The 72,089-nt window shown below is 36.2% G+C and overlaps 7 protein-coding genes across 7 annotated transcripts in view; all 7 read left to right on the top strand.

Moving 5' to 3' along the window:
• The first annotated feature begins 1,394 nt into the window (after window positions 1–1,394).
• Window positions 1,395–2,652, top strand: LOC127215814 (olfactory receptor 6C74). Its single transcript, XM_051176308.1, has 2 exons — window positions 1,395–2,299; window positions 2,643–2,652. Exons 1-2 carry the CDS (start codon window positions 1,395–1,397, stop codon window positions 2,650–2,652), a joined length of 915 nt encoding a protein of 304 aa, XP_051032265.1.
• A 17,681-nt stretch (window positions 2,653–20,333) lies between these two features.
• LOC127215816 (olfactory receptor 6C6) lies at window positions 20,334–21,290 on the top strand. The gene has a single exon (XM_051176309.1). It carries the CDS (start codon window positions 20,334–20,336, stop codon window positions 21,288–21,290), a length of 957 nt encoding a protein of 318 aa, XP_051032266.1.
• Window positions 21,291–33,200: 11,910 nt separating this feature from the next.
• On the top strand, window positions 33,201–34,139 carry LOC127215817 (olfactory receptor 6C6). The gene has a single exon (XM_051176310.1). It carries the CDS (start codon window positions 33,207–33,209, stop codon window positions 34,137–34,139), a length of 933 nt encoding a protein of 310 aa, XP_051032267.1. The 5' UTR covers window positions 33,201–33,206.
• Window positions 34,140–39,047: 4,908 nt separating this feature from the next.
• Window positions 39,048–39,986, top strand: LOC127215818 (olfactory receptor 6C74). The gene has a single exon (XM_051176311.1). It carries the CDS (start codon window positions 39,048–39,050, stop codon window positions 39,984–39,986), a length of 939 nt encoding a protein of 312 aa, XP_051032268.1.
• A 6,180-nt stretch (window positions 39,987–46,166) lies between these two features.
• LOC127215820 (olfactory receptor 6C70) lies at window positions 46,167–47,117 on the top strand. The gene has a single exon (XM_051176313.1). The coding sequence runs from the start codon at window positions 46,179–46,181 to the stop codon at window positions 47,115–47,117; it is 939 nt and encodes a 312-aa protein (XP_051032270.1). The 5' UTR covers window positions 46,167–46,178.
• A 7,442-nt stretch (window positions 47,118–54,559) lies between these two features.
• Window positions 54,560–55,507, top strand: LOC127215764 (olfactory receptor 6C75). The gene has a single exon (XM_051176267.1). The coding sequence runs from the start codon at window positions 54,560–54,562 to the stop codon at window positions 55,505–55,507; it is 948 nt and encodes a 315-aa protein (XP_051032224.1).
• A 13,618-nt stretch (window positions 55,508–69,125) lies between these two features.
• LOC127215821 (olfactory receptor 6C6) overlaps window positions 69,126–72,089 on the top strand; it is a 3,323-nt gene continuing 359 nt past the window's right edge. Inside the window, exons 1-2 of the mRNA XM_051176314.1 lie at window positions 69,126–69,137; window positions 71,483–72,089. The exon at window positions 71,483–72,089 is cut by the window's right edge and continues 359 nt beyond it. Coding sequence (XP_051032271.1) covers window positions 69,126–69,137; window positions 71,483–72,089 — 619 coding nt within the window. The remainder of the gene's footprint in view (window positions 69,138–71,482) is intronic.

Consider the following 72,089-nt stretch of genomic DNA (forward strand, 5'->3'; position numbering starts at 1 on the left):
TCTTTGGCCTTTAAGATAGATTGTGACTTTGAAGTTCAGAATGTCTCACTTGTGCACAAATATAATAATCATTGTATTTATATGTTTAGGATATAGCTATTCATATACTTTTAAAAAAAATGACCAAATGATGAAACAAAAGAATATAAAGTTAAAGAGCAATAAAGTGAGATTCCTGGAGCTATAATTTTTCACACTAGAACTGGTATTTTCAAAAACATAAAATATTATAATTCAATTTATTATATTATCTAAAAATTTTAGAAGCATTTAGTGTAGGTTTTTTTTTTCATGCGATAAACATGAATAACCAAGCATTTCTGGAAAAAAAGAAGTAAAAGAAAACAACTCAGGAAGTTACCATAATTTTTAATTTTTGTACTGTAAGTGAAAAAGAAAATTGAGGAGGATTGTGACTAACACAGAGAAGGGAAGAAGCTTACTATAAGTGGGGAGCAGCAGGCAAAACAATGAATGACACTAACAAAACTACTGGAGATATCCAACATTTTATCTTGTATTGTGCAGCCTCTCTCTGTGTCACTGCGAATAAATCAGAGAAACATGCTATGTAATGAATACAAACATTGAAAATGAAAATATGCTGTCTACGTACCAGGATATATATCAGAAAAAAGAGAACAATCAAGGTAAGTGAACTACTTACAATTTTGGCTTCTCATCAAAATCAATACCAATAGGAAATTTGTGAAACACAGCATCCATATTACAAAAATACGAGGATGTCACAAAAAATATTAAGTGAGCTCAAGTTCAGGACAAGCCAGAAGGCAGAAGTAAAAAAGATGCAAAGCATAGGGCTTTTAGAAGCTTCATGAGGTTATTAAAATTCTATCCCATCTCAGCTAAAAACGTGAAGTTCACCATGTGTTTCATTTAAGAGTTCGCTGATTAAATCTTACATAAAATTTAGCAAAGTTTATAGAAAGAATGTAATTAATGCAGCCTTTTTTGTTGAACAATGAGGAATGGGTTGCCATATTATCACCAATAATATAAAATAAGATAACTATGTTGAGAAGGATCCAAGTATAATACAGAAATGCAAGTTTAAATATTATGATAATTTTGTGTATATTTGATTTTTACACTTAAATGTCTTTGTATATTGAACAAATTATTCATCTGTAATAATTAAGCTTATGGACTTTTAGTAAACTGAATAACAACAATAACAACAAAGTTGTACTTATTTAGTGAGATATCAGAAAAAATACATGAGAAAAATTATATAGGCTACTACTGAAGAATAGCGCTTGTTGAGGGTTAAGTGTGAATACTAGTATACTTTAAACTTTTTCACTTTTCTTGTTCAGATTTTTTTCCCTTCATTTCTAATTTTCTTTCCCTTTTTGGGCAACCAGAACTTATCTATGAAGAACCACACCACGGTGACAGTATTCATCCTTCTTGGATTAACTGATGATCTGCAACTTCAAGTGGTCATTTTTGTGCTTCTTTTTCTCACATACATGCTGAGTGTTACTGGGAACCTAACCATCATCACACTCACACTACTGGATTCTCATCTCAAGACACCCATGTATTTCTTTTTACGGAATTTCTCATTCTTAGAAATTTCATTCACAACTGTCTGTATCCCCAAATTCCTTGTTAGTATGGCCACAGGGGATAAAACCATTTCATATAATGACTGTGCAGCTCAACTATTTTTCACTATTCTCCTGGGGGCAACGGAATTTTTTCTTCTGGCCGCCATGTCTTATGACCGCTATGTGGCCATCTGCAAACCCCTGCACTACACTACAATCATGAGCAGCAGAATTTGCAACTTGCTGGTCTTGGCTTCCTGGTTGTCTGGTTTCCTGATAATTTTTCCTCCTCTCATCATGGGGCTCCAACTTGATTTCTGTGCAACAAACACTGTAGACCATTTTTTCTGTGATGTTTTCCCTGTACTTCAGCTCTCCTGCACAGACACACATGTAATAGAATTAATGGCGCTTCTCTCTGCCATTTTGACACTCCTGGTCACATTGGTGTTAGTGAGCCTTTCCTATACACACATCATCAGGACTATTCTGAGAATCCCGTCTTCTCAACAGAGAAAGAAAGCCTTTTCTACATGTTCTTCGCACATGGTTGTGGTGTCCATTTCTTATGGCAGCTGTATCTTCATGTATGTGAAGCCGTCTGCAAAGGAAAGGGTTGCTTTAAATAAAGGGATAGCTCTGCTCAGCACTTCACTTGCACCCATGCTGAATCCCTTCATTTATACACTCAGAAACAAACAAGTAAAAGATGCTTTAAAGACTATGTTCCAAGTGGAGTGTATCACCAAGCTCTTCCATACTCATTTAAAATAATACAATGCTTTACTTAACTGAAGAGCTTCTGCATCCCCAGTTATGTTCAAATTCTAACTCTTACCATGTTTAGAATGAAGTATCCCAGTTTTCCATGTTGAGTTGGCATTGTACAGAAATTAATAGCCATTTTGCTCTCAAAATATTAAATTTATTTTTTAATTATACATGGGTGACACACTATGCTAAACATGAAAGATCCCTTTTTACTTTGTTCATTATAAAATATTTTTTCATACTGTAGATTATATTTATTTAATGGTTCACCATTTTTTTTCTTTTACAATTTCTAAGTTTATATTAAAAAGTCTTGTTTTACATGTCAACCCCGGTTTCCTCTCCCTCCCTTCCTCCCCTGTCTCCCACTAACCCCCTATCCCATCCCTTTTCTGCTCCCCAGGGAGGGTGAGGCCTTCCATGGGGGAACTTCAAAGTCTGTCATATCATTTGGAGCAGGGCCTAGGCCCTCCCACATGTGTCTAGGCCGAGTGTGTCCTTCTATGTGGTATGGGCTCCCAAAGTCCATTCATATACTATGGATAAATACTGTTCCACTACCAGAGGCCCCATAGACTGCCCAGTCCTTCTGACACCTACATTCAGGGGGTCTGGGTCGGTCCTAGCTAGTTTCCCAACTATCAGTCTGGTATCCAACATGTAAGATCTTATGTGGTTTTGATTACATAAAAAAAATAAAGTACTCTTTAAATTATAAAAAGAAAGACATTTATATGCCTTTTTATTTTCATGTCTTTCAGATTTCTCTTAGAAAAAAAAAAGTGATTTCAGAATTTCCATGGTCTTCTGCATTGTTCCAGGGGTGGGGGGCTCAGTTTCTTATATATTTTATACAGATGCTTATCTATTATATGAGCTTATGACATGTTAAAGAATATAAATTCCAATTTTCTTAAGCAGTGTTTGAATTTATCACAACACTCATGATTTGCTAGACTTCTTGAAATGTCTGAATTTTATCCTTACAGTTTTGTAAAATGGGTGTTATCATGTTCATTTCTGAAAGAAACCAGAAAGATTGTGGATAATCTGATCATGACAAAAATGGAAAATAAATGTGTACATAAAAGAACTAACTGAATAATTGTCTTTTTAATTTTTATGAACTTCTTATACACTTTTTAAAAAAATTTATGTAGCAGTTCCTCTCTGGACCTGGGACACTTAGTATATAAACAAATGTGCAATTCTTTTAGAACATTCCAAGGCATTTAAAGACTATCACAGATAATTTTTGAGCATTGTAGGGTCTACCAGAACCCATTTTTTTCAATTTAAATGTTCAAATACGTTTTTAAAATCATTCTAATAACTGATCTGAAAAACAGAATGTGTTGGCCTGCTTCTTTTCAAATGTTCCAGGTTTCAGTGTGACACAAAGGGAAAACAAAACTTTCCCTAAAAAGCTAATGCACTCATATTGATGAGACTTAGTGGGTATAACATCTGACATTATTAAGAGACAATCTCATAGTGATAGACATCCTAAAGTAGATGGAAGAAATCTCAGGAGGCCTAAACTCTACACATAGATCTACAGAAATACTGAGAGCAGAAGAAATGATCTTCCCCAGCAAGAGCACATACATTGGTTACCCAATGTCAAATAGTGAGTCATAAAAACATATATACAAATAACATGATACAGATTGAGTAGGTTGTTTTTAGGGATATATATGTATGTGCTTATACACATAGGCATTTAACAATAATTAATGAAAAAAGACACTCTGAGTTAGAAAGGGAATCCAGGGGGTGTATGGGAGGATTTGGAGGGAAGAAAAAAAAATGAGAAAATGATGTAATTACATTATAATCTCAAAAAATACAACAATAGATATTTGCTCTAATAAGTATTTGCTCCATAAATGTTTACCTGTGACTAAAATTAGGTTTACAGAAAGTTTAGCTGGGGACCTTATAGAAAAATTTGGACTAATAGAACTTTGATACAAAATTATTTCATTGAATTTTTTGTCCCAATATATCTCAAAGTATAATTTGCCATGTCCAAACAGATGGATATGAATTGTACAAACTCAAGTGATAAAGTTTAAATCTATGCATCTAAAGAAATATTCCTAGAGCATTAAGCATATTTAAATTAGCTTTAGTTCCATGTTTGTGCATGATGTTGCCATCAAACTGCAATATTTTATGAAGATTTTGTTTGGCCAGGCATAACAACTTGTCAAATAACTACTTCTAAATTTTTCTATTGAGCTTGCTTTGAATTATAACTGAACTTTTCATGCATGAAGACTTCTACTTAAAGGTTATAACTATCCTAAAAACATTCAAAACTCTTGGCATCAAGTGAAAATTATGCCAGAATAGCTCAGATTCTTCTGTGAACCTGTTTACTTTATATCATAAGTTGTCAACTTTAACTATGTAAAATTATCAATGTTTCTAAATATATAATTTATATATTAAACTTATTCTTTCTATTAACTTTCAGTCTCTTACAACAAAGAGTATATGATAACTTGTTTTCCCTTATATCAAAAGCAATTATGAATAACTTGGTGAAAGTCAGGGATAGTCACTTTGTTCAACTACTTATAATACATAACCAATATTTTCCCTTCAATTTCTAGGCTACTTGAGTTATTTAAGAGTAAATCAAATAAACACAAGGACTAAGCCATAATGGGAAATGATTTATTGAAGTAATTTTCCATTACTTGAAAAAATCATGAGTTTGTAAATAATTCACTTGTGTAAACGCTGAAGGTTGTTATAGTCATTAAACTTAATGTTCTCAAGTTGTGGGAGACTTTACAAAATATCAAACACTATAGCCATCAACATTTCCCATATGTGTTAGTCCTTCTTTTCTTGAATTCAAAGGGAAGAACATAACATCTGTTTCCTGGTAATTCATGCCAAATAAGTGTTGAGACAAGCAGTAGTCAAATTGATCTCAGTGCACACTTAAACGGTCTTTCTGCCTTTGATCTTCAACTTGTCCATTACATCGTGCTGGAAAACTTTCTAACATAAATCAACCAAGCTCCCCATGAATATAGAATATAGTTTCAATACCCAGATCTTCTTGTCTAGTTTTGAAAGTACCAATCATCAGTTTGCTCAGTACAGATCCTCTTAATAGAGTCTGGTCAAGTCTCTCTATACTCAACCTTTTGTAGTATTTATAATCAATAATGGGTTTTACTCTTATCAAGAATTAACTGAATTCTTACAGTTAATTTTAAACTTATAAATCTATAGTCTTATCTAACCTCTAAATAAATAAGAAAAAAAAAGAGTGCAGGCAGGACACCATCAAAGGGTTTGATGGGTTGATGTATATATTTCTCCCTTGGTAATGTGCAGAGTACCTTGCTGTACCAAAGATACAAGTACTTAGGGGTAAAAGCTCTATGTAGGCACCTCCTTCCCTCCCATGTCTTCCCAAGGCCACCCTCCCATCTCATTCCTCACCCTACACACACTCTCCAGGGACAGTGATGCAATTTCATTTATATCACTGTTATATATGTTGTATTTTATGAAACTACCCACCAAATAGCCTTTAATTTTAGCTGCCACTCTCCATATTCCTTCACTTATTCATCTCTTCCCACACAGATGATCCTCCCATTCTAGTCCTTCTACTCTGTCTGTCCATAACTACCTATTTAATATCCCTTTCCTAGTGATATCTATTGTGTCCTGCCCCCTTCCCCCCAATCCCTTACACTATAAGAAACTTCTGTGGTTCTTTGGTTTTTAGGTTGATTATCATTGACTTAACAGCTAATATCTACATATACCCAAATTCCATACCATATTTGTCTTTCTAGGTTAGTCTTTGGTATTTTAATCATTTATACTAACTTAAAAAATTTTTAAAAAGGGAAAAAAAAACCTAAAACAATCTGAGCTCTAAATATCAGAGGTAATATTGAATCTATCATAAAATATAAAATAAATATCCATGAATCTATGCCAGTGTAAACACATGATTGAATAAACAAGTAGTAGAGGAGATGATATGAATCTCCCATGCTGAAAAAAAAAAAACCCAAAAAACAAAACAAAACAAAACAAAAGATCCCACAAGAATCACTCATTAATTTCTGCTCATAGAATTTGAGGCTTTACTTTATATCTCATCTCCAAATTCTTCGAAATTCTACCTACAAACCAGAACTGTCAATAGTTTGGAGACAGGGATATAGTTCTGTTTTTAATTTTTTAAAATTCATTTTACAAACCAACCACAGGTTTCCCTCCTCTCTCCCCTCCTCCAGGATTCACACCCAACCTACACCCAACCAATCCCCCACCCACTCCTCAGAAAGGATAAGGCCTCCCCATGGTGAGTCAACAAAGCCTAGTGCTCCTAGTTGAGGCAAGATTAAGCCCCTCCCCCCCTTCATCAAGGTTTAGCAAGGCGCTAGGGACAGTGCTTTATATAGCCATCTTCTTTAGCTGGAACTTTTAGGACCAAGTCAGAGGCATGGCTTCTTCAAAGCTGAAAAAAATCTTTTAGAACTAGTATCATAAAGCAGAGGTGGAAATGTTATCACAGTTATTTAAGCTGTTATTAAGTTATTAAGAAGCTGCCAGAAGACAGTATAAAATTTGTGCTGGGAGATATACAGCTTCAAGGAAAATGTTGGGAAAAATAGAATATACTCAAAAGGAGATTAGACAGCAAGCTAATCTTCCACTAGCCACATACTTGATTGATGACACTCAAGTTCCATCTCAAAGGACTGCTAAGAATCATGTGTGCAGTAGCTCTGGAGATACATACTTTATAATATGATAAACTAAAACCAGAAGGCACTAGGGTTGCACATAGGATATATCGCATGTCATTTCCTTATAATTAGGTGAAATTCATAGCAAATTGCAGTCACATGGCTAAGAAGGGACAAAATCCTGAAGCATATGTTAATTGTGCTAGAATTCCAGGTCTCCTGCTCTCAAAAGCTTCAGTAAGTTCCCAGAGTAAGAGGTTTCTTTCTCCCTTCTCTTGTCCTCAAGATTTTTCCTACCTTTCTATCCCTGATTAATTCTAAGAATCAATCAGGGAGCTACACTTAACAGCAACAACCCCAAATCTCTGGTGCCAATCAACTCTGCTTTTTGTTGTTGTGAATAAACATCAAACAGAAATACTTAAAGTAATCAGCATTTATTTCAGTCCATGATCACCTGTTTCATGCACTTGGTCATAATGTCACAGTGCCAGGGTCATAAGGTAGAGGAATGTCATGATGGACAGGAAGTAGAGAAATACACACAGAATTACCAGACATAGATACCTTCAAGGGCCTGTCCTAACTGATAGGGGGTTCTTACCTACTTAGGTTTCTAGAACTGCCCCAAATAGAAGCACAAGCTGGGTACCAAAATTTGAATACATGGAAATATAAAAAACATTTTAAACCATAACTCCTTTGTAATGCTAAGTGGTATAGGTGACTCCTGATAACAACTTATTACTTTCTTATGATGCAAATGGAGCCTTTCTGTACAAAACAAAAACCATGTCCTTATTAGTTAACAATATTCTGAGAATTCATATCCCTAAAACCATCTATATTGTATTGACAAGAAGCTTTATTCATAATGGACACAATTAGTTAATACCATCTACTAGAGATATAGATGATATAATCATGTAGTGGAATCATTAGCAATTAAATAAATGTCAGGAATACAAGGTATAGATGAATTTAAATAATAATGTCTGAATAAAAAAAAGGAAGGATTAAGCAGAAGTATACTAAGATAAGTGGTTTCATTTAAATGAAATTTCAGAAGACATAATTTCATACAGAGGGAATTTACAAACCAATGTTTGTCAGGATTTTGGTAGAGGGTTTTAATAATTGTGACTCTTGCAATTACTCCGAGTTATTTATTCATTCTTTTGACTATCTTCAATTTGACAGGTTTTAACACACAACCTGTTCAGCAAGGAAGTAGTAAAATCCTTCTCACTCATTTCTTCCTGACTTACGTACCCAGGTTCTTGCCAATGGAAACAGTTGTCTGTAGAAAGGTATTTCTTAACTCATCTATAAACAACAAATCTCAAGATTTGGGTAAAGAAACAGAAAATAGACAAAGAAAGGGAGTTAAAAGAATCCAACTTCAATAAAAATTAAATAAATAAATAGGGAGAGAAGGAGGGAGCGAGAGAGAACTGGGATTGATATGTAAAATTAAAAAAAAAAAAACCCAACTTCAATTAAATGCTATAAAAATAAACTTGTTCTGCGTGAGAGGCCTGTGCAGTGAGAGTGTGATGGGGAAAGGGATGAAGCTGTAGCTTCACTGACTCTCTTGACTGGTAGGTAAAATTACAGGTGAAGAACATCTTTGCCTTAAAGGTATAGAAAGAAATTTATACATTTTTTGTCTTTAAGGACTCTCTGGAGACTTGGAGAAGTGTGCTGCCTAATATATGTCAACTTACCACAAGCTACATTCATTTTTACCACAAGCTACATTCATCTGAGAAAACAGACTCTCGATTGAGAAAATTTCTCCCTAAGAAAGAGCTGTAGAAAGCCTATTGAGCACTTCCTAAATTGGTGACTAATGTGAGAGGGCCCAGCCCATTGTGTGTGTGGTACCATAACTGGGCTGGTGGTCCTGGGTTCCGTAAGAAAGCAGACTGAGCAAGTCATGATGAGCAAGTCAGTAAACAGCACCCTCCATGACTTTCTCATCAACTATAGCCTGAATGAACATTCGGTCGATCATAACCATCTCCGCAGAAGGACTGACTGACTCTCTGTGGTGGGGTAATATAAAGGACACATGGGGGGAGCATGTTGGGGGAAGAGACGATATTGGCAGGATGGGATTGGTCAGGCTCAGACCATTTCCCTTCCTCCAGGCTAAGGGGAGAACCCCAACCCTGTCCAGAATGAGGCAAGTGCAGTTCACAGAAGGGGAGGGGGCAAGCAGCCTGAGAATCCTACCCGGGACTCTTCCAGAAGCAAAAGCCGGTATTTATTGAGCATGGCCTGGGTGCGTTTGAGCAGCTGCGTGGAGACAGTCTCAAATTCTTCATCCACTGGAGGAAGAAAAGCCACACAGGGTGGGAACGGGTTGGGGGATGAGTAAATGGCACGGGCGCCTATGGCCAAGAGCGCGATGCTCACCCTACTCTATGCCCCACGGCCTAAACACCGAGGGCTGGGCTCCAGGATACTTTCAGGTTTGAGTTCCTGCCTTGGTTTCTCTCAATGGAATGTAATTCAGGATATGAAAGCTAAATAAAATTTTTCATCCCCAAGACAATAAATATACTTCCTGTGCACGCCTAAAACACTTCCAGAGTTATCATTAGCTTACTGATGGATATGATACCCTTCATTTGAAGATTTTGTCAAGATAACAAGGAAAATATGGAGCACTCTAGTTTCTTCCCAGTTACACATTCCTTTGTGCATTTTTCAAGGAAAACACCTCCCTATATTTTCACCAGCATATTCTATTCACAGAACAAGACTATATGACACAAACTTATGGTCTAAATAAACTGATTAGATTAATTGTATTGTCAACCTTATTAAAGGCATATAACTGAATTAGGAGCCCTGAGATATACCAGTGAGCATAAGAGCTGTGAGAAACTACATAAGCCTAAAAGGACACATGTATAATTAGATTAATTTATAAGCCCCACTAATAACTGTTTTCTTAAATATAACAGACACTTCTTAGAACAATGTATTTTAAAATCTCTGGAGATGGTTAAGTTTCTTATAGTACATTTTGTTTTTTAAAAATACAAATTGCCTGGGGAGTACATTTGGATAACAGGAAAAGTATTATTTCCTTGGGACATGAGTTATGAATCCCAAAATTCTCAGGAGAGTTTTCATCATCTCTTTAGGTTTTGATTCAAGAAGTGAGTGCATGAAATTTTCCTAAGATTAGGGTTGATTCATTTTATTTGGCAGTGTGAGCAACATATAGGAAATGATTAAATGAATGGACCACATCACTACAGTAAAGAGAGGACTTGAATACAAATATATATCTGCAAAACATTTGCTTATGAAATCATCTACAAGATTGGCTTACTAGCATATCATGTATTGTGGTCTGAAGTGTGATACATTCATAGAGGAGTGCAGTGTCTGTGTTCATGTCAGAAAATTGGTCAATCTATTAAGTATGCAAAGTCTGGTCCAAGTACAACTGTGCCTATATCTTTGCCTTTTTATTGTATTTAAATATGTGTGTTTCAGATAAATGTTTATATTTTTGATGTTTTTGAACACTTAATTGGGATTCTATAAAACAAAAGCAACATTTGCAAAAGTTAAAAATTGTTTTCTGCTAGGTATGTTTAATGTATTTTTTATATTTTTCCATTAAAGCATTGATATATTTAATCATCTTTAAATTTTAGTTCAGAGATAATGGGATAATATTTTTTACTGTATTGAAAATTTAGAACTAAATTCTTTTTGTCATTTGAAACTAACCTGATACTCACGATGGGTGATACAACTCTTTGAAAATTTAATCATAGAATTCACTTGAATGTGAATTTTACATTTTCACAGTATTTTGTAGAATTATTAGTATGTGTGATTGAAGTAGAATAAATGATCTTAAGTAATAATACTGTGGTTTCTGTGGTTTAGATACATGAATTCCTACATTTTTTGTCATTAAGGGAATGTAGGGAATGTCCAACAATGATGGTCCCCTTTACCCATGTTTGTCAACTGTGTGGATAATTACAGTTCTGACAGCAGAGCTCTCTTCATTGCTTCCAAGTAGGTGATGGTTTTACCCTGCCCTTTGCCTCAGTTTCCTAAAACTCATCTTTTTCCCTCAGTGATAACTGAGAGATATTGGATCTATTTTTCCAATGTCTCTTTTGTCTTTTAGAAATTCAATATGACAGAGATTGGTCCAATAGTAGAGGGATTCTCAGCACAAAGGGGCCTAGTTCTGATCCTCAATTCCACAAGCTACAAAAAAACCAAAGTGACTTTTTAAATTCAAGTTAGTCAAGATTATGAAATATTATTTTATATTATGTGATATTCAATGCACAAGCTACAAAAAAACCAAAGTGACTTTTTAAATTCAAGTTAGTCAAGATTATGAAATATTATTTTATATTATGTGATATTCAATGCATTCATTATTTGATAGGAAGGTTATATGGGAAGGTTATAACACTACTTGTAACATTAAATATATAAAATTTTATTTATTTCCTTTCAATTTTATGCATATTTTACTTGAATAAACTTAAAACCAACAGGGTAACTTAGCAGAACAAAAGCCTTTGTAGCCAAGCCTGACTACATGGGTTTGGTGCCTGGACCCACAAAATAGAAGAACAAAACAACTCGCACAAGTTTTCCCTGGATCTCCATCAGAGATGTTGCTGTTATCTCCCATATATACATAGTCACATAGACATAATAAATTATTTAAAATATAGTATTTTTAATTAAAAGAAAATTATAGCTATAGCAGAGTCTATTGTGGTTTTCATCTATGAATGTATATATTTATCTTTAAATATTATACACACGTAATCATAGTTGTAAACATTTTATGGAAAGTATTTATTTTTAAGACTAAAGTCACAGTTATAATTTACAAATTGTTCTAGCCATATCTGAAAGGAAATGTGTTAGGCTAGCTGGTTAATCGTGAACTTTTCAGCTGACATGTAGAGATCTTGTCTATCTGACCTGGGATCTGAGGGTCTAAAAGAATGGGCAGACTACAGTCTAATGCTATAGACAACCTCACTTCAGTTTCAGTGTACTTTTACACACAAGTGAAACAAAGAATGCAATGATGCGGGAAAGCTGTTTTGAGTTCAGAAAAACATGGTAAAAAAAATTGATCAGAAACACATGTAAATAAATACCACTAAGCACTTACTAAATAGTAACAGCAACCACTTACCAGAATTTTCTCAGGACAAAGCAACTGAAACACACACCTGGGAAAGCATGAAAACAAGGCAGAAGCCCATATTCAGTCTCAGTGACCACATTGGATTCTATAGCTGTGATCTGACAACCGACAAGAAGAAACTTGTCTTACAAATTGAATGTAAATGTTTGTCACAGGAGGCATGAGGTCACATCCAAAAACAACCCAGGGAACAAAATGCATCTTGGGTAAAAGGCCCTCTGCCCTTTTTTCCTGGAGTCTCTCTGACAGTTCCCCAAGGCATTGCTCACCATGTGTCATTCCTTTGACAATGTTCCTACAGTTAATTTTGAAAATTAGCCCTCATCTAGTAGCTGATGGAAACAGAAGCAGATACCCACAGCTAAACACTGAGCTGACTCCTGGAATCCAATTGCAGAGAGGGAGGAGTGATAAGAAAAGGGGTCGAGACCAGGCTACAGAAACCCACAGAGACCTAAACAAGGGGGAGCTCATGGACTCCCAGACTGATAGCTGGGAAACCAGCATTGGACTGACTCAGACCCCCTGAACGTGGGTCTCAGTTAGGAGGACTGGGCAGTCTAAGGGACCTCTGACAGTGGAACCAGGATGTATCCCTGGTGCATGAAAGGACTTTGGGATCACATTCCTCATGAAGGGATACTCCCTTAGCCTAGAATCAGGAGGGAGGGCCTAATCCCTACTCTAAATGACTTGACAGATTTTGTTGATCCTTCTTGGAAGACATCACCCTCCCTGTGGAGTGGGGGGGATGGAATGGAAGGGTGGTCAGGGGGCATGGGAGGGAGGGAGGAAGTGAGAGGGAACTGGGACCGATATGTAAAATAAGAAAAAATAATAAAATAAAAAAGAAAATTAGTTAACATAATAGGTAATTGATACATTAAAAATCTTTGATTAGCTTGTAATGTTTGAGCTACTGAGAGATCATTTGTAGTTGATATTGTTTGAACTAATGAGAGATGGTGTGTGAATGTTACCTATGTATTTATTATTTTCAGATTTGTTTATATGTTCATTTCAGACATAATTGGGCAATTCAAAAAAACCAGGTAAGAGTGAAATAAAAATAGTTTAATAATCAAGTCTTTGTCTTAATGGGAATGTTTAGCTTTGAATCAAAATACACTGGGAACCCCAAAGTTATTTTTTGTTTTGCTACCAGAATTTCAAAAAGTAAGGATAATAGACACTAATATTTTTTCAGCTTATGTACCTTATTTCATAAAATGTTTCATAAGTCTATGTTAATTTTTCTATGTTGCTCTCTTTGAATTTCAGTGTTTGTTTTTGTCTCTATTTTTCTTTTACAGAAAATATTTCTGCCATGCAATATACTTGATTATAATTTTTCCTCCTTCAGCTGTTCTCAGATTCTCCCCACCTCCCCTCCTCCCTTATGAAGCCGCATGCTTTATTTTTCTTTAGAAAACAGGCATATAAAAATAATAAAATGAAACAAAATGAAGCAACAGCAAAGCAAACAAAGCCAGGACTGTGCAGAATACCTTCCAGTTCCATGAACACTGATCATTAGGGATAAAGAGTCTAGTGGGGCACCAGATCCACTCCATGTTCAGTGATTTGTGTAGATGTTTTCTTCAGCAATGGGACATTACCATCTGTTGTGGAGAACAATCAACAGCCTTTGTACTGGGTGTTAGTATTCAGGCATCTATACTGGCCTGTTCTTGGGGTTCTGACAGGGTATGGCCTCAGCAGCAGCTACTAAGAGCACCACCTGTGGGTATTCACTATTTTCCCTTTTAAAAGGGCTCTGCCTATCTTCCATCCTGCTCTCTCTCGCTCTCTCTCTTTCTCCCTCCCTTTCCCCTCTCTCCCCCCTTTCCTTTTTCCTCTCTCCTGCTGCTCCTGTCTCCAGAGTCCAGTCTCGTCCTGCCCCTTTCTCCTGTTTCTGATCCTTTTCCCTAATAAAACACCTCTCTGCTTGAACCCTTTCACACCGCATCTTTCTCTGGAGCACAGCTTTTCTTAAATTACAACACTGAGTGTTTTTGTGTGTCGACTTAACACAAGCTAGCATCATCAGAGGAAAAAGACGCAGCTGAGGAAATACCTCCTTGAGATCCAGCTGTAAGACATTTTCTCATTTAGTGATCAATGAGGGAGGGCCCATCCCATGGTGGTTCCATCCCTGGACTGCTGGTCCTGGGTTCCATAGAGAAATGTCCAGAGACCTACAAGGATGACCCCAGCTAACAACCTGTTTGTTTTCTAATGAGAGACAGAATGGAGGAAGGGTTGATGTGGATGGGAGGGGAGTTTGGGAAGAACTGGGAGGAATTGAGGGAGGGAAACCATAATCAATATTATGTCAGAAAAAAAACTGCTTTAAATAAAAGGAAAAAATGAAACATACACACACAAAATGAATAAATGAATACTTGTAAAAGAAGGACATGAAGTTGGTTGGGAGATATGATGGAGAATTTGGGGAAGCTGTGGAGGAATGAGGGATGTATATGATCAAGATACACACACACACACACACAAAGTTTATAAAGAATTTTATTAAATTAAAATAGAGTACTTATTCCCTCTTGGAAGCTGCTGTGTGTGTAAATATTTTTTCACTTCAAATATTAAGATGTTATATGATTTCTTTGTGAACCTTTGATTATATGGACTCTGAAATTAATTTTTAACTTTGACTTCTGATTTTTTAACTTTTGCTTTGAGATAAATCACATTTGATTTTGTTCATTATAATTTCTAGTCAAGCAGCTTTAAATGTTTGAATAAGTATTTTATACATACTAAATGATAAAGGGACAAATAACCATTTGCAATACAAAAAAGCAATGTTATTCTTTACAAGCTTTGTTGCAAGCATGCTTCTTTCCTGGAATAGACCTTTTTTGAGATTTCAGCACATTTGGAAAGACATTTTATAATCCTTGTAAAAAGGCTGAAAGGAAGACCTGTAATTGTCAAGGATCACATTGTGTACACAGGGATCACAGTAGGATGAAGGAGCAGTAATAGCTGAACCAATGGAACAAACAGAATTCTACATGCAGAACTTTTGGAAATTGTAGGAATGGAAGTGGATTTTAAACTAAAACTATTAGGAAAAACAGTAAGCAATTTTAAAAAAGATAAATTGTACTTGCTTTATAATTGAATATAGATCGAAAAACAAAGTGTGTGGGGGGACCTAAACAGTATTTAAAAATGTGGGTGTGAAGAGATGATGGCTCAGTAATTAAGGGCACTGGCTACTCTTCCAGAGGTCTTGAGTTCATTTCCCAGAACCCACATGGTGGCTCACAGGTATTTCTAACTATAATCCCATGGGATCCAATGCCCTTTTCTCTGGCATGCAGACATACATGCAGACAAAACAGTACATATACTTTTTAAAAGGAAGTAAATTTCTCCATTAGTTAAATATAAGGAAAATACTTCTAACTACTCACATTCCAAGCCGGAAGACAAAGACACATTTTCCTAAATAAAATGAATAAATTTTTTTATATCATACATGCAGGATAATTGTGATCAACATCATGAATCACTGTCAAAAGTGGGAAATATAGAATAAATTACAAATGGAAAGTTAACACTGCTGGCATATAAGAAAGTGTAAAATATGTGAGTGAAAGACTGATAAGAAATGTAGATGAGAAGTAATTATAAACATATAGACACAAGGTAAAGCTTTTTCTATCTAAATGTGTTCAACTCACACATAATTGTGGAAGTAAAATATAAAAAAAAATATTTAGAATGCAGTGGGGGTCATAGGTTCTCCTCTAAGATTCATTTGACTAGCCCTGAGAAGTTGGTCAGTTTTCCTGTACCAAACATGGCTTCTTTCCTGTTAAGTGTGTCTGAAGTCCAACTTGAGATTTTGTTATTACTGTCAAGGTTTGTATCACAATATTACATCCTTAGGGTCATTGTGCTGTGCTGCATACTACTCTGGTTCATAAACCTCATAGCTGGGTAGAACCATAGATCTCATCCTTCATTAAGGAAATTTCTATTTTCAACAAACTAAGAACCTTACACAAAACCACAACCAATGAAAATACAGAGTTGTAGAGCCCAGTCCCAGTGGATACATTTACAGAACTACTTCTTCAACCAAGGTTTAGGGGACATTGTTGGAGATAGGGGCAGACAGATTTTAAGAGACAGAGGATATGGGAGTTTCCTGTAAGACTCTCTCCTAGTATTGGCAAAAGCTACACCCATGTCTCACCGACATGAGTGCCTAAGCATGAGCTGAGCAAGGACATCACTAATAGACATACTATTGTGAACTGGGGAATGCCCAAAAGGTCTCAACCATAGTTAAAGAACTATGAACAACTAAAGAATGCTGAAAGTAGGAAGAATAGTTTTCCCTAGGGAAGAGCACAACAATTAATTATACACTCCCAAATTGTCAGCTTTGAAAACATACATTTAAGTAACTTTATATAGACTGAGAACGTTGTATTTAGAAACATATATGTATATGCCTATAATAACATGCTTATAACAACAATTAAAGAAAAAAAGAGACCATGAATTTGAAAAGATTAGGAACAGGTATATGGGAAGATTTACACAGAGGAAAGGGAAGCAGGAAATTATGTAATCATATTAATCTCAAAAATGAATGAAACTTTTAAAGCTAAAATTATTCTCAATTATACATTCTTAAATGATACAATAGATATATTTTAAATGATAAAAGCCCATTCAACTTATTGTGATGTTGAAAAATATGAATAGTGAATTGTTCTTGGAAATTGCCCAAATCCATGTAGAAAACAAATTTGTGATAATGAGCAAATAAATCTAGTGTTTATTTTGAATAGGCAATCTCAACTTAAGGAACTTATTTTAAAGGTGTAAAGTTGCAACACTCAACATTATGAAAATTACATTTATAAAAACAACTTTCCATAATTTTATTTATTGGCATAATTTCTAAATTAAAAAAATTTTAGTTGTGTTATAGAAATGGTTAAATGAAATACAATACATGTTTACAGAGAAGGACTACATGGTACACCTCTAACTAAATTTGAAATCTCTCCTTTATTGTGGTATGTTCGACAGGATATATTATTATACAAATGAACAAAGAGGACACCATATGTTTGTAGGTTACACATTTCTCTTAAGGTCAATGTGTCAAAAACAGGTTTATCTGGAAGGGGAAATGGGCAGGGAGGGTGGTCAAGGGGTATGGGAGGGTGGGAGAGAAGGGGCAGGAGGGAGGGAGGGAAAGGAACCTGGGATCAATATGGAAAATAAGAAAAATAAATAAAAATAATAAAGAGGACAATTTATAAAAAAAAAAACAGGTTTATCTTTTTCTGTCTTACATTTTCATCTTTCGTATCATATTGAAATAAACTCAGAATTGTGTAACAGTGATTTCAAAACATGGGTTCATGATAAATATTGTAGTAATCTATTAACAATACTCTGGAAGTAATAAAACAAGTGTGATGAGTGCATACACAAGCACACACATGAAAAGGTCTGTTTTTATAAAAAAGACTTCTGTGTCATACAGTTGGCAATCCCTCAGGAAATGATGCTCTTGGATCTCAGTTACCCTGAGGACTCTTCATTCTTGTGAGATTTTCCTGTAGGACACTAGGAAATAAATCCGCCTTGGTTTCATAAGACAGTAAATTTTTATATAGTACTGTATTGTATATCACATTCAGTAAGGTTTATAACATCTCACAGGTGAACTGCATTGAACTGCGGAACAGAGGGTGATGTGGTTTATTTTCATATCAAAATTGATTAAAAATAATAAATATAACTTGATTCAAGCATGTATTCTGAGATAGAATGAGGTGCTGGGGAGGAAAGAGATAATCAGTGCTCTCTGCACACATGGGGGATAGGCTGGATTATGTGCAAAAAGCTTGTTTGAATCTCCACATGCACCTTGCTGACAAAGCTGCAGAGCAATAAAAGGGTTAGTGTTTTTACCATTAATACTTACAGATAGTGGTGAAATATTAGTAATCAATACAATTGTTATATAAAACAAAAGTCTTTGATTTTTAAAAAGATTCTGTAATATTTCACCTAATGAACATAATGCATTTGTTAGCTTGTGTTATTTTATTCTGTACATTTTTCTTTCACCATAAGAATACATGGAAATGTGATTGTTGAGGGTAGGACAAATCAGTAGTTTGGTGGGATGGAATTCTATGACATGATTGTGCATTTGATTCAGTGTTGTCATTGAGATGACCTACGTAAGCTGAAACATTTTATTCTTCATCCAACAATTTTATGAATTAAAAGATATGACACATGTGGGGAAATGCATCTATTATTTTCAAAGGAAATGTGTTTGAACTATTACAGTTCTTTGATTTACTCAGATCTATCTGTCTAGAATATTGTCTAAAGACCCCTGCCACTATCAATGGGAAGTCATCTCATTTTACAATTTGATTTAGTTCTTTGTATTTTTATGAGATTGGCATTTAAAAATTAAATTATTAATTAAAGATTAAAAGATTGGAAATATTTTTGGTAATATCTTCAAAAGAAAAGATATGATCTTAGAGTGTCCGTTTTAAATTGATTTGACAATTTTATTGCAATAGCAAAAGCAATGAGGAAAGAGGTTTTCCTTGAATGTTTTACTAAATCTCTTTTCTTTGTACACATGTAATGAACATTTAACAGTTATGCTTGAGAGTAACTACACTGCAGTAAAGTTTTAGTATGGATAGAAAAGAGCACCTAAAGCAAGGGTCAGCCCTAGAGCTTACTAGAACTACATCATATTAGAAGAAACAGTTGTAACTTAGCTTTTAATAAGAAGACTTAAAAGTTCACTCAGAAACATTTACGTGACTGAATTTTCAAAGACGACTTCTGAAAATAGTCACTCTTACTTTGACCTTTTGGTACAAACACAAACTTAAATGCATTTTTATATTTAAGGTCACTTGCCCCATGTATGGAATATTTAAAAATTTATTTTACATACATAATTATTATTTTATTTATTTTTCAAGACACTGGATTCAGAACCAGATGTGTAGAAAGCAGTGAATTAGTATATTGAGCATTCTGATTATCTTAGGCTAGGTGTGTTATTAAATGCCAAATTGAGATTGTTCCTACTTGGCAATTAGGCTCTATTTCATATTATTTAAAATTCCAAGTCTTATGGGTTTTCTAAATAGTCAAATAAATTAAGTGGAACTATACTTATAGGATAAAAATCTTTTTAGAATGCTTAAAATAAAGCTTTATTTATCCAAAGATACAAATCAATTGTTGTTCAAACATATACAACTGGAAGACAAGAGGTAGTTGGAATACTTACCTGAAACATCACTTCTCTAATTGTAATACACACAGTTATTATCACCCTTGTTCTTCCTGGTAGACCTCTTTTTCCCATTCAGGCTTGGTTTATGACAGAACATTGTAATGAGAAACCATTCAGAAAGACAGAATAGTGCTTGAGACATGTGCTATTCACTATTTAAGCCTAATCACGGTCGCACAGCATAGAAGACAATTATTTTACATTAATATATGAAATGTCTGTTCTATATTAATGCACTCTTGGAAATTTCCTATCCTAGTACATGTATTTCTAAAATGGTAGTTTTAGGATGTGGCCAATGTGAATAAAACATTTTCCCTAGAATATTAAGTCAATTAGTATTGAATTGGCAATTAACTTGAGATGCTAACAAAAACTAAAATTTGAATGTCGATTTAGAATGCATATTTGAACAGAGGGCCACAGATGAATACAAATGTAGCATACAAGCATTCGAGATGACCTATAAAAGGGCACGTAGGCTATACACAGCTCTGCACAAAAATCTCAGAGCTCAGATTATCATGGTAATGTGGTAGAGGACATGTCCAAATAGTGACTTGAATACCAATTTCTGAAAATAATTGTGGATTTGTGAAACAAAACTTTTTATGCATGGAAAGGAAGAAATATTTTTCCTGGATGTGATGTTAGTTTTGTATTTTCTGTAGATTTGCTAGGAAACAAGAGAAATGAAGAACCAATCTGTGGAGATAGTGTTCATTTTGCTAGGACTGACAGATGACCCACAGCTACAAATTCTCATTTTCCTGTTTCTGTTTTTCAATTACATCTTGAGCCTGATGGGGAACTTAGTGATCATCCTCCTCACACTGCTGGATCCCCGCCTCAAGACTCCAATGTACTTCTTCCTCAGGAATTTCTCCTTCTTAGAAATTGCTTTCACCACAGTGTGTATTCCCAGATTCTTGACTGGCATTCTCTCAGGAGAGAAAATGATTTTGTACAATGCATGTGCAGCTCAATTATTCTTCTTTTTTCTATTAGGGGCCACAGAGTTCTACCTCCTGGCTGCCATGTCCTATGATCGCTATGTAGCCATCTGCAGACCACTGCACTACCCCATCATCATGAACAGCAAAGTGTGTCACCTGCTGGTCATCAGCTCCTGGGTGACTGGGTTCTTAGTCATTTTCCCCCCTTTGCTCTTGGGACTCAAACTGGATTTCTGTGCTTCCAAAACTGTGGACCACTTCCTTTGTGACACTTCAGTCCTGCAGCTGTCTTGCACAGACACACGTTTGATAGAGTTTATGGCTTTTGTCTTAGCTGTGATGACACTTATAGTCACCTTGATCTTGGTGATCCTCTCCTACACACTCATCATCAAAACCATCCTAAAGTTCCCTTCAGCTCAGCAACGCAGAAAGGCCTTTTCCACCTGCTCCTCACACATGGTTGTTGTCTCCATCACTTATGGCAGTTGTATCTTCATGTACATGAAAACATCAGCCAAGGAGAGAGTGGCTTTAAATAAAGGTGTAGCTGTGCTCAACACTTCAGTGGCCCCTTTGCTAAACCCTTTCATTTACACCCTAAGGAACCAGCAGGTGAAGGATGCTTTCAAACAGGTGTTTTACAGATTGTGTTCTTTTAGAAACAGTGAGACAAGATTTGGACATAAATAATATCTTGTTGAAACATGAACTACTCTCAAATGTATTAGTTGTGATCTAAGCCAATTCAGTTTTTGAGTGTTCTAGCCACTTGTTTCCTAAGCCTATCTGAGTGTTTCTGCATTTTTATTTTAGAACATCTTCCTAACTAAGAAGGATGAAAGTACTTTCTCAAAATCAGAATATTAAATTATATGTTTAGAGGAGAATTCTCCTAAACTTTAATATAATGAATGTTTATTCAGCTGAAATTGCTAGATTGAACAAGTTAAGCTGTTTTGCATGGATTACATTGTAAGAGACACAGCTAGAACATGATTAGAAAGCAAAATAATTGGGATTGTCATAACAGATAGAACATGTAGTAATTTTAAAGATAAATTAAAGGAGAAAACATCACTTACAGTGAACCCTGTGAAATGAATAAAGAAAATAATTGAGTCCTATGATTAGTGGCATAAAATATGCCAAAGAATTGAAAATGTGTTGTAACAATTTCCCCGAAAAAGTATGTTGAGAATATGATATTTGATAGCTTAATTTGATTATATTTTGATTAAAATAATTAACTCTGTGTTTTGTACTAATTATTTTATAAGTTTATGATTTGTAGTTGTTGAAGGTGATGGTAACCCTAGAAAGACATTCTATTTATTCTTCATCTTTACCTTGGTTTGAAGATATTTCTATGTATGAAACTAAAATCAGGAGATAAAATGTCTTAATTCAGTTATGTCAATTTTCGAAAATGTAATTATGTATTTTAGCACACTACTGTAAAATTATTTTAAATCTGCGTACTGGAATAGTGTGCACCCATGAGCACCTAGAGGACACCACAATAAATTGTTTCCCTCTGCTTATTCTAATCACACTGTACCTTACCCATCCCCACCTGGGGACCTTAGGTAATTCTACATTAGTCTCACCTTTCTGGACTCTGTCAGTATGTGGCTGTGTATGCCTGCTCTTCGTCTTCTCCATGAATCTGTCCTGAACTTCTGTAGCTACAGTGTGGCCACTGAGCACTTGCCATAGCCCACTTTCCTCCCTTTATCTCAATAGTTTGGCAATTTCATTCCCTGAGCAGCCAACCCAACAAGAATGGATCACTGGAGCAAAAGTATGAAGAACAGACTTCAGTCCTTGAAAGCCTCTGTCTTTCTAGTGTGCTACTATAGGAAAAAAATATATAGAACACTGCTAGCTAAGAAACCGTTTGTAATAATAATTAAAAAAAAAACAAACAGTGCTACTATATCTTGCAGGTTCCATTCTCAGGGCAGACAAGCTTATGGAATTTCCTCTGGTACTAAGATTGCAAAATTTGAATAGGGAACATTCTAAAATCTGTTGCTCTTCTTGGGGCCCTCCTCAGCTGGAAATCAGGGCTCAATTTGTCTTCATTTCTTACAGTGGGTTCCTATATAGGACCTCCAACCAGGTAGGCTACCTGTAGACCTCTCTGTTTTCTCAGACCCAGTCCTCCCGTCTCAGGCTGAGCTCTTCAGCAGAACACCACGGGAAACTTTCCCTGTCTTCCTGCTCCCATCCCCTGTGGATCTCACAGATCTTCCATTTCTAACCTTCCTCCCATATTTGTTGCTCTTCTCAGGTCTCCAACTCCAGCTGGTACCCCTGCTAACCCAGGGGCCACTCATACCAAGGCAACAAGTCAGCTGAAGGTGGACCCACACCCTTCCTACTACTCCTGAGATCCAATTACCCTAGTCTCATCCAAGCTCTGTAGCAGGAGACCTGTTGTAATCTCCATTTCCTCTCTAGTCCTATACCCAACAGATCACAAATATCTTCCCCTCCAAACTTCCTCACCCAACTCATCCAACAATCCCAGCCTCCACAACCAGCAGGCATTTCCTGTGAACACACCAGCTGAGCAGGCCAGGAACGAAGCTTAAAAAAAAAAAAAAAAAAAAGGAAGGAAGGAAGCAGAAACCAAGGAACAAATCACCCACCCAACAACCAACAAGTACAAATCCAGAAATCAGCACCTAGACCTATAATCATCCCAAACCCAGGTGCCAAGATGCTAGTGAAAAACCACAATCATAACAGCCAGGGCAGTATGTCTCCATTAGAGCCCAGCTATCCTACCACAGCAGGCCCTGAATATTCCAACATAGCTGAAAGACAAGAAAAAGACCTTAAAACAGCCTTTATGAATATAATAGTATTTAAAGAAGAAATGAATAAATCCCTTAAATACATTCAAGAAACTCCCCATCCCCACCCAGCAATGCTTGGGGCAGGTGGGAGTGCTGGCCCTGAGATCATAAGAGTGGGAGAGTCATTCCTGACCATCACAAGCTGCAGCACTTGGGAGAGAGCAGGCCCTGCGCCTCGCCAGGGCAGCACAACCTGTTAGCAGAGCCAACGCTGTTAGCAGAAGTATGGGTAAGCCAGCCCCAAAGTAGTGAGAAGGGAGAGCCCTCACCATTACCTCTGTCTTGAGGTGGCATGGGCAGGGGAAAGTTGCCCTCCACCCCCACCCAACCATCAACACCAGACATAGGTGGGAGAGGGGAGCTGTCCCTGACCCTCATCAGCTGCAACAGTTGGGAGAGCAAGCCCTTCACCTCTTCAGGACGGCAGGCTCAAGAGAGCCAACCCAGTTAGCAGAAGTGTGGGTGAGCCAGCCAGGAAGTTTTAAGTGTGGAAAGCTGTCCCCCATTACTTGCCTGTTATACAGCAGTGTGGGTGAGGGAGAGATGCCCCCTCCCACCACCTGTTACTGCCTGCAACAGACTAGTGAGATGACCCTCACCACTGGACAGATGTAGCACTCAGGAAAACGGGATCTGCTCCTAGCCTAGGCAGCACAGCAAAGTTGGCCCTGTTACCTAAGGTGCAGGTGACCCAGCCCCAATGTTGTCAGCAAGTGAGAACTGTGTGGAAGACAGATGGGAATAGAAAGGAAGTAAGAAAGACAATAAAGACTTCCTAGAATAAACTTATGGGACACAATGAAAGCAGTTTTAAGAGGCAAGTTCATAGCACAAAGTGCCTACAAAAAGAAAAGATTGAAGAGATCTCATATTGGGACATTGAAGAAATGCATTAAAGAAGATATCAGACGATGGAAAGATCTCCCATGCTGATGGATCAGTAAGATTAATATAGTAAAAAATGGCCACCCTACCATAAGTAATCTACAAATTCAATGCAATCCTCATCAAAATTTCAATACAATTCTTCATAGATTATAAAAGGACAATTTTCATCTTCATATGAAAACATAAACACCTAGGATATCTGATACAATTCTGAATAATAAAATAACTCCTTGAAATATCAATGTTCCTGAACTCAAATTATACTAAAGAGGTATAGTAATAAAACACGATAGTATTGAGAGGAAAACAGACATGTTAGTCAACATAATCAAATTAAATACCCAGATAAAAATCCACACGTATGGACACCTAATTTTTGATAAAGAAGCCAGAAATGCACAATGGAAAAAAAGTATAGAATTTTCAACAAATGGTGATGGATGCCTGAATGTAGAAGAAATCCAAATATTTATCATGCTGCACAAAATTTTACTTCAAATGGATCAAAACCCTCACCATGAAACCAGATACACTAAATCTGATAAACGTGAAAGTTGGAAATAGTCTTGAAACTCATCAGATTTCTGTAGAATATTCCTTCTGTAGAACATACCTTTTCCCAGAAATTTGCTTTCCAAATATATAGTTTTCAGGAACCCTAATATTTATCCCTTGCAGTCAGACTCTTCCACATCATAGAAAAACATCATATATGTAACAAGATCATGATAAAAATATTAAATTCATAAATTTCTGTTCTCCTTGATAAAAGCATATTTATAAAAAATACACAGGCAATGATGGTACTCAAAGAGATGCTGACAGCAAAATAGATGTTCAGCTGTTTGGAAGGTGACAGAGGGGAAAGAACAACACTACCAGTATTTCTAGAATTAACGAAGATGCCAAGTTATCACAAATTAAATTGTTCTATCACTAGCAGCCATGGCATGCTGCTCAGGCTTCTGGGGCTGTAGGCCTCAGTCTTGAGTCCTCTAAAGCCCTCTGGGGTGGACAAGGACAAGTGCTGTTGACTCCTCCAACCTCAAAATACAGCTAAAATAATTTATACACTTCCTCCAGATTATTCATGTGTTTTAAAATATAATTTCTCTGTATTTTCTTTAATTTATGAGAAATCAGCTATACAGTTTTGTCTTTGACTTCTGATTTTTATTGATAGAAGAAAAGCAATTTATCTACTGAATTTCAGTAAGATTTCCTTAATGAAAGATAAATTCTCATTAACCCAAATAAAACTTCCATTCAAACTCAATAAAAACACACACTTTTTTTTTTTTTGGCAGCAAACTTACTTCTTTCTGAAATGTAGCTATTTAAGATCTTTTGATAAGTGTTATTAATAAAGAAGTAATAATCTAAAAGGAGGGGTTGTAATTATGACAGAAGGTCATATTCCTACATAAGACACACCAGATGAGAGGAGCATAAATGGCCAAACCAACTGTAACTCAATTCTAAAACAAATAGGATTGTATACATAAAATAATAAAAATCGTAGTGATGGAAATGGATTTTAAAATTAATGATATTAGGAAAATCAACAAACTATTTGGGAAAAATTATGCTTGTATTTGACCCCATGAATAAAACTTTTTTATTGTATAATGAGACTAAGGGGATGAAAAGTAACTAATATAAAAAGAAAGAAAATGTGTGTGAATGTCTTCTTTAGTTGGGTATAAGAGAGATTTCTGATTACTCACACTCCAAGAAGGAATATGAAAACATACCTTTGGCTGCATAAAAATGAAACAGTTTTCTATAGAACACACATTCTCCTGATCACTCTGGTGATTCATTGATACTGGAGAAAATTCACATAATTTATAACAGACAGAAAGTTAATGCTAATGGAATATAAGGAAATTGTAAAATATGTGACTAGATAAACAGACATGAGCAAGATATAATTGTAAACCTGAGGATGCCTGATAGGAATTTTTCTATGTATGAAATGAGGTCCAATCCACACACAATTAATTGATAAAAGACAAGTAACATAATTTTCAAAGGTGACAGAAATTGTTGTGTTTTTTTTATTTGACTCAGATTTTTTTTTGATAATTTTTTAAAATTTAAATTTGAAAAAAGCTTGTTTTACACGTCAATCCCAGTTCCTGCACCCTCCCATCCTCTCCTGTTACCCCTGCCAACCCCCATCCCATCCCATTTCTGCTCCCCAGGGAGGGTGATGCCTTCCATGGAGAGTCTTCAAAGTCTATCATATCATTTGGGGGAGGGCCATAAATGATCACTCCAGTGTTGAGGATACTAAGGAGCTGGAAGTCTAATGCATTGTGCTTGAGAATTGACTGAATCCATATAGACAGCAATTTAGCAGCAGCTAATGAAAACTATACAGATTGCTTTGAATTCAATAGTTCTACATTAGGAATTTACCCTAAGAATCCAAAGTTATAATTTTCAGCATTGTGAAAACATATATATGAGAATTATTTTTTGAATATTCATACTAATTATTAAATTGAAAAAATCCTATGAGCTATGTATAAGAAAGCAATTAAGCAGTCTATGATATAGACTATGAAAGAGCACTCAATATAGCTATAAGAAGTTTTGAACTATCTCAGTGAATTGATGTATTTTCCATAGCATATATTTTTAAGCAAATAAACCAGAAGGAATACCGTTGTGCAACAAATGTCTTCTGAGGTCAGTTCTTCTATAGCAGCCTTATTTACAAGGATCTCACTCTGTATCTTCACTAGGCTGGTCTGGAACTCCCAATACAGACCAACCTTCCTTGGACTTGCATAGTGCCACCTGCCTCTGCTTTCCAAATGCTGGGGTTAAAGGTGAGCACCAAAATATTTGGCTCTCTTTTCACCTTATATTTTCACTTTTCATAACCACCTGAAATGAACATAGAATTATGTAGCCATGAGTTCAAATGTAAATATGTTATAATATTAAAATATTGTAACAACCTATTATCAATACTCTAGAAGCAATGTTTTAAAAAAGTAACAGCTGTCAAAATTAGAAACACCAATGACAACTTATGCTGGAGAGGATGTGGACAAAGGGGAACACTCCTCCACTGCTGGTGGGAGTGCAAACTCGTACAGCAATTTTGGAGATCAGTATGGCAGTTAATCAGGAAAATGGGAATTAGTTTAACACAGGACCCGGCAATCCCCCTCTTATGCATATACCCAAATGGTCCACATCCATGCAACAAAGACATGTGCTTAACTATGTTCATAGCAGAATTATTTGTAATAGCAAGAACCTGGAAGCAACCTAGATGCCCCTCAACTGAAGCAAGGATAAAGAAGATGTGGCACCTCTACACAATGGAATACTACTCTGCAGAAAAAAATAATTGAATCTTGAAATTTGCAGGCAAGTGGATGGCACTTGAAGAAACCATCCTGAATGAGGTAACCCAGTCACAAAAAGAGGAACATGGTATGTACTTGCTCATATATGGATTTTAGACCTAGAGCAAAGGATCACCAGCCTATAATTCACACCACCAGAGGAACTAGGATACAAGGTGTATTCTAGGAGATTCATATAAAGTCCCTCACAGAACTGGGAAGGGACAAGCCCCCCCAGAGCACATGGGAAGTGGGGGGGCAGTGAATGGAGAAAGAAGTAGGAGAAAGAGAAGGGGAGAAGAGGAAAGCACATGTGACTAGGAAGGTTGAGTCAGGGTAGGAATAGGAGACAGGAGAGAGAGAGAGAGAGAGAGAGAGAGAGAGAGAGAGAGAGAGAGAGAGAGAGAGATCATAAAAGAGGGAGCCAATATTGGTTTGAAGGGAAAACTGAACCCAAAGAAAGGTCTAGAGACCTACAAGACTACTGCCAATTAACAATTTGAGCAACCAATTAACAATTTGATGCCCTTCCTGGATAGTGAGATCAACAACTAACTTATCCACCATCATGGAGCCCTCATCTAGTACCTGTTGGAAACAGAAGCAAACACCCATAAGTAAACACTGAGTCAAACTAGAATCCAGATGCAGAGGGAGAGGACAAGACCAGGTTGCAGAAACACATAGAGACAGCTGACCTGAACAAAGAGGAGCTAACAGCCCCCAGACTGATAGCTGGGAATTCAGCATGGGACTGACTCAGGCCTCCCTGAATATAGATCTCAGCCAGAAGGCCTGAGCAGTCTAAGGGATCTCAGACAGTGAAACCAGGATGTATTACTGGTGCACAAATGGACCTTGTGGACACTTCCCCCATGGAGGGATACTGCCTTAACCTAGAGATAGGAGAGAAGTCCTAGTCCCTACTTCAAATGACTTGACAGATTTACATGATCCCACCTGGATGGCATTGCCCTACATGTGGAATTGGGATGGGGGATGGGAGGGGAGGGTGGTCAGGGTGCATGTGGGGGGGCAGAGAGGGTAAGAGGGAGGGAGGGAGAGGGAACTGGGATCGACATGTAAAATAAAAAATAAAAATAAGTAACAGCCATTTGTATGTGCCTGTGTCCATGTGCATGCTTAGTTAGAGATTTATTTTTGTAAAAAGTACTTTTGAATCATACAACTCGACAATCCATTAGGAAATGTGTTTATGAATCCCAGTTACCCTGTGAATTCTTATCTTGTGAGGATTTTTTGTAGACACTAGGGAAAAAAATCTTTCATGGTCTCATGAGATGAGTAATTTTCACATTACACTTTATGTCATATTTGGCAACATTTACAACACTCAAACTGCAGTGAATTGTAGACGAGAGAGTGATGTGGAAGACTTTCATATAAAGGTGAGATACATTAGTCAAAAATAATATTTCTAATGGAATATTTATCCAAGCCTGTATTTAGGGTAGAATGAGTCACATGTGGAGAAGGAGGGATCATCTGTGCTTTGTATTCACAAGGATGGTGACCTGTTTAGAAGTGCAGAAAGCCTGCTCGTATTTGTGCAGGCTGGTTATTAAGAAAGCTGCTGAACATTAACAGGGTTAGTGCTTTTACCATTTATATTTGACTTGTGGACCCTTGTGCAACATTAGTAGTCAATATAATCCTGGTATAAAATGGAAAAAAGAACTTTGAAGTTTTAATACTCCCTAACATTTCATCCAACAAACTGAACACAACTGCATTTATTAACTCATGCTATTTTGTTCTGAAAGGGCTTTTTTAACCATAAGAATTCATGGTAAATGTGAGTTTTTGAGGCAGGACAAATCAGTGGTTTGGTGGTGTGTTTCTACCAGTGTTGTCTTTGGGATGACTTGTGTTAATGGAAATGTTTTGTAATGTCTCTTAGCCATTTACATGCAGCCGTAAACTGAGTATTCTTCATCCAGTAGTCTTGTGACTTATTAGAAGTGACAAATGAGGGAAATAAATAGATTGTTTTTTGAAGAAAATACATTTGAACTATCACTGTCTTTTGATTTACTCAGATTTGCCTGTTTAGAATATTATCTAATTTTGATTTCCTTTTTATAGTACATTGAAGCAATTTTTAATTGAAACTAGATTCTTCTCTCATATAATACATTCTGACCACACAATCCTTCCTCCCTCCATTCCTTTCAACTTCCCTTCATGACCCTCTCCCCAAGATCTACACCCCCTCCAATTCCCTTCATAAAAGGTCAGGACCCCAAGAAACAATTACCAAATATGACACAACAAGACACAATAAGAAAAGTCAAAAGCCCTCGTTTGGAGGTTGTACAAGACCATGTGATAGACAGAAAAGAGTCTCGAAAGAAGGCGAAAGAGTCAGAGACTCACGGGCTCCTCAACTACTCTCATATGCTTCAGATATGATCTAAAAATCCCTGTCATTAACACTGGGAAAGACCTTACTGTTTGTTTTTCCTCTTTTTATTTTCCTGTGTGCTATTTCTAAAAATTCTTATTTGCATTAAAAACTGAAATATTTCTGTTAATAGTCCCAATGTAGAAGACAAGATCTTATATAGAATCCATTTAAATTTTGATTTAACTATTTTTAAAAAGTAACTCAAGAAGAAATTTTTCTTGGATGTTTTACTTAATCTTTTTAGAAGAAATGTATGTAACTTGGATTTTAGTGAGAATTCTTTTTTAAAGCTTGTACAAAACCTTGATGCAACAGAAACTTCAGAGCCATGTCTTCTGAAAACAGTCTTTCTTCACTTTACCTCCTGTTCCAAACACAACCTGAACATATTTCTTTTATGTTTAAAGTCATCTGTTGCATGTAATGTATGCAGAATATTGATAACAGTATTTTTTTACATAATAGTTTCCAGAAAAACTAATTGTTTCCATTTATTTAATTTCAAGTTGACCTGATATTTCACTACTACTATTTTGTTAAAGGTATTTGTATATTCAAATTTGCCCAACAGCAGCCCCACCACCTACTATGAGTTTGAAAGTCATGGCATGACCTTTGTTTCTAGATCACAGGAGACCATTGGAAATCTCAAATATTTGCATTACAATTCATAACTGTAGCAAATAACAATTACGAACTAGCAACAAAAGTAATTTTATATGTGGGGCTCAACATAATATGAGGAACTGTATTAAAGAGTTGCAGCATTAGGAAGGTTGAGAACCACTGCTTTAGATCATGCTGACTTAAAATATATTCATGTAGTATAAGATATAAGAAAAGACATATGCATTCATAATGAAAGCATGTTCTATATGTTTTGTCATATTATTTTTAATTTGTGTATTTACAGCCATAGTCTTGATCTTTTAATTATTTCTAGCATCAATTCTCCTCAGGAAAAATACATCATTTACTGTTGGGCTTCCTTGATGTTTATTTCCCTTAAATTAAATTTTGCCTTTCCATAATACATCCTATATATAAAAGAATATACTCACACTCCTGTCTTTATAACATGTCACCAGCCCCTACATGTATTACAAGGAGATCTATTATTTCTAGTCATTGAAGTGATTCATAATAAAATGCACCCCAGGGAAGTGCCATCAGAGAGAGAGAGAGGGTTTAGAAGTCTTCAAAGGACATGAAATAGAAATTATTCCCTCAGAGCTATCTGAAACTTGGTATCATTTAGCCACAGAAGAATTTATGTGTTGGGAGTGAGGCTCCATAGCCCAGGAATTGTTAAGCAGGTGCAATTCCCTGGGTTCTACACTTACAGCCAAGAAATAGAAAACAGGTGTCAGGTGTTTCAATCTATTACTCCTTGAGTAATGTAGGCAAACTCATCCAGATAGTTCATTTTCTCTAGGTTGGATCTTATATATGTGAGATATAAAATCCAAATGGAGCTTATTGTAAATAGGTGGTTGGGGTTATTTTTCACTAAAATTAATCAGAAAAAGAATATATCTTGTTATTTTATTTGAGATATTTTCAATTAGTTCTTTGAGTATTTTGTAAAATCAGTTGAGATTTGACTACAGTCACGTCTTTCCTTCTCCTCTCAGATCAATTCCTTCCCTACACATCCAACTTTGGGACTCTTATTTTTTCACCCATCAAGCCTATTTGTGCTGCCTAGGTATTTTAATTCTAACACACTGTACAAGAATAATGTTCATTATCTGGTTTTATGGGTTTGCCAATTAAGCACCAAAAATAAGAAGTGGCGGTAATACTTACAGGCTTGTAACCTTACAATTAAGCTTAAAAGAAACATTTGATTACTCTGTGAGACAAATTATATGTTGTACAAACATATACGACTTTAAGACACGAAGTGGTTTGGCATGCGTAGCTGAAACATCACATTTCTAACTGTACCACACATTAGAAATAACTGTTGCTTTTCCTGACTTAATTTTTTTTCCATTCAGTTATAATTCACCAATAGCAAACTATATATAGCACCAACAGTGTTTCTCATAGAAAATGTAATTGGTGACACATGGTTGAGATTTGTAGTGTTTCCTGGTTTTTCAATTCTTTTCAGTGTACTACCCCAACCTGGTCATAAGCTTCATTGTGATAGATGTTTGCTTGACACCTACTTTGAAAATTTCCCCCTTATAGTTATGTCTGAGAAATGTCTTATTCTATTACAAATAGAATGTTATCCTCTAGAAAAGTGTTGGCAGTTATTGGGGCTACTGCGAATAAAAGCATCTCATAAAATCATTTTCTTAGCTGGGCATTGGTGGTGCACGCCTTTAATCTCAGCACTGGGGACGCAGAGGCAGGTGGATCTCTGTGAGTTTGGGGCTAGCGTGCTCTACAGAGCTAGTTCCAGGACAAACTCCAAAGCAATATGGAAGAACCATGTCTCAAAAACAACAAACAAACAAAAACCATTTTCTTTCTCAAGAGCCAAATAATAAGGTATTAATGAAATTAATCAATGTCTCTTTATTTTTTATTAAATTTATTCATTTATTTTATATCATGACTACAGTTTCCCCTATCTCTTTCCCTCCTTTTCCCTACTCCCAACTATCCCCCCACACACACCACCCCCAATCCACTTCTCCTCTGTTTCTGTTCATAAAGGGGCAGGCCTTCCATGGGGGTCAACAAAGCATGCTGTATCAAGTTGTGGTAGGACTAAGGAATGTTAAATATTGAAAATAATGTGTCTGAAAGACAACCACAGACGAAACTCGTGAGATTGAAGAACTGCAGTTCAAATTAATCACATGCCTCCGTTAAACATAAAAGTAGAGCTAGTTCAATTCTGTACATTAGAAGAATATGAGTTCTTGCATGCTGTTGTGGTAGAGGATCTGCTCATAGGAGGAACTGTATAATGATGTATTTGTGCACTGACTACACCTATAAATGTAGAATAAATTTTAAGGCAGAAAAGGAGGAATATGTTTTCTTACGTGTTATATTAGCTTTGTGTTTTCTATAGATTTGCAAGAACAAATGAGAAATGAAGAATCAGTCAGTGGAGTTAGAATATATGTTGCTTGGACTGACAGATGACCCTCACCTACAAATTCTGATTTTCCTGTTTCTGTTTTTCAATTACATCTTGAGCCTGATGGGGAACTTAGTGATCATCCTCCTCACCCTGCTGGATCCCTGCCTCAAGACTCCAATGTACTTCTTCCTCAGGAATTTCTCCTTCTTAGAAATTTCATTCACCACAGTGTGCATCCCCAGGTTCCTGACCAGCATTCTCTCAGGAGACAGAACTATTTCCTACAATGGTTGTGCAGCTCAATTATTCTTTGTATTCCTACTAGGAGTCACAGAGTTCTACCTCCTGGCTGCTATGTCCTATGATCGCTATGTAGCCATCTGCAGACCACTGCATTACCCCATCATCATGAACAGCAAAGTGTGTCACCTGCTGGTCATCAGCTCCTGGGTGACTGGGTTCTTAATCATTTCTCCCCCTATGCTCTTGGGACTCAAACTGGATTTCTGTGCTTCTGGAACAATAGATCATTTTCTATGCGACCCTTCTCCTGTGCTCCAGCTATCTTGTTCAGACACACATTTAATAGAAGTGATGATTTTTGTCTTAGCTATGATGACACTTATAGTCACCTTGATCTTGGTGATCCTCTCCTACACACTCATCATCAAAACCATCCTAAAGTTCCCTTCAGCTCAGCAACGCAGAAAGGCCTTTTCCACCTGCTCCTCACACATGGTCGTTGTCTCCATTTCTTATGGGAGTTGTATCTTCATGTATGTTAAAACATCAGCCGAGGAAAGGGTGACTTTAAATAAAGGTGTAGCTGTGCTCAACACTTCAGTGGCCCCTTTGCTAAACCCTTTCATTTATACCCTAAGGAACCAGCAGGTGAAGGATGCTTTTAAACATGTACTTCATAGAATCTGTTCAAAACAATGACACAAAGTTTAGACATAAAAAACATTCTGTTGATACATCAATGATAAAATAGACAGTAACCTTTTATTGCATTGGTTGTGATCTGAGCCATTTCACTCATGGAACACTTAAGTCAACATTACATTTATCCTGTCTGGATGCTTATATGGTCTTTTATTGCAGCACATCTTCCTAACTGAGGAATGAAAATGCCTTCTTAAAATAAGAATCTTAAATTCTGTGATTACATATAAATTTTCTCCTCATAACTATTTATGTTCTAAATTTCATTCAGTCAATTGAAACTTACTAGATTGAACATGTTAATAAGTTATTTTGCATTGTGGACATTATAAGAGATACAGCTATTATGTAATAAAATGTAACATAAATTTGGGTTATCGGAGCATGGAGAGATTTTGGTAATTTGAATGATTAATGTAACATTTCAAGAAGAAACATCACTTATGGTGAAGCCTTAAAAAAGTGAATAAGGAAAATATTTAAGAGTGCTGTGATGAGCTACATAAAATATGCTGAATAATTGGGACTGATGAAAAAAGATTCACCTGTACAAGTATGTCATTGAGAATATGGTCTTTTGTTAGCTAAATCAAGAAATAATATAAAAAATGCATAGATTATTTAATATTTGGTTTAAATGTGATTATTAATGAATCACACATACATGCTTACGTGGGAGAAATGTTTCTTTTGTGTACTTGAGGTGATGGTTAGAGACAGATAATGTCTCTGAATAAAACTGTGAACCTGTCTCCTAATGTTTCTCTTGCTTATATGTACTGATAACTTATAATTTTCATGGTTATGTTTTGTTCATGTAATAAATCAGATATTATTTTAAGATTTAAAATATTAGTAATTAAATTGGTTCATTAATAAAAAGAATACAAAAGTATAGATGAATTTTAAATACATGTTTAGTAAAAGATAGGAGGGTTAAAATAAGATAGACCTCATGGTTCCATCCCTATGAAGTTTTAGAAAAGTGAAATAAATACACACAAAAAAGAAGAGACCTGTCACTGTCAGTGTTTTTGAGGGTGATTTTATACAGTTGTGAAACTGGAAATTTATCTGAATAATGTGTTCAGATCTCCATAATTTTTGCAGGATGACAGATTTTGTTATAGAATAACCTCCACCTCATTCACCTTTTCAGAGATATGAACCACAAGAAAGGTCAATGACTGAAGCTGTAAGATGTTCCTCAACTCATTTTTGTGGGTAGTAGTCAAGAGAAAACCAAGTACGAGGTCAGCAAAAACCTTTAAAAATGTATGATTCTATCTCTACCTTCCAGAGAATAATGCATTCCTTAATCTAAGCATAAACTGAAATCAGAGCTGGGAACTGGTGGCACACACCTTTAATCCCTGCACTTGGGAGGCAGAAACAGGCAGATCTCTATGAGTTTGAGGCCAGCCTGGTCTACAGAGTCAGTTCCAGGACAAGCTCCAAAGCAATACAGAGAAACCCTGTCTCAAAAAAAAAAATCTAAATAAATAAATAAATACATAAATAAACCTGAGATCAGTCTGGACAACATTCCCTTCAGGTAGAAACCTGGACACAAAGAATCTGTTAGTGCTTGAGCTTTTCCTCTGACATGCCTATATATAAAAACCTTAGAAATGGATTTGGATCATTGAAGTGAATTAATCCTTTTTTTCACAGGAGTGGTTACCTATTTCATTCCCTGCTCCACTCCCCACCCCCATTTACCTGAGCTCTTTACTACTGCTCTCTGTTACCAATTAAAGGAGAAAGAGGCTCTTTTTATGCAACCGCTAGATTTGGGTCCGTGCTCCCAGACTTCAGAAACACCAGCTAACACAAAAGCATTTGTGTTATAAATTTCTTGGGACACCAACACAGCCACATACCTTCAACCTACAGGCTGCCCTGCCTGTGTGATTTGTTGAGGCAAGGGTGGCCTAAAAGTGAGGGAGTAGCCAACCAATGACTGGTCTAGCCTAAATCCCATGCTAGGAAAATAAGCCTGTCTTTGACACCACTGCCTAGAGCACCAGAATCCACAGACTGGATGGCCCAGAGAACTAGGATGGAACCAAACACGATTGGAGGGGGGAAATGACACTCTAAGGAAGCCTGTAGATTGGTGCCTAGCCCAGTTGTCATCAGAGAGGTTTCATCCAGCAACTGATAGAAACAAATGCAGACCCATAGCCAAACATTAGGGGCAGCTCTGGCAGCCCTGGAGAAGAGAGTGAAGGATAGGAGGGCAGGAGGCAGAGGGGTCAAGGACACTACAAGAAAACTCAGAGAATCAACTCACCTGAGCTCACAGGGGCTCACAGAAACTGAATCGACCACCAGCGAGCTTGCATGGGACTGACCTAGGCCTTCTGCATATATGTTACAGTTGTACAGTTGTGTGGCTTGGTTCTCTAAGGGAACTCCTAACAGTGGGAGTAGTGTCTGTCTCTGCCTCTTTTACCGGCTTTTGGGACCCTCTTCCTCATACTGGGTTGCCTTACCCAGCCTTAATACATGAAGAGGTACTTAGTCTTACTGCAACCTGACATGCCATGTTTTGTTGATATACACGGGAAACTGGCACTTTCCTCATCAGAAATGGAGGGGGTTATAGAGGAGGACAGAGGGGGGGGAGGTACTGGGTTGAAAGAAGGAAGGGGAAACTGTGGCCAGAATATAAAATAAATAAATGAAATAAAATAAACTACTCAGTCTTGAGTAAAACTACCTAAGGAAGTCCAACCTTACTGAAGTTTCATACATAACAATAATAGTTTTTTTTGTTGGTTTGCTTGTTTGTTTGGTTGGTTTTTTCAGATGCCTGAGCACTTATTAGAGTAATGTGCATTGGGGTCTCTTAGTTTATAGCAGTCTTTGAAGGAACATACATATTTTTAAACACTTTTTTTGTTTGTTTTGAGGAAAGCATTTGGAGAGCATAAAAAGCGGTATTTCCTAGGGAAGTGTTGATGTGGATCTCAAATCTCATGAGAATTTTTATCCTCTCTTGACATTTTCACTCAGGCAACATTGGGACCCCCCCCCCCAACATTATGACTAATTCATTATTTAGCAATGTGGGTAATAAGTAGAAAATTATTTAATACATGAGTAACTACAATGAGGTAAGGGGACCCTAGGCACTAGTCAATCTGAAATAAATAAGATAATGAAATCCGTTACCAGAGAATACTCACAGTGAGAAAAACAAAGCATAGACTCCTGTTTAGAGTCAGATGCATTCAGACTAGTGCCTATGTTCAGATCAGCATTATGACAGGATAGATAAATATGGACACTCAGATCACTTTGTCCAAGTATAGCTGTGTCTGCATTATTTTAAGGTATTGTTCATATGTTTCAAGTAAATGTCTATATTTTCAAGATTTTTTGACAAACTGATTTTGGCTAAATTTAAATATAACAATGCATGCTAGATCTATTGTAATTATTTTGTTTTGTTTTTAAGCATCAAGGTATTTTTATTCAGCTTTTTAAATGTTTACTCAGAGGAAAAGAAGATGAAGGCAGACCGTGTACTAACTTGAAAATTTAAAACTGGAAACCGTTTTTGTTTTTATATTAATTTGACATTCATGATTGCTTTTACTGGCTTTGGGGACCCTGCTCTTCATACTAGGTTGCCTGCCCAAGCCTTAACACATGGGGAGGTGCTTATCTCACTACAACTTGTTATTCCATGTTTTGTTGATGTCCATGGGAGACCTGCCCTTCTTCAACAGAAACAGAGGAGGGAGGAGTGGATGGGGCCAGGGACACAGGGGGTGAGGGGAGGGACTGCGAGGAGAAAAGCAAGGGGAAACTGGGGCAGGGTGTAAAATAAATAACTTTTCTTTTTCAAAAAAGGACTAGTAATAGGTTGAGAAATTTTTATGCCGAACAGTTCCTCTCAATACTTCAGATTCACTAACTTCTTTTCTTTTTTCCATTTCATGATTCATCTCTAAAGATCATTATCTCAATAGATTTCCCCATAGCTATATCTGGATACCCCTGACTCTAAAACCATATTCTATGTTTGCATTTTTGGTGTTTTTCTACACTGATATTAATTTATTTTCCTAGTTGCATTGTCAATAATGCCACCACAGAAGACAACCATGATAGTTTACTATTAACATTGGCTTTCCCATACAGTTCCCACTGATTTGATATTGTAGTAGAAAGTTCACAGAACATAGGGTGACAACAACAACAAAAGCAATTGAAATATTAACAAAATTGTACAGGAAAGCACTTCCTGGGCTTCACTTAAACTGCTGACAGAACACAGTCATGAAAGCAGTGATATGATTGAAATCCTTCAGCTTGATCAGTGGAGGTAATCGATGGTAGTTTTTTATACAGAAATACTGAAGATGCTATGTATGTGCTTGTGTGCTTATTCCTGTGCTTGGGGCGGCTGGGAGGTAGGGACAGAGAGGGGGGGAGAAAAAATACACACTGCTATGCTTCAGGTGACTTTGGTTTTGTATGCAAACTTTTAAGGTTTTATTCAAGCAAACATCTTTAATTGAGGAGAGAAAAGAAATACCATTGCAGTTTTAAGGCATAGCAAGTAAGAAAAAAAGCATTTTCAGTTCCTTTAATTTCCCTTTATGCATTCATATAAGCAAGATTAACACAGCATTATATAAGTTATTCACAAGTAGAATTATAAATTAATATCTTTGTTTTCTTCCCAAATGCCATGAAGCCATAAACTACTATTTTCCTGGTACAGCTTCCTTTAAATCATGGATGAGTACTGTGTTGCTGCCTGAAACCTTGTCTCTGCAGTGTCAATGGTACTGCAGCACCACTTATCACTAGTACAGTTCTGTATTCATTACGGCCCTCTACCCATATCTCTCACCCACTTAGACCAGCTAACAACCAGAGGTCACAATGAAGAACCACACAAAGGTGACAGTTTTCATCCTAGCAGGTTTGACTGATGACCCACAGTGGAAAGTTGTGTTGTTTGTCTTCCTGCTTCTTACCTATCTGCTCAGCATCACTGGAAATCTGATCATCATCACACTCACCCTGGTGGATACTCATCTGAAGACCCCTATGTATTTTTTCCTTCGGAACTTTTCCTCCTTAGAGATCTCCTACACTACTACATGCATCCCCAAATTGCTTGTTACTATGGCAACTGGTGATAAAACCATTTCTTATGGTAATTGTTTGACTCAAGTGTTCTTTGCTTTCCTATTTGGAGCATCAGAATTTTACCTGCTGGCAGCCATGTCCTATGACCGATATGTGGCCATCTGCAAGCCCCTACACTACATGACCATCATGAACAATAAAGTCTGTGTACAGCTTGTCCTCAGTTGTTGGCTCGCTGGCTTTTTCGTCATCTTTCCGCCACTCCTGTTAGGTTTGAATCTTGACTTCTGTGCTTCCAACGTCGTTGATCATTTCTACTGTGACACCACTCCACTCCTGCAGCTTTCCTGTACAGATACGCAGCTCCTGGAGATGATGGGGTTTGTCTCAGCTTTGGTGACACTCTTACTCACATTGCTAATGGTGATAATATCCTACACCTACATTGCCCTGACGGTTCTAAAAATCCCTTCAACCAGCCAGAGGAAGAAGGCTTTCTCTACATGCTCTTCTCACATGATTGTGATATCCCTCTCGTATGGCAGCTGCATCTTCATGTATGTTAAACCCTCAGTCAAGCAGAAAGTATCTATTTCCAAGGGGATTTCTGTGCTCAATACCTCAGTGGCTCCACTTCTGAATCCTTTTATCTACACCCTGAGGAATCAGCAAGTGAAAAAAGCATTCATCAATACAATATACAGGATTGCATCTGTGTCAAAGAAGTGACTACTCTGTTTCATTATATTGTATGAAATTTCCTAGCAACTTAAAATAAAGTCATCCCCTCAAATCCCAAAGTGTTAGTGAGTTAAGAAAGGGGACTATCCACAAGAAGAGGAACACAGTATGTACTCACTCATATATGGATTTTAGACCTAGAGCAAAGGATCACCAGCCTATAATTCACACCACCAGAGGAACTAGGATACAAGGTGTATTCTAAGAGATTCATATAAAGTCCCTCACAGAACTGGGAAGGGACAAGTCCTCCAGAGCACAGGGGAAGTGGGGGGGGCAGCGAATGGAGAGAGAAGTAGGAGAAAACGAGGGGGGGGAGGAAAACATGTGCAACCAGGAAGATTGAGCCTGGTTAGGAATAGAAGACAGGAAAGAGAGAGAGAGAGAGAGAGAGAGAGAGAGAGAGAGAGAGAGAGAGAGAGAACATAAAAGAGGGAGCCAATATTGTTTTGAAGATAAAATTGAATGCAAAGAAAGGTCTAGAGAACTACAAGACTGCTGCCAACTAACAATTTGAGCTTCCGTGGAAAGGCTATCATAAATGCCCTTCCCGGAGAGTGAGATCAACAACTAACTTATCCATGGAGCCCTCAACTAATGCCTGTTGGAAACAGGATCAAACACCCATACATAAACACTGAGTTGAACTAGAACCCAGAAGCAGATGGAGAGGAAAAGACCAGGCGGCAGAAACACATACAGACAGCTTACCCGAACAAGGAGGAGCTAACGGCCACTAGACTGATAACTGGGAAGCCAGCATGGGACTGACTCAGGCCCCCCTGAATATGGGTCTCAGCCAGAAGGACTGAGCAGTCTAAGGGACCTCAGACAGTGGAGCTAGAATGTATCCCTGGTGCACAAAAGGACTTTGCAAACACATCCCCCATGGAGGGATAACTGCCTTAATCTAGAGACAGGAGAGAAGCCCTAGTCCCTACTTCACATGACCTGTCAGATCTACATGACCCCAACTGAATGGCATTCCCCTACATATGGAATTGGGGTGGGGGGATGGGAGGGGAGGGTGGTTAGAGTGCATATGAGAGGGCAGAGAGGGTAAAAGGGAGGGAAGGAGGGAGGGAGGGAGGAAGAGGGAACTGGGATCAACATGTAAAATAATAAATTAAATTAAAAAAATGTTTTGACTCCAAAATTTAAGTTCAAGGACAAGTTACTGGGGAAAAGGATTTCTATTTTTGTTTCTACAGAAAATGAAAAGATGTGTATTCCTTCCAGACTAATGTGATTTGATCAAGCCAGACCGCCTGAAACAGAGTAGGAGGTGATCCTACATTCAAAACAGTGGGACAAAGCAGCCTTACAGACTACAGCCAGGATTTCTGAATCTTCTTCGAATTCCCCATATCAGCGCCCTTTACCAGCAGGAAGTAGTTTGGAAAGAACAACGCCCAAATTCCCAAATATTGTTTATAAATGTTTGTTTTCATTAAAAAAAAAGAAAGCTGTAGTTTTAATTTACATGATTTGAGAAATAGTTACTTGAAGTATCGTTTCAACTACATGTCTACCTTAATGTATTAATATTTTCTGTAAATTTCCTAACTTAAAATTAAATATACTAAAACTTTTACTAATAAGAATACTTCACAAACTCTACCTATTAATTGTATACCAGTCGTAGATATACTTTTTCTCATTTTTGTTTCTTTTTGCTTTTAATGCATACTTAAAATTTGTTTCAAACTTTAAAACATTTGCAATCTAACTTATTCATTTTGTGACTTCTGTGTTTGTTAGCTTGTTAGAAATGTTTCCTGAAGGGTGTATTTTCCTGTATATAAAAATAAAATTGGTACAAAAAAATTATTCTTTCTTTTCCTTGGGGACACCATTCCCTACGGTTTACTTTAGAGAGATCTTTGTACTGCTTAAATAACTGGAGACTGGTATTAGTTAGCTTCAAGCAGATAATTCAGCTTTCATAATTTATATGAAGTTGTGAGAGATTGGATTAGTTGAACATATATGTATTATCTTATGATTTTTCTGGTATTTAAAAAAATGTTTTAAAAGAAATCCTTGTTAGCCAAGGCATGAGCTATTATGCTCAGAGATGTGATTGCAAATAAATGTCACTTTGATTTAAAAATTCACATCTTAATTGTCTGCTTTTAATTAACCTGATTCTTTTACTGTTAATTTTACTATCCACAGATAAAACTTTGTTTTTAATGAGTACATTCACCTTTAAGTATAGTTGTTCATATATTCAGGAAAAGATGGTGCCAACGTGTTCTTTAATGGTAAGTGAAATAGTAAAATCAGTTCCTTAAAAGCATAATAAAAGATCAGTAATATAACTAAAATTTTAATTTCAAAAAAGTCAAAGTATTATATTTTGAATTTCCCTTATTTAGATTATGTTCAAGTTTACTTGGAAATAATTTAGTAATTATACAAATTCATAGCTTAAAGACTTAATTGGGATAGAATAAAAAACACACAGAGGACAATAAAACAAGATTTATTTGATCTTTTTCTTTGATTAGATATTTCTCAGATTGGCTGAACTTCTACTAATAACATAATCAAAGCATAGATTAAATTCCACTATGAGTAATTTCATTTCTTAATGTTATCATTTTTGTAGACATCTTACGCACATGAAATTTTCAGACATTTAGGAAAGATAAAACTTATACAAAGTTCTTTTGAATTCTGCACCTGAAATATTATTGGATATTTTCAATAATTATGTATTTATTGATGTTCTTACATTAAACTATATTACCTAAATAATAAAAATTATTTTTAAAACTATTTAAATAATTGCTTAGCATTAAAGATTGTGATTGTATTTTATCTTGTACTTATGGTCATGGCATTTAACCTGTACATAACATTCAAACATTTGTTTTTTGCTGAAACTAATAACTTTACACTATTAATTCAGAAAATATTTTCTATTAAGGTGTCCATTCACACTTCTGAACTTTCCTGTTATAATTGTTTCCTCTTACATATAACAGCATATTCTAAAGACCAAACCAAATCTGCAAAAATAGATTTTGTCTATCAATTATCTGAAATAAGTAGTTTTAAAAGGAAGTCATTTATTCTTAGAGAACACTTTATATTATGATTAATAAGTCCTTTTATTCCAATTTATTAAAGTTAGAAAATAAATTTTAAACAACTCTTAGTTTTAATTGTATTTACTTTCTAGTAATCTTGTAGTTTACTCATTTAGCGCCGTAAAAATGTTATTATTATCACTGTGTGTGCCTAACATGAGTGTAAATACAGGAGCACAAATGCCATGACCCATGTATATGGTCAGAGTCAGTTTTCTATGTCTCTCTTTAGTTCCATGGCTCACACTCAGGGTCAGCAGATCGTGGGTCCAGCATTTTATACTCTTCCCCAACCCATCACACTGGATACAGTAATTTTTAATTCAAACTGGCACCTTAAGTTTTAATAAATATACATATGCCATGGAAACACAAAAAAGCAACATAGCTAAAACAATCCTGAATAATAAAAGAAGTTATCACCATCCCTGATTTCAAGTAGTGTTACAAAGCCATAGTAAAAAAACAGGGTGGTATTGGCACAATAGATCAATGAAATCAAGTTTAAGATCCAAACATAAATCCACACACCTATAGACAGCTGTTTTCTTTTTATAAAGAAGCCAGAAATACACACTGGAAAATTCACAACATCAACAAATGGTGCTGGACAAACTAGATGCCTATATGTATAAAAATGTAAATAATTCTATGTATACCACCTGCCCAAAGTTCGGTTCCTAATGGATTAAAGACCTCAAAATAAAACCAGATACACTGAATGTAACAGAACAGAAAGTGGGAGATAGCCTCAAACCCATTTGCACAGGAAAAGACTTTCTATACAGAACACCACTAGAACAGGCACTAAAGTCAACAATTAATATATAGGATCTCATGAAACTGAAAGGCCTCTGTACCTATAAGAATATGGCCATTTGTAGGTCAACCTACAGAATGGGAAAAGATTTTTACAAACTGTATATCTGATAGGATATACCTAAATACATAAAGAACTCAGAAAACACATATCATAAAAACAAATAATTCAGTTTTTAAAATGGGGTACAGATTTAACCAGAGAATTCTAAAAGACACATTCAACATCCTTAGCCATCAGGAAAATGCAAAACAAAAAACATCTTACACCCTTCAGTATGCTCAGGGCCAATAAAATAAATGGTCATTCATGTTGGCAAGAATATGGCATAAAGGAGACACTTTTCCATTGCTGGTGGGAGTGTAAACATGTACACAGTGGAATAATATTCAGCTGTTAAAAATTGAATTTCCAGGAAAATGAACAGAAGTAGAGAAAATCATGCTGAGTCAGGTCACAGACAGACTAATATGGTATTCATTTGCTTATCTATAGATATTAGCTGTTAAATCAACCATAACAGGATTACAATACATAGAACCACAGAGGTTAAGTATAGCATAAGTGATATGGAGATATACAGAGAGCTCTTGTTAGAAAAGGGAAATAAAATAGGTAGTTATGGATGGATTGGGAGGAGTTAGACAGAAGGATAAAGTGGAGAGGGGGGTGGAAGAGGGGAAAGAAGGAGGGAATAAAAGGAGAGCATCTAAAATTAAGGGCCATTTGAGGGTAGTATGAATACAGTAGAAGTTTCCATATATATGTGAAGGCAAAATAAACAATATCACCAAATAATGAGGAAGATAGAGCCCCTATTCTTGTCACCAAAGGAGGCTTCCAGTACCAGGACTGGATTACATCTAATTGAGATATTCCAATGGGATCCCACAGGAACCCTAAGTAACCCAGGCTGTTGACAAACTACAGGTTGCTCTCCACAAAGTGCTGACAAGACCCCACTGCTGAAGAGAACAACTACACAACTCATTGAACATGGAGAAGTTGAATTGGTGCCTACATAAAGTCTTCACCCATATGTGCTAGCATCTTTGGTATAGGAAGTTTTTTTAAATGCTACTAAAGATAAAACATAAACAACTTAACAACAATTCTTTATCTGCAATGCTATCCTGCCTGTAAGATATGCTAATATAGTGGTGGCACAACCTGGTGGGTGTAACCAACCAATATCTGATTTTAATGAAAGTTGACTTTGCAACACTATTTGTTTGACCAAAAACCTGAGACTAGATAGCCCATGGATTTGGTAAAGTCAAATACTACTTTTCTACTAAAAGAATGTAACAATAAAATTATTCCTAATGACATTCTTCTGTACCCATTTGTCAGTGACTTGCTTGCTCAGCCATCATCCAAGAAGCTTTCTCCTGAAGCAGAGGGCAACAAATGACATCAAGCACAGCCAGGCATTATTCAGAGAATAACAGGGCTTGGAACACCCGGGTCTAAATGGGATGTCTCCATCAAATTCCTCCCCCTAGGCCTTGGGGAACCTGCAAGAAGAGGTTATGTAAAAAATGTAAGATCCAGAGGGGGATGCAGAACACCAAGAAAACAAGGCCCTCAAAATCAGCAACATCAGTGCACATATGAACTCACAGAAATTAAGGCAGTATGTACATTTTTGGTGAATTTGGTTGTCATTTTTTTAATCAGTTCTTTAATTTTTTTCAATATTGAACTATTATTTACTCTATCATTTAAACTCAAATATCTTGGTTATATTTCTCTACAATTTTGTCTGTAATTTGCAGGAAAGCTGTTAGAGTTAACAAGACTTACACTCTAGCATAAAATTTAAAACTTACTAATATAACTATAGATTTAGATTTATTGCACTAGTATAACTATCCTTAGGTAAAATAAGTAATCTGATAGTTAATTATTTTTGATTCCCAATGCAAAGTTGTTTACTAATTTAACAAATCATCTATAATTAGTTATAATTAACTCAAAGTTTTAATTGAAAGAGTAGAAAAACTAATCTCTTAAAAGTTTCTCAGATTTATTTCAATTAGTGAGTTAAATTCTCTTTTACCTTCAAACTCTTACTAGAGAATTGTTGCTATATAGTTACCATAATATCTCTAATATCCATAATTATTACATTTGAAAGGGCTGTTGGTTAGGAATATGGATCCTATAATTTATTGTTTATTGGATACACACCTACTCATGTGGATTTTAACTTTTATATCTTTTTTTATTTCTAGAACTCTAGTGAGATCACAAAAAGAAATGAAGAACCATACCAGACAGATAGAGTTTATCCTTCTTGGACTGACAAATAATTCTCAGTTACAGATTGTAATTTTTTTGTTTCTTTTACTAAATTACTTGTTGAGTATGCTAGGAAACTTAACTATCATTGCCCTCACTCTGCTAGATCCCCACCTCAAGACACCAATGTATTTTTTTCTCCGTAATTTCTCTTTATTGGAAACTTTATTCACAACTACCTGCATTCCCAGATTCTTAATCACCATTATAACAAAGGAAAAAATAATTTCCTATAATGGTTGTATATGTCAATTGTTCTTTTACATATTCTTGGGGGCCACAGAGTTTTTCCTCTTGGCTACTATGTCCTATGACCGCTATGTTGCCATTTGCAAACCCTTGCACTATACATCCATCATGAGCAGCAAAGTTTGCCATCAGCTTGTCCTGGGTTCTTGGATAACTGGATTCTTGGTGATTTTCCCACCACTGATTATTGGCCTTGGATTGGATTTCTGTGCTTCAAATGTCATTGACCATTTCCTTTGTGATGTTTCTCCTGTCCTACAACTTTCTTGCTCAGACACACATATACTAGAACTAACTGCCTTCATCTTAGCTCTCATGACACTCATTGTCACATTAGTAGTAGTAGTCCTTTCTTATGCTCACATTGTAAAGACGATTGTCAAATTCTCTTCGGCTCAACAAAAGAAAAAGGCCTTTTCCACTTGTTCTTCTCACATGATTGTTGTTTCCCTCACTTATGGGAGTTGCATATTTATCTACATAAAACCATCAGCAAATGAAAGAATTGCTTTGAGCAAAGGAATAGCTGTACTCAACACTTCAGTTGCCCCTTTGTTGAACCCATTCATTTATACTCTGAGAAATAAGCAGGTTAAACAAGCCTTTGCAGCAATATTTAGAAGAATATTTTCTGCTTCAGAAAGGTAATAGCATCCAATTAAATGATTAACCTAAAGCATAAAAGGAACTGTAAGCAGTAAACTAATTTGAGTTTTTTATGTTAATAATGAATATGTAAAATGTAATTATTTGTGTAATATTAACTTGTCCAAGGTTAAAATTTATCTGTCATGTTCCTTTTTATTGTACTCTTTTATTCAAGATGAAAGTCTTTCTATGCTAGAAATATAAAATCTAAATTGCTTTGACTTTTAAGCATATATTAATCAACAAACACAAATAATTAAATGACTATTACTTCAAGAAAGGTACTTTATCTCTTTATCCTTTAAGACTTTGATAATTGTAATTTTGTAATTATTCTACATGCTAAAAGTAATTTAAGAAAGTTTACTCCTTAAAAATAATGCTATGGGCTTGTTTATGAAGTGATATTTTTAAGCAAGAAAGACCATTTCCTGTTTATTGAATCATCTATTTCAATTATATGGTATTTTATTATTTGTTTAATTTGCTTAGAGAATAAAATATAATTTAAGACATAGAGAGCTGACTTCACATGGTCTTTTTTAGGTTTGGTACCATTGCTGAAAGCAGTACTTTGGCCACCAAGACTGATGCTAACCTGGTTTACAAATGAATCTCATCAATCTCACAATCACGAAGTCCCCGTGTGTGCTCAGGCTAGCGGTACTGCTGGTCATGATTCAGACTGGGATAGATGCTTGCCACACTGTGTCTCAATGTGGCGTGGGGCAGCTGTAGAGAATAAGGTTTTCCTCACTGACATGAAAATACCTGTGCTGTCCAAGACGAGAGGAGAGGCTGCAGATTCTCCTGGTCACCAAGGCTAATCCTGTGTTGGGCTGTACCGAAGTGTAATATCCACAACAACCTATGCAATCACTAGAAGAGGAATTATGTTGTAATTTCATTAAGAGATGGCAATTGCAAAGGTCCAAGCCAAAGTAAATCTGTCCCTGTGAGCTTCAAGATTCAACCAGTTAAAGATCCCAATTGAAAACTCTGACCTAGGAATGAAAGCCTATAAGTTTTCTTTGGAGAAGAACAATGAGGAGGTCTGGTTCTTATTTTCAAAGCACAGTCCTAAGAATGTTCATTCCTTGCTCCCTAACAAGTGATGTCTTGCTTTTCTCTCTGTAACCCAAGGTTGGGGAAAGGATAATGGAAGAATTTAGTGAAGATAATTCAGGCCTATAGGCATTATTTTATTCACTCTGATACAGGGTTTCATCATGTCAGGACTATTGGGCCTCACATATGAGTCCTAGACTTAATCCCCTCTCTTCTATAAACAACATCTCTCTCCAGGTGCCTAGACTTGAAAGAGGGTTAGATGTAGCAAGTTTGATATATGCTGCTCTCAATGCATCTTATTGTTGTTGTAAGCCAAGGTGCTTATTCTTAGTGTGGCTTCCATATCTCTTTTGAAGAGAGATGGATATATGAACATCTGCACAAATCGGTGTGCCTGTGGGAAGGCAATCCTGGAGGATCTTACTCACCTTTGTGATCTATGTCTTTATTTATTTGGGATTCCAAGTATTAATTGCTGTTATAAGTAAACTTGCTTCTGCAGGTGGACCCTTTAGTCAGAAAACTTGCTTATATATTTGTTCATTCTGAGAAAAGTTTTGCAGACTCAGGCTTACCATCATTGTTATGGATAACTTTTAACCTAAGAAAAATGTTCTTAGAACTGGGAACATGATCAACACATTTTCTAGTAGCTGAGAGTGGTGGTAGTCTTTATTGCATCCTTCTTTTGTGTAAAATATTTATTCAAATCATTTACTATTATTCTAAGTATTAGTCAAAAATACCAAAAATATTATTTTTCTAAATTTTTATTATCTAAGTCTTCTGATTTTGGTTGTTTAAATCTTATTGTTGGATTCATAAATGTTCTTGTTGCCAAATATCTTTGTATTGAATGGGGATTATTCAAAGAAAACAAAACTAAATAAAATAATTTCCATGATGCTTGCAACAGTGAAGGATCTGACACAAGCATCTGAGTAAAATGAGAACTGGAAGAACCAAGGAAATACAGATCAGTAAAGAAAATGTTATAAACTCCAAGAATACAATGACTGCATGATCTGGGTCATCTTCACCAAAGAAGCTAGAAAATCATAGGAAGCAAGAAGCAGCAGAGAAAAGTATTTCTTTGCCCCATAAGATGTTACCACACACTGTATGAGATATTTCAATTTACTATGTTAAGAAAGATTGCATGAAAAAATTTTAAAAATAAAAATGACTGCATGTTTTAAAAAAAATGATTCCTAATGATATTCTGTTAACCTGCCTAGCCCAATTATGATCAGAGGCTTCACTCAGCAACTAATGGAAACAGGAACCCATAGCCAAACATTAAGTGAACCTCCAGGAATCCTACAGACGATAAAGAGGGAAGATTGAAGGAGCCAGAGGGGCCAAGGAAACCACAAGAAAAGCCACAGAATCAACTAACCTGGGCTCATAGGGGCTCACAGAGAATGAATTAATAATCGGGGAGCCTGTGCAAGTCTGAGCTAGGTCCTCTGCATATATGTCATGTTTGTGTAGCTTGGTGTTCGTGTGGGATTCTTAACTGTGGGAGTGGGGGGTCTGTCTTTGAGTCATTTGCTGGCTTTTGAGGACCATTTTCTTCATACTAAGCTGCTTCATCAGGCCTTCAAATTGTTATGCCCTGTTTAGTTGATATCCATCGGAGGCCTGCCCTTTTCTGAATAGAAATGGTGGTTAGGGAAGAGATAAGGGGGTGGCTGAGAAGAGAGGAAGGAGGAGCAATACCGGTGGGGTTGTAATGAGATTGATGACTAACTTATTCACCATCATAGAGTCCTCATCTAGTAGCTGATGGAAACAGAAGCAGACACCCACAGCTAAACACTGAGCAGAACTGGAATCCAGATGCAAAGAAGGAGGACAAGACCAAGCTACAATAACCCACAGAGACAGCTGACCTGAACAAGGAGGAATCAATAGGCCCCCAGACTGATAGCTGGGAAACCAGCATTGGACTGACTCAGACACCCTGAACATAGGTCTCAGTAAGAAGACCTCTGCAATCTAAATGACCTCAGACATTGGAACCAGGATGTATTCCTGGTGCAGAAAAGGGCTTTGGGAGCACATTCCCCATGGAGGGATACTCTCTTAACCTAGAGGCAGGAGGGAGGGCCTAGTCCCTACTCCAAATAACTTGACAGATTTTGTTAACCCCTCAAGGAAGGCACCACCCTCCCTGTGGAGTGGTGGGGGGGGGGTGGAATGGGAGAGTGGTCGGGGGTTATGGGAGGAAGAGAGGGAGAGAGAGGGAACTAGGATCGATATGTAAAATAAGAAAAAATTAATTAATTAAAAATGAAAATGTCTATTTTTAAAAAAAGTTTTAAAGAAAAAGAAAGATTGAAAGAAATTCCCCCAGTAATTAAGAACTTAGACATGAAAATAACAATATTAGCAACAGCAAGAAAACCAATCATTCATTTTCTGTATAATACACTTATTAGAAGATACTCAGCTTCCTATTTCAGTTATATTGAAAATGTGTCTTCCTACAAGTGACAACCCCAACCACTAAATATTTGTAACGAGTACGGTTTTTCCGCCCGCCGCCGGTATTGTCCTGCCGCCGCACCAGCTCCAAATAATACACAGAGACTCTGTATTTGGTACAATACTGTTGGCCCGGTTACTTGTTTCTTATTGGCTAGCTCTGCCTTTAATTATTAACCCATTTCTGCTGATCTATGTATTTTCACATGGCCTTCTCTTACCGGGAGGCGGCTGGCGTCCAGCTCTCTCCAGACTCTCCATCTTGACTCCTCCTTCCTACTTCCTATTTCCTCCTTGTCTCCTAGTCCCTCCTATCTTCCTTTCCTATTGGCCAACAGTGCTTTATTATTAACCAGTATGAGAAACATATACAGAATGACATCTCCCATCAGTGTTATATTTGCCTTATGTTTTATATGTTTGATTACCATTAGTGTATGATTGACAGTGATAAAACATTATTAAGAATGGCTCTTGGGTAAAGCAAAGGGCTAATCTTTACCATCATAAATTGTTAGATTTTTGGGCCAGCTAAATGGCTCACTGGGTAAAAGTGTTTGCTATGAATCCAGATGACCTGAGTTTGATAACAGAACCCAACTAACTCTGGAGGGAAGGTACTCCACAAAGCTGTCCGCGCCTTCACACCTACACTGTGGTGTGTACACCAACATTCTCTGGCAACAATAATGAATGAATAAATCTCTAGAAAAAATCTGTATACATTTGATATATCTTTACTGACTTTTGAAAGTTTTTGATATGCATTAAAAGGGGCTATACTGACATTTAATATTTATATTTCTGTAGATATGTATACCTAACAGAAAATTTATCAATTAAGTATAACATCATTTATTATTTATACCTCAAAAATATCTGACTTCCAAAGAATGGTAAATGGTGTCATCATTATTTCAGACTTGTAAAAGATAACTACAGAGTTTAAGCCTGTGTTGTGTCAACACGAACACACACACACATACACACACAGTCAAACATACACATGAATGAATGAATGATAAAGGAATACAGAGGCCATTTTAAAAATAGAGCTATTAATGATGTAGCTATAACATCTTTGGATATTATCCTCAAGACATACCTGTGTGCAAATTACACCTTCACAAGAGTCAAGATGTGCAAAAATAAAAATAAAAAACTTTAATTTTCACAGAGGACTTAGTGGATGAATAAAATGTGTCACATATATTGACTCAGGCCCCCCTGATAATGGGTCTCAGCCAGAAGGCCTGAGCAGTCTAAGGGACCTCAGACAGTGGAACCAGGATGTATCCCTGGTGCACAAAAGGACCTTGCAAACACATCCTCCATGGAGGGATACAGGAGAGAAGTCCTAGTCCCTACTTCAAATGACCTGACAGATCTACATGACCCCACCTGGATGGCCTTGCCCTACATGTGGAATTGGGGTGTGGGGATAGGAGGGGAGGGTGGTCAGGGTGCATGTGAGGGGGCAGAGAGGGCAAAAAGGGACGGAGGGAGGAAGGGAGGGAAGGAGGGAGGGAGGTAAGGAGGGAGGGAGGAAGAGGGAACTGGGATCAACATGTAAAATAATAAATTAAATAAAAACAAAAAATAAAAGAAAACATCTTACCATGCTATAAGTTTCTCAAGCAGTTTGTATCTGTGTAAAGTTCTCTGGCATCATCTGTAACAAACTTATTCTTTCATCAATTTGAACTCCTTTTAATAATAGGTTTCTTAATAAAGAATAACAATATTTCCCATTTTGATTTTCAGTAATGTGTTCTTACATATAACTTCAGAGTAAACCTTCCCAGTAATTCAGATTATATGTCTACAAAAACTCAGATTTATTTCTTCAAAAATTTTATTTACTTACCTACATTCTGTAAGTTACTTTTTTTTTTTTTGAAAACTTAGTTATACAAAGTTTTCTAGCCAGGCTATTGGTATATAGATATAAATGTGGTGAGTTTATTTGGAGACTGTAAGAATAAAATAGGTTGAATTCCCACAAAACACATTTTTGGTCATGTTATGCTAATATTGTCATAGGTAGATGTAATAATTATCACATTCTCAAATATTTTAAATAAATAATAAAAGAGCCCACCTGTGCTCAGAAGTTTTAAGAACCCTAAAGTATTTTGAAGAAAATTGAAATTTTACTATATGTCTTAGACTCCATTTATCATCAGCATCACAATATTCCCTATAGATATTAGGACTCTTTATGAACTTTGTTATTTTGATATTAAAATTAATGATGAAAACAGTCAATTAGTGTACTTTCCAGAAGGTCCCCAAGGTTTTACATCAGGTCTGAGTAAACACATCCTTCATTATTAAACAATGAAGACAAAGTCATGTTTATTGGAGATGGAATGAGGCAATGACTACAATTCTTCAATTACAACAAGAAAGAGAAGCACACTACTGTTTGGGAAGACATTAATTATTTCATTGGCAGAGAACACAGAACAATGGATTTAAGGATGTCATATCATGTATTCTGATTAAAGAGTAAGAATTATTATTTCTTAAATGAGCTGGATTTTAATCTGAACAAGTTCTCCATTGAAACTGATGAGGCAAAGAAAAAAGTATGGGTTAGGAAAAAATAATCATTTTGGAAGAATTATTCATATTGAATTTTTAGATAAAAATAAAGGTCCACAATATGCCTACAAACAAAACCTCTGTTGAACTCAACGAATGTAAGTGTTTTCAGTGTTTGTCATGCTTACATACAAAAAATGTATCGTGAACAGCTTTGTCTTAAACCTAAATCCAGTATTAGAGAAATACAGACATCCTTGTAACTCATAGCTAAGCTTTCTCTATTTCTATCTGAAAGCTGGTTATTGTTTATTATGAGAGCTTTACAGATAGAAACTCACATTGCCTTTTAAACTTAAACTTTGCTTTAAATTTAAAAATTAGGGAATATAATAGTTAATTTTGGAAGCAATACTGAATGTAAATTATTTCTTACACAAACAAAGCTACTCAAGTTGAACTGGAAAATAACTGAGAAGACATGTTTTAAATTTAATGTCAAAGGCTTATTTGCTGATTCAAATATGTTTACATCTAAACCTCATAAAGTTGTTTTCCAGCCAACCAAGTTCCATTTGGTGGCACCAAGGAACTCTGACATTAACTGAATTTTACTCCAGGGCAGGCCTCATGTCCAAGAGTAATTGGCCAACACAAAACAAACTTCATGGCTTTTTTGAGAACTTTTTGTTTTTTGTTATAGTTTTTTCTTGCTTGTTTGTTTGTTTGTTTTGTTTTTATTTTGTACAGAGTTTTGCTTTTGTTTTGTTTATTTTTCAGCAGGGGTGGAGAGAGAAAGACAGAGAAAATGAGCACAAAGTTGGGTGGGTAGGGAAATGGAGAGGATCTGGGGGAACTGGAAGAGGAAAACATGACCAAAATGCATTAAAATAATGTTAGTAGTAATAATAATATACAGAAAATGCTTAGCTTATGGAGACAATGAAGGTTATTTAAATAAAATGTTTATTTCTCAAACTAGCCTAAAATATTACTTGGGAATCAGTAGGAATAGGAATTATATTATCAAACTGTAGGGGGACATGGGAAATGGGGAAAATACTTATCATTAAAAATAATACAGGATTTTTGTTCAAGTATATAAAAAAGCTGAAGAGAATCAGAAATGAGTATCTGGGAAATGGGATCAAGTAAGGGTTGTTATGCTTCTAGTTCTAATCAATGAGTAAATGTGAGAACATAGACAGGGGGAGCTGCATTTCCATTGCCTTGCTGGTTTCTTCATGTCATCTTAAAATCTTTTCAGGACAGAGTGTATCAATTCACATCTATTACTTTTGTCTAGACTGGAAGAATTTAGAAGACTTTTAGACATGAGAAACCACACATTGGTGACAACATTTATACTTCTAGGATTGACAGAAGACCCAAAGTGGCAAATTGTAATCTTCCCTTTCCTCTTGATAGCATATCTGCTGAGCATCATTGGAAACCTTATTATTATCCTCCTGACCCTGCTGAATTCCCACCTCAAAACACCTATGTATTTCTTCCTTCAGAAGTTTTCCTTTTTAGAAATCTTGCTGACATCTACCTGCATCCCTAGATTCCTGGTCAGCATAGTGACCATGGATAAAACTATTTCCATTGAGGCTTGTTTCACACAATTATTTGCTGCCTTCGTCTTTGGAATAGCACAGTTTTTCTTGCTGGCTGTCATGTCCTATGATCGCTACGTGGCCATTTGTAAACCCCTTCATTATACAACCATCATGAACACCAGAGTCTGTACTTTGCTATTTGGTACCTGCTGTTTAATTGCTTTGATGGCAATCTTCCCTGGGGTCATTGTAAGTCTGGAAATTGAATTTTGTGACAATGTTATTGAACACTTTTTCTGCGACTACTCTCCCATCTTGAAGCTTTCCTGCAATGATACAAGGTTCATGCAACTGATAAATTTCATTTTTGCCATCGTTATTCTACTGATTACCTTGGCTCTAGTACTGTGCTCTTATGGAAAAATCATAAGCACAATTCTGAGGTTCCCTTCCGCCCAGCAGAAAAAGAAAGCTTTCTCTACCTGTTCCTCCCACATGATTGTCATCTCCATCTCTTATGGCAGCTGCATTTTTATGTATATCAAACCCTCTGCAGAAGAAAGGATAGCTCTAAACAAGGGGATTGCCATACTTACTATTTCCATTGCACCAGTACTAAATCCTTTCATCTATACCTTAAGAAATCAGCAAGTCAAAGAAGCCCTGAAGGATGTCATTAAAAAATGTACCTCAGCTGCAACCAAGATGCCCCTCAACTGAAGAATGGATAAAAAAGATGTGGCACATTTACACAATGGAATACTACTTTGTGGAAAAAAACAATGGAATCTTGAAATTCAGAGGCAAATGGATGGAACTTGAAGAAACCATCCTGAATGAGGTAACTCAGTCACAAAAAAGAGGTACATGGTATATACTCGCTCATATATTGATTTTAGACATAGAGCAAAGGGCCACCAGCCTATAATTCACACTGCCAAAGAAACTAGCATGCAAGGAGGATTCTAAGAGATTCATACAAGGTTCCTCATAGAAGGGGAAAGTAACAAGATCTCCTGAACATATTGGGAGGGGGGCAGTGAGTAGAGAGGTGGCTAGGAGAAAGAGAAGAGTAGGAGAGGAAAGCATGTAGGACTGGGAAGACTGAGTCACTGGAGGGATAGACCAGAGAGAGAGAGAGAGAGAGAGAGAGAGGGAGGGAGGGAGGGAGGGAGGGAGGGAGGGAGGGAGGGAGGGAGGGAGGGAGCGATAGAGAGAGAGAGTCAAACAGGGAGTCATTATACGTTTCAAGAGGAAACTTACTCTAGAGAAATGTCCAGAGACCTATTAGACTGACCTCAACTAACAATTTGAGCAACAGTGGAAAGGCTACCTTAAATGCCCTTCCCCTGATAATGAAATTGATGACTAACTTATCCACCATCATAGAGCCCTCATCTAGTAGCTGATGGAAACAGAAGCAGACACTCACAGCTAAACACTGAGCCAAACTAGAATCCAGATGCATAGAGGGAGGACAAGACCAGGCTACTGAAACTCACAGAGACAGCTGACCTGAAAAGGAAGAGTTAATGGGACCCAGACTGATAGCTGGGAAACCAGTATTGGACTGACTCAGACCCCCTGAACAAGGGTCTCAGTTAGAAGGCCTGGACAGTCTCAGGAACCTCTGATAAGGGAACCAGGATGTATTCCTGGTGAATGAAAGGACTTTGGAAGCACATCCTCCATGGAAAGATACTCCCTTAACCTAGAGGAAGGAGGGAGGGCCTAGTCCCTACTCTAAATGAATGGACAGATTCAGTTGACCCCTCCAGGAAGGTACCACACTCCCTGTGGGGTAGGGGTTGGAATGGCAGGGGAGGATGGTAGTGGGGGGGATGGGTGGAAGGGAGAGACTGAGGGAGGGAAGGAGAGAGAGGGAACTGGGATTGATATGTAAAATAAGATAGATCAATAAATGAACAAAACAAAACCACACTCAGAGAGAAGCAGAGTCCAAATTCTGTTGGCAACCAATAGGCCTGCCCAGAAGAGGAAGTAATAAAGTCAGTGTCACTCTATGAAGAAAACTGACTTTTCCTGTCAGTGGTTGTTTGAAAGAAAATGGTTCTCAAAGGGAGTGTTTGCCAAATTCCAGGTTCATAGTCCATTCCCTGTGCTTGCCAGCCTCACTTGGATTCAGTACCTATGTTTTTATATATAAAATGAAAAATGTACAATATATGTAGTATAATAATGCATCTGTATCTACCTAAATATAAGTATGAAACAGATTATGTCATGAGACTGATATACACAACAAGATAAATATGTCTTTAGAAAGTTCTATGCACTGTTTTATGTTTTCAGATCTGTTTTGAACACTGTTCTTTGAATGACAAAAAAAAAAAAAAAAAAAGACATTGGTTAAACTGACTTAAAAAACAAAAGCATAAACTTTTCTCACCCCAGTGTAGTATCCTTTTCAATACCTACAGTGAAGGTGGGTGGGTGGGAGGGTGAGTACAGATATATATGTATATATATAGTTAATGATTATTTTAAAATCTACAAATGAGGTTTTTATGGATACACATTAAGTTCAAACACAAATTTTAAATGTTTTATAATGAATTACAGTTTAACATTTAGTTACTGAATTTTTTAAACTCAAGAAAACTAATTTTATTTCAATTATCCCAATATTTTGAAAATAAATAAAATATAAACTATAAAAGTTTGTGTTAGCATATTTATGTTTTCTGATTTTTTTAGGATAATAGTGTCTTATAGCAATTTGTGGAATTGTTTTATATCTAAAATTCTAAACAAGTTATAGTAATTTTCACAATTGCAGAAGTCTTACGGTGTGAGACACAGAAATTTTTAACTGGGTTGTGTACAACCACAATTTATGCAAAGAATTTCCTATTTCTTTGATTTAAAACAACTGTACTCTTTTATAGTATAAATCTATTCAGAAAAAAAATTAAAGTGCTAGTTTTATGGGATAGAGATTTGGTGTTCTGTTAGAATAATAATTTTTCTTAATTTTCTCAGTTTTTTGACTACTTAGAAACCTAAACCCTAACATCAGGACTAATCCAAATATCTATTCTGGTAAAATGAGTTCTTTATATCACTGGTTAAATAGAACTATCACACATTTGAGATACACATTCACATCAAAAAAATTAGTCTATCTATGGTTGTTAATACTGTCTTCTAAACTTGTTTTTTTTATGATTATATTTTTTATTTAAATTTGAAACAAGTTTGTTTTACAAGTCCATACCAGTTCCTCCACCTTCCCCTCCTTCCCTGTATCTTTCCCAATCCCCATCCCATCCCCTTTCTGCTCCCTAGGGAGGATGAGACCTTCCATGGGAGGATCTTCAATTTCTGCCATATCATTTGGAGCAGGGCCTAGGCCCTCCCCCATGCCTCTAGGCTGAAAGAGAATCCCTGTATGTGGAATAGACTCCCAAAGTCCATTCATATACTAGGGAGAAATACTGATCCACTACTAAAGGCGCCAAAACTTGTACCAAGTCTAAAACTTTAGATTTCTATATCCTACATTTTGTTTCATAAGTAAAAGCCAATTTAGATCCCAAACAATGAGAAGTTTTAGGAAATTCCATAATGGGAATTTAAAAAATGGTGTAATCTCCTTGCTCAAAAAGTAACTCCTTTCAAGGAAAGACTTCCCAGAGTTCTGGTGGCCTAGCACAAAAACAGATTTTATTCCTCAGATTTTGCAACATTGTAACATTTTTGCAGATGAAACATAGATAAATTGAGTATAATTTTCTTCCCAGTTCAAGCCCAAAGTGCAAACAAATCCATTTCCTTTCACTAATAATTACTGTCCAGCCTCTCAGTAAAGCATCAGGCAATATACTTACAGCTCAAGTTAGTGGGTAAGAAAATTACAATAAAACAAAAAAGAATATTAGAAAATACATTTGAGTGCAGAAGGTCTTTTGCAAGAGTTTTTTAAGATCTCCAGGCCTCTGCTGGATGGGAACTTCCTGGAGCTACTCTGAGCATAGTAGACCTACTTATTCATGCATGACTACCCTGAATCCCCACCTGCCTGATCTTAGACCCCCACTGCAGGTCCTCTGCCAGTGTCCCAGGCCCCTCAGAGAGATCTGCATATCCCCCACTGAACCATCCTGAGACCCTGCCTGCTGAGTCTTTGACCCCCCTTCACTGGACCACTCCTGGAGCCTGATCTTTGACCCCCATCGCCCGGCCCCTGCCTGAGGAGAGACCACCTAGAGAGCTTGAACCATCCAGACCTACAGACATTGAACTTCTGACCCACCTAAGCATACCGGGGAGTACTGTAGAAAATGAGAGAGACCCTAACTGCACCCACTGGAAGAAGCAAAGAAAAGATGGCAATACAAGAAAACACCTAACAATAGAAAGACAAGAAAGACACCACCAGAATCTAAAGACTCTACACCAACTAGACCTGACCACTCCAAAGCAGAAGAAGCACAAGAGAACAACTTTAAAAATATATTAAAAATGGTATGTGCCTTCAAATATGATGTGAGAAACCCCCTTAAAGAAATGGAAGGAAAAAAAAAAAAACAAAAAATTGGAAGAAATGGAAAAACCTCTTAAAGAAAGTAAGGAAAGCCAAGAAAAACAATTAAACAGGCGAAGGAAACACTTCAAGATTTGAAAACTGAAATAGAGACAATAAAGAAAACACAAACTGTAGGAATGCTAGAAATAGACACACTGAGCAAACGATCAGGAACTACAGATGCAAATATAACCAAGAGATTACAAGAGATCAAAGAGAGGATCTCAGGGGCTGAAGATAAACTAGAAGAAATAGATTCATCGACCAAAGAAAGTCTTAAATCCAACAAATTCTTACACAAAACATCCAGGAAATGTGGGACAGCATGAAAAGACCAAACTTAAGAATAATAGGCATAGAGAGGAAGGCAAAGAAGCCCAGCTCAAGGGTGAAGAAAACATATTCAACAAAATCATTGCAAGAAGTCTACCAAACACCAAATAGACTGGACCAAAGAAAAAAGACCCCTAGACACATAATAATTAAAACACCTAAAATACAGAATAAAGAGAATATTAAGAGCAATGAATGAAAAAGGACAGGTAACATATAAAGGCAGACCTATCAAAATAACACCTGACTTCTCCATGGAAACTCTCAGGTCAGAAGGTCATGAATAGATGTCCTACAAGTACTAAGAATCAGCCCTGGGATGTCAGCCCAGGCTACTGTACCCAGCAAAACTCTCAATCACTACAGATGGAGAAAACAAGACATTTAATGACAAAGCCAGATTTTCACAATACATATCTACAAATCCAGCCCTACAGAAAGTTCTGGAAGGAAAACTCCAACCCAAGGAAGATAACTATGCTCACAAAGACATAAGCAATAGATAATCACACTTCACCAGAACCCAAGGGTAAAACAGGCCAAATATATTCACAATACCAGTGCCAACAACAAATCTAAAACAAACAAGCATTAACAATCAACTGTCCTTAGTTTCCCTCAACATTAATGGCTTTAACTCACTTATAAAAAGACACAGGCTAACAGAATAGATACGAAGACAGAATCCATCTTTCTGCTGCATACAAGAAACACATCTAAGATTCAAAGACAGACAATACCTCAGGGTAAAGGTTTGGAAAAGATCTTCCAATCAAATGGAACCAAGAAGCAAGCAGGTATGGCTATCCTAATATCTAACAAGTTAGACTTCAAACCAAAATTAATCAAAAGAGATGAAGATGGTCATTTTGTATTCATCACAGGAGAAATCCTTCAACACGAAGTCTCAATTCTGAACATCTATGCCCCAAATACAAAGGCACCCACATTCGTAAAAGAAATGCTACTAAAACTCAAAGCTCAGATAAAACCTCACACACTCATAGTGGGAGACTTCAACAACCCACTCTCACTGCTAGACAGAACCACCAGTCAGAAACTTAACAAAGAAACAAAAGAACTAACATAAGTTATGTCTCAATTGGGTTTAAGAGACATCTATAGAACATTCCATCCAAACACAAAAAATATACTTTCTTCTCTGCTCCACATGGAATCTTCTCTAAAATTGACCAATACCAGGCAACATAACAAACCTCAACAAATACAAAAAAAAAATTGGAATAGTCCCCTGTATCTTATCAGACCACCATGCTTTAAAGTTTGAAAACCAGAATATTATTTACAGTTATCATTAATACATATCCTTGTGACATATTCCATACTTCTCATTTGTAAGACTTCTGATTTTTCTGTAATAATGAAACCAATAAAACATAAAAGCATCAACATCACCCCATGTTCGATATCTGTTATCAGCCCCATGTTTGCGTTTGTTCTCTCTGACAGATTTCAATCAAACATCAACACTATTCATCATATGAATACACACTTTTATACTTTACATTTTAGATTGACTGTTACAGACACATGATGAAAACTAAAGCATATATTTAACAAACCAGAATCTACATGAGATGAAAACTAGCTAGACATTTTTCTTAAGAGAACAAAATACATGTTCTCTAAACAAGTAATCTATCTGAGTAATATATCTTTATATCTGTCCCTTGATGCTCTTTTATTCCAGTTTGGTACACTTTTCACTACTCATAATAATTCACTATGGATTTTCAATGACAGAAGCAATAATCTAAGATTTATACTGTTATAGAATCCCACCAGTGATAACCACTCAAATACAGTTTATAGCCAATTGAAAGCTTTATTCCAGCTGCTGGGACACTCAGGTATTTGGGTCCTAAGTGTAGCACCAATTGTCCAGAGCATGGAGATTTTGAAGGCATAAAGCATACTCTAGCACCTCACTCTTTAGCTGTGGTGGCATAAGCAACCAGTTTGACAGAAACTAAGTGGTTATATGGAATGGGTTCTGCACAGGAGGTTAAAATAAGAAGTTATCTAGAAAGGAGGGTTGTACAAGCCAGCGATTTAACAGAAACTAACACAAATTAGCTAGGACATCTTGACCTTGAGTTCCTAGAACAGAGTTAGGTAACTTTCCACGGGCTTCTCCATAAGGAAGATCAAATTCCAGTTAAACCTAAGATGACCTCAGCAAGAATACAAGAAGAAGGAACTGCTGCACTATCTTGCTTTGTCACAATATTCTGTGCTCTTCAACTAAAATTTCTTTATAGACAATTTTATTTATACTGGAGTTTAATAGCAATTTGTGTTTTGAAAGCATGAGATAATAGTTCTTGAACAGCCTTTTAGTACCAGGGAGAACCTAAATGTATATGTATGCATTATATCCGAAGAATTTCACTTATATAGAATATTTTTGCACGTGGTTAATAATTTACAAGGATGCTCCAAGGGTATTAATTATTTACTGAAGCTGTTTCCATATTATTTGCTTGTTTAGTGGTTGAGTCTTAATTAGCATTTTTAAGCCCAAGGACAATTTTATTAGAATTTAAAAGTAAAACCTCACAGGCAGACAAACTGTAAATTTTAGCATCTACCCAAAGGGCAATGGAAAAAAAGGAGAAAACATGGCATTTGAATAACTAGTCTAGAGACCTGTCCCATGATAGAATGAAACCACATAGTTTGGGTTAGAGAAAAAGCATGAAATCCCAAAGTATCAAGAAAAACATACTTTGGTATTGGCCAGTATCAGAAAGAGAAAGAAGAGAGATGATAGATAGATGATGATGACAATAGATAGATAGATAGATAGATAGATAGATAGATAGATAGATGATATATAGATAGATATAATAGATACATGGATGATAGATAGATAGATGATAGGAAGGAAGGAAGGAAGGAAGGAAGGAAGGAAGGAAAAAAGAAAGAAAGAAAGGAAGGAAGGAAGAGAGGGAGGGAGAGAGGGAGTGAGGGAGACAGGGAGGGAGGAAGGAAGGAAACAAGGAAAGAAGGAAGGAAGGAAGGAAGAAAGAAAGAAAGGTAGATTATAGACAGACAGAAGACAGACAAAGTTGGGTCAATTCTCCAAAAGGTGGGCTGACCCAGCTAGAACTTATGGACTCTGCTTGGAGAGACTGAGCTAGGGGTTGAAAATTCTGCAAAGAAAAAGTACAGTATCTCATGAAATAATTATTCCAGAGTAGAAAGTGAAAATCTCTCCAAGGCCCACTAACTTAACTAGTTCATTGCCATAGAGGCTACATCAAAGGGAAAATTGCCAGGGTTTCTCTGGGTGAGCACTGCCCATTCCCCCTTCCAGTATCTTCAGTAGCATGGGGTTTGAGCTGTAATTAAGTACAGATTAACCTAATGTGCTGCCAATTTGGATGCAGGGCTTTGGTAAAAAGGCCTGTATAATAATTGGAACAGTAAGAACTATGAAAGAGGTGAGCAGTCCTATAATACCTTTAATAAAATACAGAATGATGCTTTCTCAAAACAAGAATTTCTACTGCGTTTTCAGTTACCATTAAGAATGTAGGCAGTGACTTTTTATTTGATTAGTTAATATGAATACTGAGAATACATTGATACACATGCCTTCTGATACTGTAGAATTACTTTTATCTTTTTATTCTTTTACTAAGCAAGCTAAATAGATGTGGAAATAAAAAGAAAATACTGACTTTATTCGTATATAGAAAGTTAATAAATTTGAAGTGTGATTAAAGTTATTCACATCCTATAAATATGATTTTTACTTCTTGTCTTTCAGGGAATTAATATACATACAGCTACAGTCATATGACTTTTTTAAAGGATTTTTGTAAATTTAAACTTTTTTATTATTTATTTTTTTATTTTACATGTTAATCCCTCTCCTTCCCCTCTCCTTCCCTCCCTCCCTCTCTTTCACCCTCCCATACCCCCCGACCACCCTCCCATCCCATTACCCACACACACACTCCACATGTAGGGTGATGCCTTACAGGAGGGCTCATCTAAATCTGTCAAGTCATTTGGAGTAGGGACTATGTCCTCCCTCCTGCCTCTAGGCTAAGGGAATATCCCTCCATGGGGAATGTGCTCCCAAAGTCCTTTTGTGCATCAGGGATAAATCCTGGTTCCACTGTCATAGGTCCCTTAGACTTCCCAGGCCTTCTAACTGAGGCCCATGTTCAGGGGGTCTGACAAGTATCAAAAACAAATGGTAGAGAAAAGACGGGTTCCTTAACAAGTGATAGTGATACATCTAATTGTAAAAGATAAAAACAAGGGTCATTTCTCTACCATATAAAATTAGCCTAAGATAGATTCAAGACTTCTTTATAAGGTCTTTCTCTTTCATAAACCAATTCCTTATCATCTTTTTCAAAAATTAATTTATTTGACAGTTTCACACAATTATATAATATACATTGGTCATTTTCACCTCTATTGCCTTCTCTTATCCTCCCAATCCTTCTAATGGAACCCGTTAAACTTCTCAACAAGTATTCTTTGTGCTAGCATATCTTCTCTGTGTGTGTATGAATCACTTAGTTTAAGATGTGTGTGAATGGGGAGTCATGTACCAGAGCATGAGTAACATACCAGTGGCTATGACACGCAAGAAAATATCTTCATCTCCATCATCAATCATTTGATGTTCTCACAGGAGAGGAGAGAGGCCTCATGAGAAGCTTTTCCCACCCATGCTGGAATGTTGAGGGACTTAGTCGTGTGCAAGTGACTACAGGTGTTCTGAGTTCATAAGTGCAAAAACTGTCCTATACAGAAGATAGGGGTTCATGACAAACCTCCTCTTCCTCTGTCTCTTAAATTCTTTTACTCAACTCTTAGGCATTTCACTGTTCCCTGAGCCTGAGAGGAGAAGACATACATACATACATACATACATACATACATACATACATACACACACACATACATACATACATGTGTTAGCATAAAGCACTCAACAGTCACTTATTTTTAACCTGTTGAGCAATTACAAGTCTTCACATTAACAGACATCTACTCTAATCAACACTAATCTACTCTTATCAACACTAATGTTGATAAGTGCTAATCTATGTTCATAAGCATACACTACTTGGAAAGTATAATGATAGCCATGATATGCCCCAATAGGCTTTTGATCGGGTTTACAATAGGTATGAGGCAGCCTTAAATTAAATAACAAATTGTTTTGGTACTACCATAAATTGTGTAGCTTGATCTCTTTGTATGGCACTTAGCTGTTAATTTGGGAACTTGTTCCCCAAGCTGTGTTACTTTGCTGAGAATTGATGCAAGGGGAGGAGCTCTGTCCTACCTCAACTTCATGTGCCATGCTTTGTTCAAGCCCATGGGAGACCCATCCCTTACTGAATGGAGATAGAGGAGGAGTGGATGGGAAGGGAGTAGATGGGAAGTGGAGGGGGAGCAAGAAGAGAGGAGGGAGAGGACACTGGTCTGTGTGCAAAATAAATGAAAAAATTATTTAAATAAAAATAATAACAATAAAGATTCATGCCACTATTGCACCAGGATGCAACAACTTTCCAGATCATGTAATTATTTGGTCTTCAGGGTCCACAGCTGGGTAAAACTATTGATGCCTTTTCTCTCTTAACAACCTGCATAGCAATTGCCTCCAATAAAAAAATCTAGCCATGAGGGCTTAGGTTTCTACTTTCATTCCACCTTTATTTCTGTGTGTATTATAGCCAAACCATGAGATATCTTCAACAACATAGTCTTGTCACTTAACTATAGTATGAAACCAGGAGAAAGGCCAATAGTCTGTTCTTTTTGGGGGGGCCACAGGAGGCTCTCTCACCAAATTCTAGAGAGGCATCATACTTTTGGCACTGATACTTTCCTTTGGTAACACATGGTTCTGTGATCAGTATTATTTATGCCAGCAGTATACCCTAATGCAAATTCATTGATAAAAGTTACATATACCATTAAGTTAGCTTTCACAGTAATTGGTTTCCATGTGGCTTTTTCAAATGACAGTTCTGATCGACATCTGATACTGTTTCCTCTTCTCTAACTTCTTACTTCCCACCTCCGGTTAAACCTTTCCATTCTCAGTATTCCCCAACTTGATATTACACCTATTCTTGTACCCTCCATTAACTGCCCTCTTTTATTTTTCCTCGCATGTTCTTTTCTAACTGACATATACAACCATTAACTTCAACTTGAACAGAGAATTCTAACATTTTGAAGGTAGAATCCACATATGAGAGAAAAGAAGTGGCATCTGTCTTTCTGTGGCTAAGATACTTTATTCAGGTAACTTTTATCTCTTCATTTCATCCATTTCCACACAGATATTTTTTTTCTTCTTTTTACTCCTTAATAAAATTCCATTGTGTATATATTTCATAGTCCATTATCCATCCATTAGTTGGTGAGCAACTAGGATAATTCCAATTCCTAACAATTATAAGTAGAGAGACTACGAATATTGATGTGCCAGCATCTCTGTGGTAGCAGAGGTATGCAAGGAATGGGGTAGACGAATCACAACACAGTTCTGTTTAACCGTTTAAGGAACTAACACACCGAGGTGATTTTAGCATTTAATATGACTTATATTATGCATATAGCACTTAGAATCTCATCAGAACTCTTCACACCCTTTCCTGATAATAACCACTCTGGCTGGGGTTGCTGTAAAAAGGTGCAAAGTAACCTAATTTTAATGTCTTTGTTGGCTAAGAATATTTTACCACCTTTTAAAATCTTAATAGATATTTGTTTCTTATTTTCATGACCTTCTTTTAGTTCTAGGGACCATTTTTATTGAATTGTTGTTTTCTCTTAATGTTTACAGTTTTGAGGGGTTATTTTATATTGTACATATGAGGCCTCTGTTAAATGTGTACTTGGCAAAAATTGTCTCATTTTGTGGACTTCCTTTTCACACAGCAGTTTCTATTATTATACACATGCTTTTAAATTTCATAAGATTCCATCTGTACACTTTTTGCCTTATTTCCTAAGCAATATATTCAGAAAGTCCTTACCTATGCCAGAATTTTGAAAAGTTTTTCCTGCTTTCTTCTTGCTGTTTCAATTGTTCAATGTGATGATTTTGGTTTTGTTTTCTTTTTCTCCCTTGGTCTAACATAAAATTATTATATGAATATGAAATAAAATATTTGTTCTAAAAATAATGAATGCTAATAAGAATTCAGCATGAAAGGAACCCTGATATATTGCTGATATGACTGTTAATTACTACATGGAGACATCACAAAATAACTATAAATATAATCATAATGTTTACCAGATAAACCACTCCAAATTATACACCCACAGACGTCAGTCAAACAAGGAGGATTGAACAGCCATGTTAATTGTGACACTTTCCCATTATCTATATCATGGAGTCACCCTAAGTGACTGTCAATGGGGAGATATATTGTTGTTGAGGATGTAAGAAATGAGGGTTCCGAAGCATCGTTGTTGGGTATTACTTGAATCTCAGAGAAATTTGGGTTAGATGGTTCATGGTTTACTTCTTGTTCAGAAATTCCAATTTGAGGACTGATGGGAGATGTCATTCTGTAAATATGTTTCTCATACTGGTTAATGAATAAAGCACTGCTGGCCAATAGGAAAGGAAGATAAGATGGACTAGGAGACAAGGAGGAAAGAGGAAGTAGTAAGGAGGAGTCAAGATGAAGAGTCTGGAGAGAGCAGAACCACCAACAGCCTCTCCCGGGTAAAATAAGACCATGTGGAAATACATAGAAATGGGTTAATAATTAAGACAGAGCTAGCCAATAAGAAACAAGTAACTGGCCAACAGAATTATATCAAATAAAGAGTCTCGGTGTGTTAATTGGGGCTGGCATGGTGGCGGGACAAGACCGGTGGTGGGAGGAAAAACTATACTCCTTACAGAGGTCTTCATCCTAATTCTATAGACTGTTGTTAAACATTATGGGATTTTGAAATATGCTCTGTGTATTCTTGGAGAATTTCATACATGTATGAAATGCATTTTGAGCACATTCACTATCCAGCTCCTTCTGAACATCCCCCTAACCAAGCATCATGGTTGGTTATGCATCATGCAACCTCATGTCTTCGTTTTCTTTTTTTATAATCCTCTTAGTCTAATTAGGGCTGCTCATATGAGCATGGGCTTATGAATTTGTTTTTAAAGCATATTTATAATGTGCATGTGCACAGTTTTAGACATTAGTGTAGTGTTCTAATTGTTGAAATTGAAGAAATCTATTAACTGACCTCTAAGAGGGAAAGTCCTTCCTTACAAAGGACTATGCAGCTGTAGCCAAGATAGAAGAACCTCCATGCACTTACTTATGTGATGACAGAATGTATTGTTAAAGAGTGAGCCAGATGAAATGGGGTATTTGGAGAGAAATACACTCAGATTAGAGTTAATTAGTCTACAACAGGTTACCTTTTCACAACTTCAGTCATCAATTTTTATAGCCACTTGAAATTTTCATTTTCTCTGATTTTAAACCCATAACCATATAACTATGATTTTAAAAGATGGACATATGATATTCTGTAACTAATTTTATAGAATCATGGCTTTAAAAAGTAAAAGTTTGTGCATATATTTTTATTTCCATATAAAGTAATTCTGTATCTAAATCTGGCAGTCCCATAGGAAATGATGGTCTTGGTTTGCAGTTACCTTGAGAATTCATCATTCTTAGATGTGTTCCAATAGGACAGAGAGGCACAGATACCTTATGATATTAATTTTCATAATGTGCTGTATGTCACATTAGCCAGGTTTCAATACTTCAGACAAGTGAATTGTAATAAGCAATAGGAATAGTAATTTCAGGCACCTTCCCACCAAGCAATAAATTAGCTAAAAAATATTATCTCTAGGACAACGTGAAAAGCAGTCATGTATTTTAGGTAAGAGTGAAGTGAACAGGAATGGTCCAACTATCCTCTTTGTTTACCAGGATAATGGCTGAAACATGCAAGTACACATTTACCAGGAGTCTACATATACAACTGAGGAAAACTGTTAAATCAACAAAAGGCTAGTACTTTAATATCTTTTTATAGAGATGTAATTGCAAATTACTACAAGTGAGGCATATAATAATGTAATAGCAGAAAATATTTTAATTTTATACAATATTCTTAATATCCAACAAAATTAAATGTAATTATATTTACTAGACTGTGATCACATCATCTCATACTGTGATTTGTGTTGTTATCCTTTTCAGTAAATATTGTAAGGATGTATGTAATTGTTGAAGCAGAACAAATCAATAGTTTAAAATGAGGAAATTCCATAGCAAGTATTACATTATTAATCATATGGCTCTATTAAATATGAATAAATTTGAGGATGCTGACTATTTTTTCAAAATTAAGCTGGTTTGGTATATGATTTCTTTATCTAAGGCTGCCTCATCTGCCTAGAGTATGCTGTCTCAAGTCTTCAATATTTTAGAAACCATTTGTAAGTCTAAATGTTCAGATATTTCAGTAAATTCTTGTAGATGACAAAAGAAAGGACATTTATTTTTAGTTATCATTACTTCTTTATATGTTTATTTCATATTTGTACCATTTTCAAATGAGTAATTTATGCTTCACAGGTTGAAAGTGATTCTATACTATCAATGCAAAATGCATGATTACTTAAAATACACTTTCTTCTTAAAATGTTTTAAATTTTTTTTTGTGGTAATTTAAAATGCACCTACTAGGAAATTTTTCCTTAGAGGTGTCACCAATTCTTCCTAGTAGACATGCTCTACAAAGTGATTTGCAATTAGAATTTGAGTAAAGTCTTAGATAAAATCTTTTTTAAAACAGAATAATTTAAAAGCTATGACTTCTAAAAACAAGCCTCTCTTAATTTGTCCCCTGCAATAAATTCAAATCAGAATAGTTTTTTATGTTTGACCTAACTCATTTCACTTCAAGTATATAAAGTTGGTGAAATATATATATATATATATATATACATATATATATATATGTATGTATGTGTGTGTATGTATACATATATATTCATACACACATAAATATATGTGTGTGTGATATACATATATATTTCTCAGTAGACAAAGATTGTTGATATGTTTCAATAGTCTAGTGCTACTACGTATACTATATAAAGCGTGTGTTCATTTCATTCCTATTATGTACTATGCTTAAAACTTGTTGTGGACTTTCTGTGCCTTTTTCCTTCTGATCACACTCACTTGACACCTTCCCGTGCCTTTGTTTGTACACTAGGAAATAAGCATGGTGTGCATTAGTAACATAATCATTCTCTGTTTTAAAAGAAGCATCCATAGTGTACATTTATATTAAGAAATTATCTTCCACAATATTAAATTTATTTTCCTTGAGTTAGGAGACAGGAGAAAAAATATAGATATTTTAGGCTTTCATAACTCTTTAACACTCTGTTCACTCTATGATTTTCCTAATATGTGTAAAATTAGGCATATGTTTTTCTATTTCTATGATAATTTCCTGTATATTCCACAGCGGTAGATCTTTTCTATTTTAGAACCACAGAAACATTAAAAAATATGATATCAATGGGATTGTCTATTGCTCTCCATATGAACATCATCAAACTGTTCCAAATGAAATTACAATAGAAAGCAGGTGGTATCTGGGCTGTCACCAGAGATATGTACTTTGGATCATCATAAGAAAAACAACTTATTTCACCTGTGTTTGTTTCATGAAAATATCTATTAAAAAATGGTAACATTAGCCTCAAAGCGAAATCACTAAGATTAAATTAAGTTTTGTTGGATTGATTGAAATAAACTCAATACTTGATTCTAGTTACCAACATGCAGACGTGTTCATCAAAGCCAGATACAGATTGTTGTTCATGTGTCATTTTAATATTGCATAACAATTTAAAAGTTTAATTAGTAAATTATATGCCTTCTTGATTCCTGTGTAGTATACAAAAACATATGCATCTTAGAAACTTTAAAGATAATGTGGTAATTAACATACTAATATTATTTTTGACACTTACAGGACTATAAACAGGGTAGAATACATGATACATTATTATAGAATCAAGTACTCTAGAAGTACAAGGTATTTGCCTTATGTAACTCTAATAGATGAACGAACCTTGCATATGTACTTGAAAGGTTAGTTTGAGATGTGTAAGTTGTTATGTTTTTCATAACACCCCTAACACCCATTATGAGAGAGAGGAGAATAGTGAGATATCATACTAAAAAAAAAGGTTTATGGTAATAGGTTTAACTGATAACTCAATTTAAAAACTCTTGTTTCACCATATTAAAATACATTTTACAATTACATTTTATTCTTTGAAGTTTTTCTTTCTTGGAAATTTCCTAAATGTGCACCCTTAAATCATTAGTTTTATGCCTCCTGGGAATGCAAGAATCTCATATGAATATTATATCACTCTTAAGGCATTTTATTTTGAAAATTTAAAACAAAATATCACAATTTTGAAATATCACACTCTTGAACAATCCACTGGGATAATGTATATTAAAAAAAAAAAACAAGCACAAATGAACAATAATGAAACTGAGGAGCTCTGTTCCAAATGGCTGTCATAGCTACTGAAAGGTTTCACAAAAACCTCTGAAACGCACACTGAAAAACAAAGGACTTCCACATGAGATGAAATATAAGATGATATTTAAAATATTTGTACACGTCTTAAAATGCTCAAAATATAACTTTCTAGGATGTAAAATGAACAATTTTTAAACTTAGTTTTTGATTTTTTTTCCCTGTAGACTTGATAGAACAAGAGAGAAATGAAGAACCAATCTGTGGAGATAGTGTTCATTTTGCTGGGACTGACAGATGACCCTCAGCTACAAATTCTCATTTTCCTGTTTCTGTTTTTCAATTACATCTTGAGCCTGATGGGGAACTTAGTGATCATCCTCCTCACCCTGCTGAATCTCCGCCTCAAGACTCCAATGTACTTCTTCCTCCGGAATTTCTCCTTCTTAGAAATTGCATTCACATCTGCCTGCATTCCACGGTTCTTGATGAGCATTCTCACTGGTAACAAAACAATTTCCTACAATGCATGTGTAGCTCAATTATTCTTCTTCTTTCTGTTACTAATCACAGAGTTCTACCTCCTGGCTGCCATGTCCTATGATCGTTATGTAGCCATCTGCAGACCACTGCACTACCCCATCATCATGAACAGCAAAGTGTGTCACCTGCTGGTCATCAGCTCCTGGGCAACTGGATTCTTGTCCATCTTCCCCCCTTTGATGTTGGGACTCAAACTGGATTTCTGTGCTTCCAAACTGATAGACCACTTCCTATGTGACACTTCCCCTGTCCTCCAGCTGTCTTGCACAGACACGCGTTTCATAGAATGGATGGCTTTTGTCATAG

Source organism: Phodopus roborovskii, unplaced genomic scaffold (genome assembly GCF_943737965.1).
Source record: "Phodopus roborovskii unplaced genomic scaffold, PHOROB, whole genome shotgun sequence".
NCBI classification, from domain to species: Eukaryota; Metazoa; Chordata; class Mammalia; order Rodentia; family Cricetidae; genus Phodopus; species Phodopus roborovskii.

Coding starts and splice junctions, on each gene's coding strand:
- LOC127215820 (XM_051176313.1), top strand. CDS start 46,179: ATGAAGAACCATACCAGACAGATAGAGTTTATCCTTCTTGGACTGACA.
- LOC127215817 (XM_051176310.1), top strand. CDS start 33,207: ATGAAGAATCAGTCAGTGGAGTTAGAATATATGTTGCTTGGACTGACA.
- LOC127215764 (XM_051176267.1), top strand. CDS start 54,560: ATGAGAAACCACACATTGGTGACAACATTTATACTTCTAGGATTGACA.
- LOC127215814 (XM_051176308.1), top strand. CDS start 1,395: ATGAAGAACCACACCACGGTGACAGTATTCATCCTTCTTGGATTAACT.
- LOC127215818 (XM_051176311.1), top strand. CDS start 39,048: ATGAAGAACCACACAAAGGTGACAGTTTTCATCCTAGCAGGTTTGACT.
- LOC127215816 (XM_051176309.1), top strand. CDS start 20,334: ATGAAGAACCAATCTGTGGAGATAGTGTTCATTTTGCTAGGACTGACA.